This window comes from Equus przewalskii, chromosome 1 (assembly GCF_037783145.1).
Source record: "Equus przewalskii isolate Varuska chromosome 1, EquPr2, whole genome shotgun sequence".
In the NCBI taxonomy this organism is placed as follows: domain Eukaryota; kingdom Metazoa; phylum Chordata; class Mammalia; order Perissodactyla; family Equidae; genus Equus; species Equus przewalskii.
In genome coordinates this window covers 66,703,270-66,764,217 of record NC_091831.1, presented here as the reverse complement: position 1 = coordinate 66,764,217, position 60,948 = coordinate 66,703,270, and the positions used below count along the sequence as shown (strand labels likewise).

General features: G+C 47.2%; 1 protein-coding gene across 13 annotated transcripts; it reads right to left on the bottom strand.

Moving 5' to 3' along the window:
* Positions 1-444: 444 nt before the first annotated feature.
* Positions 445-42,305, bottom strand: ANXA11 (annexin A11). 13 transcript variants are annotated; one of them, XM_070613523.1, is made up of 18 exons: positions 41,754-41,952; positions 26,320-26,445; positions 25,868-25,971; positions 25,146-25,283; positions 18,124-18,186; positions 16,010-16,122; positions 14,723-15,109; positions 13,270-13,357; positions 12,929-13,023; positions 12,092-12,205; positions 9,943-10,033; positions 9,425-9,504; positions 9,239-9,295; positions 7,051-7,144; positions 4,134-4,229; positions 3,120-3,178; positions 2,795-2,917; positions 445-1,241 (listed from the first exon to the last, which is right to left on the bottom strand). In XM_070613523.1, the coding sequence occupies exons 4-18, from the start codon at positions 25,219-25,221 to the stop codon at positions 1,182-1,184; spliced, it is 1,596 nt and encodes a 531-aa protein (XP_070469624.1). In that variant the 5' UTR covers positions 25,222-25,283; positions 25,868-25,971; positions 26,320-26,445; positions 41,754-41,952; the 3' UTR covers positions 445-1,181. The 13 variants fall into 13 exon arrangements, with proteins under 13 accessions (XP_070469624.1, XP_070469622.1, XP_070469646.1 ...); XM_070613521.1 differs by having other exon boundaries at positions 25,146-25,227; positions 41,754-41,936; XM_070613545.1 differs by lacking the exons at positions 25,868-25,971; positions 41,754-41,952 and adding exons at positions 26,981-27,119; positions 29,728-29,872 and having other exon boundaries at positions 25,146-25,224; positions 26,320-26,490.
* Between the last annotated feature and the right edge of the window lie 18,643 nt (positions 42,306-60,948).

The window sequence follows — 60,948 nt, the reverse complement described above, 5'->3', positions numbered from 1 at the left end:
GGGGACCACACCCAGGAGCACCCTTTCAGACTGAAGGGTCCCTGAGGGAAGGCACTGGTCTTGTGCCTCTCTGAGTTGTCCCCTCTCTCCTCTCTGGCCCCTGGCCATAAGGCCTATCCCAGGAGTCATGCACACCCCCTCTCGCCCATGCCTTTCCTTCAGGACCTGGGTGAAGAGCCACCCTCTTCCTACCTCACCCTCACTGGACTTCAGTGTGCCTACATCTGACTAAATCCCCACACCTTTTCAGTGTCTGGGCCTCCAGAATGGATTTCAGAAACTTCCCTTCTCAGGTCCAAACAACCAGGTCCCTGTAAATTACTTATGCTCAGGGTTTCCCGAGCACAAATTTCTATTTAAAGTCATATAAATTTTCACCAGCTAATAAGCCTGGAGCTACAGGGCAGAATCACGAAGCAGAAAGAAACAAGCTGGCACCAGGGAAACATTTCCAGAACATTCCAGAGCCGGCTGACTTTAATTTAGAAACAGCTTTTGGCTATCGACATTCAGGTTTAAGGCACATTCCAAATTATAAGAAGCCCTGTCAATGGCAGGGAGCTGCCTTTATTCTTGTGGTTTTGCATGGAAGAAGGAACAGATGACTTTCTGGCTTTTTTTCTTTTCTTTTCTAAAAAGGAGTGAGTTTGGCAATAACAAAGCTCATAACACATTCTCACCAGATGCAAAGATTACCCTTAAAAGGTGCTCCCTTTTACTCCTCAGTGAGGACATGGTGTCCCCCCACCCGACCTCTCTCACTCAAAATATGTATGCAGGAAAGAGTCTTGTATGCATCTGTCTGGCAATGACTATAAAAAAAAAATGCCTCCAAATAAACATATAAAAACTACATGACTAAAACAAAGCCAAGAGTCTCAGCCACAGGCAAAGGAGAATGATTGCGTGAGTCAGGAAACAAAACGTCTACTTGAGAAGAGAGAAGCAAGAGGCTGTGAGGGGTGAGGAGGAAAGAGATCCTGCGGGAGCTGGAGATCAAGCACGTTATACGGAACAGGAGGAGCACGAGGAGGACAGGGCCAGGGCTCTGCGGACAGTCTGCAGTGGAACACCTGAGGGGCTATTTTGAGGATTTGTTAGAAACAGATGGACATTCCTTTGGCCTTTTCCCGGCACTGCCCTTGCCAGCAGGTGGACAGAAGTGAACCACCAGTCACCGCTCAGTCGTTGCCACCACAGATCTTCAGCAAAATCTTCCGGTAATCCCCTGAAGTGTCTCCCTGGTCACAGAAACAAGGAAGACATCAGTTAAGGGTGGCAGAGCTAGTTCTGGCCTCCTGGGTCTGGATTTCCTTCTGCCTCAAGTGCTCTGACAGAGAGGTAGGCCCATCCCAAGGAAATCCCCCAGCATGCTGGGTGAGGGGCTCACAAACTCAGCGTCACAGCTGGCACAGACCTTGGATAGTGCAATTCAGCCTCCCCAACCCTCTGTAAAAAATAGAAGGCTGCACTCACCCCAAGGACTAAAGTTAGAATTTGAAAAATAAAACCAAAAACATATTTAAACAGCCAAAAAAACCCCTCCCCAGGGCTAACTAACAGTGGTCTTTTCACAGTGCACTGTTGTCGCACTAAATTGGGACTATACCGTAATGTAGTATTATGTCCCGCGCTGGGAATGTAATCTATTGTGAGACGACCTTCCAGCGGAGGGTGCTGTTATTATTTAGGTATCCAAGCTCACACTGATCTCTCCTCCATCTGAGCCCATCGCACTTTAGAAGCACGGCCCACGCTTAGAAAATTTCTAATCATTTCCTTCCTTGAAGGCAAGTCCATGAGTTCTTCAAGATGCCCACACAGAAGACACTTCGTGAATAATTACTAACTCTCTGCTATCAACAGCATCATTTTATAGCCAGGGAAATGGAGATTGGCTTCTCTCAATGATATGTCCAACATCAAACACTAGTGAGTCTGAAATCAGGACCTGGTCATGGTGCCTACAGTTTCCAGGTTCATGTGAGTTCAGAATGTAACTTTCAGACCACCCAGACTGGAATAAATTTTGTCAGACTGGCTCTGGCAGACAGTGATAAAAGAATGGCTAGTGTTTATGAGACACTTATTGTCACACAATATGCTTTACCTGGACTGCCTTGTTCAAGACTCACAATACTCCTTGGGGGAGCTATTAGCAACCTCGTCTTATGGAGGATGAAACTGGGGTTCAGGAAGGTTTAAAGAAGCTGTTTGAGAGCAGTCAGTGAGCAAGCAGAAAAGCCAGAACTGGGCTCTGAGCAGGTGACCCCAGAGCCGTCGCCTCTGACTGCCTCTCTATACTGCCTCCATCACAAAGCTGAGTGAAGGAAGCAGTTATCAGTGAGCCAGAGCTGCATTCTAGGGAGTGCTGGGACCCGAGTCTCACTGACAGATCCCAGAATCACAGGGTGGCTGGGACTCTGAAGGCCAGGCCCCAAGGTAGGAGAAGTCCTGCATATTCTCTGATGCAGATGTTTAGAATCTCCTTCCCCACCCATTTCCTGAGCAATGAATGTGCTGCATGCTAGGGATGTAGGGTGGGGGTGACAGCAGGGTCAAGACCCCTCCTGCCCTCCGGAGCTTACAATCTGTTCGGGAGCAACCAGATGAACCAGTGAAAACTGGAGAGCAAGGACAAGGCCCATAAACAAGACGCCCATATGGGGCAGAGACCAAGCCCATGGGAGTTCTGAGGAGGGAGATGTCAAGGAGACAGTGGAGGTGGCCAGGGAGGTCCACAGGCAAGTGGGACACCAAGAGGCAGCCCAGTCAGCCCCGAGAAGGTCCGTACCGAGATGTCGTGGTACAATGACTTGCCATACAGCCGCTTATATTCCATTCTGATGTCCAGAAGGTCAATCTCGCTGCGAGACACCATGATGCGAATCAGGGTCCGGTCCTTTGTTCCTGCTCCCTGAAGAGAGTCCGCCCAAGGGCATGAGCAATGGGCCTCCTCACCATCCCACTGTCCCACCTTCCCCAGGCACTCTGGCCCCCTCTCCACCCATGGGCTCTCTGTCCCCTTGGCTGAGGGGTGGCTCAGCCCATGCCTTCTATGCTGAGCCTTTGGTCCCTGAGACACCCCCACCCAGACCCTGCACATGAGATTTACATACCCTCATGGCCCTGTTGAGCCTTTCAGCAAAGAAGGCTGGGGTATTCTTGAGACATTTCACTAGAAGAGAAAAACAGAATAACTCGATCTGCAGAAAACTCAGTCCAAGTGGGCATAGAGTACACGAGTATCCTCTTAGGAAGCCAGATGTCAAGCACATCACTGTATCCATCTTCTTCTCCCCCATTCTCCAGGTTCAATTATCCATGGTCTTGCTCTATCTCTTTGGAATAGAAATATCCAGAGCCTGGACCAACCCAACCTCTTTCTTGGCAACCCACACGGTAAAAGGAGCTGTGTGGGGAGAAACGTGGACAGTGATGAGGCCCGTGTGCTGCTCAGATGGGAGAGGTGAGCTGGAGACGCTGAGACCCTCATGGAGAAAGGACGGCCAGGAGGAACAAAAGTCTCCCTAGACTTTTTAGGCCACGACACAAACAGTGAGGGACACACAGAGAAATGAGGAGGATTTTCCCAAGTGGGTATAAACCCTCCTGGGGGGCAGGACCTGGCCCATCAGGCCCTGCCTCATAGGGCAGGGCTCAGGCACAGCAAGAAGCCCACCATCATCCTGGGAACTATGCCAGCTCTCCTCAGCAAGGGCCTGTTTCGCTGTTGCAAGGAAAAATCTTTCCATGTGTTTCCATCACAAACATCTGACAACTGCCTGCAGCAATGTATTTTTAGAGGAAACTTGGGAGGATATGAGTCATCTTCCTCCAGGAGAGCAGCTGGTTGCTGGCCCACTAATAACCACACTGCAGCTCCCTTCCCCAGAGCTGCGCCTGAAATATAAACAAGACGCCTCCAGGACGGTTAGGGTACAACTGCACAGGAATCCAGGCAGCACTTTGATTTGCCACCATTTGGGCATGCTAGATTTAGCTATCTTGGATCCTGTGTTTCTTTCACTGCACCACCCTCAACGAGAGGTTGGGTGAGCACCCTGAAAATTACAATACACACCAGTCTCCGGTGGGCAGGCAGGTAGGCAAGGCAAGCCCAAGACACCTACCCACGGCCAGCATGCCCTGCTCCAGGTCCCCAGACATCTCCCGGCAGATGCTCTTCTCAATATCTCGGCCTGTCATTCGCTGATACTCGTTGAAAACTAGTGGGAAGACAGAAGGGACCAGTTATAGACTGAATTCTGTCCCCCCAAAATTCATATGGTGAAATCCTAACTCCTAGTATCTCAGAATGTAACTGTACTTGGAGATAAAGTCTTTAAAGAATTAAGTTAAAATGGGACCCTTAGTGTGGCCCAATCTGACTGGTGTCCTTTTAAGAAGAGATCTGGACACACAGGGAAACGCCAGGGATGTGCACACAGAGGAAAGACCATGTGGGGACATGGCAAGAAGGTGGCCATCTGTAAGCCAAGGAGAGAGGCTTCAGAAGAAACCAAACCTGCTGACACCTTGACCTTGGACTTCCAGCCTCAAGAACTGTGAGAAAATAAATTTCTGTCATTTAAGTCACCTCGTCTGTGGTACTTTATTATGACAGGTAGAGGAAATTAATACAGGACACACAGTGAGGAGACTTCTGCCCCTTCCTCTCTTCCACTTTGCTCCCAGCACCCTGGATAGCCCTATTGACCATACCTTCCCAGCTCTCAATCAGCCAGATGCTTCACCCCCAAGTCGAGTGCACTCCCCTCGAGCTTGTTCATGCGGTCCCGTCCCCTCACCAGGACTGCCCTCACCAGGCTGCTTACCCCATCACACCATAATCCCCTGTTCAGGACCCCTACACACCGATAGCCTGCCCTCTCTTCTCAAATCCCCTACACTTCCAGTCCATGCCATTCCTTCTCCGTTGTCCATGTACCAGCCTTGTCTTTCCCAATCTGACTGAGCTATTGCCCACCCAGCACCCCCAGCTCACCCTAGGACAAGCTGAGCACCACAGGAAGTGGACTGCAGGTTCCTAGAGAGGCAGGCGGCACAATGAGACCTGGGTCCTAATGTTAGCTCTGACCCTGGATATAAATCCTTCTCCAGCCTCGGTCTCAGTTTCTGTCAGTGTTCTCCAAACTTCTGTCATCTGTATATCAGTGTCACGACTTCTGCTATATCTTTATCTGTCTTCATTACTTACTATTTGCTTCAGATCAGCTCCTCTTTTCTCCTAAGTCATAATGTTTGTGAAACCATGGATTTGATGTGCTACTTATATAAGTCTATACTCATTAAAATAAATAATGATTAAAATGAAAATACATTCACTCACGTTCCATCACAGTGTAGTGTAAATGTTAAAAAGTGTGCTGTGGAGCCAGACAGGTGGAGTTGAAACCTGAGCTCGGCCACATTACCAGCTAGATGACCTAATTTCCCGCCCCTGCCCTGGGCCTGCTTTCTCATCCACAGAATGGGAGAACAGCAGCACCTGTCTGCGTGTATGTATTACAAGACCTCGTGCACACACAGAGCAGGTGCCTAGGCTTTCACCTGAGCCACCCACCCACCCACATTTCTAAGCGTGGTCAGCATTCTCCGTCCTCGCCTGCCTCACACATTAGCTGTTCTGACACTGTTGGCCTCCAGGACTTCCCTTTCTCTGAGTGTTCCTTCTTAAGTCTCCTGCAACGGCCAGGGCCCTGTCCTCTGACTGCTGGTCTCCTCCTGAGAGGACCTCATGCAGTCCCAGAGCCTCAAACACACCTTCAACCCACTCACAGCTTCCAAACCACCATCTGTAGCCTGACCTCTCCTGATCTCCAGACTCATAAACCCAGTTGCCTACCTCATATCTCCAGCCTGAGGCTCCCAATTTCCTTCCCTCCTAAAGCCTGCTCCATCCACAGCTTCCCAATCTCAGTTGAGGGCCACCTCATTCTTCCACCGGCTCAGCGGGAAGGAATCCTTGTGTCCTCCTCAACCCTTCTTTCTCTCATACTCCATGTCCAATTCATCAGCGAACAGGGCCAGAATCCTACCCTTCTCACCACGTGCCCTTCCCACCTGGTGCTAGCCACCATCATTTCTCCACTGGATTACTGCAGCCGCCTCCTAACTGGTTTGCTGTGCTGCCATTGACCCCTTCACTCTTCTCAACACAACAGCCAGTGAACTTGCAAAATCTAAGTCAAATCACATTGTTCCTCCACTCAGAGCCCTCAACGGCTTTCTGTTTTACTCAGGATAAACAGTGAGTCCCAACAACTGTCAGCAGGGCCTCCTCCCATCCCTGACCTCACCTCCTACTACTCTCATTCACTCCATCTGCTCCAGCTACACCGACTGCCTTAACCGGTGCTCAGTCACGCTGGGAGCCCCCTGCTCAGGGCCTTTGCACCTGCAACTACTTCATGTTTTTAAAAGAAATGTCATTACCTCGGTGGACTTCCCCAAGCACCCGCCAATCCTCCATCATTCCCTATCCCTGTTTCCAACTTTATTATTTTCTCTAAAGGATTTACCATCTGGTAGGAATTTTATTTTTGTTTACTGCCCATGTCTCCAAACAAGAAGGTGATCCCCATGAGAGCAGGGATGATGTAGTGCTGTTTCCTACAGTCTCCACACCTACTGCAAGACCTGGCACACGGCAGGAGCTCAATTTGTTGAATGAATGAGTTAATAAACGTTAGTCTTATTGTTATGCTCATTTTTTATGCCACATTTTGGATTAGATGCTCTTGCGCTCTCTCAATCCTAACATTCCACATTCTAGCATGTAAAGATACCAGCCAAGAAGGCTCCCAGTTTCCCTTGCCTCTTCCTTTGCTTTCCTCCAGAACTCGATGCTTGCAGAAACTCGGGAAACCTACTGATATCATCTTTTAAATCACCACCAGGGGCTCTTTTAAGGAAGCGAAAGCCCCATGCAGAGCATAACTGCCAAGTGTTCCTGCAAGCTCTGTTTCCCACAATAATTCATCTGCCCTCATATACCTGGCCCCAGGGAGGCCCAGACTGCCTTACCTGCCACTAGGTGGGCCCGGCTCCGGGAGCACAGAACTGCATTGAACTTGGACTCATCTGTTCCCAAGCGGTTCTCCCCAGCTGCATACAGCTCCTGGACAGACAGAGGGGAAGATGGGCATGCGATACAGGCCTCGACCCAGACACAAGGCCCATGTCACCTGGGAGACCTGGGCAGAGTCTCCGGGCCCTGGAGGCCAAGAGGGAAAGGAAATGGGAGCAGCGCCTCGGCTGTGCTCCATTCACTGTGCCAAACTAGACACCATCCGCACTCCCTCACTGGGCAACACAGAGGGTTCTGAGGCTGGGGGGACTCAGGACCAGGAGAACCAAGACCCATTGGGGCCCAGACAAGGAACAGCTTTAACCCAAACAAGGGAGCAGCAGCACAGAGGAAAATGTGAATGAGACGCCTGGGCTTGAGTCCTAGCTCTGCTACCAACTTGCCAGGGGACTCTAGACAGGCCCCTCTAAGCCTCAGTTTCTCATCTCTAAAAGGCAAAAGCTGGATTAGATTTGGGGGTCACAAACCTGAAAGCCCAAGGGGGCCAGCTGGGTAACTTAAATGAGGGAAACAGGCCAGCTATAAGGCCAGGGAGTGGTAGGGACCAAGGCTAGCCACACAGAAGGGCAACTGATTTCTCAGCATCAGCTGAGAACAATGATAGAGGAATGCAGGCTCACAGCTGTCAGATCCATTTCTCATGAGAAGCCAGAAATCCAGATTTCTATGTGAAATTCCCCAATCTTTAAAAAGCAGCTTTCCTATCTAAAAGGAACACGTGAGACAATAACTATCACAATAATTGAAAGATCAGAGTGACAGATGTGGGATTTCATGGGTTAGGCACTTTCCCTGTGTTTCATTGCATATACCATTACATTAGCAAATGGGCAGAATCTGCACTTGCCTATTAAGCTTTTGAAAGTTTCAGCCCAAATGGCTCTAAAGTGCTCTCCAGGCCTCAGATAGCAGCTCTTGATGGAAAGGCACTGATAGGTGAGAGCAGAAGATGGCCATTGGGGGCACAGATCAAGGAGAGGCCGAGCAGGTCCAAACCAAGAAGGCAGAGCAGTAGGCAGGAGACGTTGAAACTGAGGCAACTTCTGCCTCAGCTAGGAAACGGCCTCTATAAGAAATGGGAAAAGCAACACTGGAGCACGAGCCAGAGCCTGGGAGCTTGGGGACTGTCCAGCCCTGAGTTCACAAATGAGAATGGATGTCTCAGGCCAGGGAGATGTTAACTGAGGCAGACCCTGCAGGAGGGGTCTGGGACCAGGGGTCTGTGTGCTGCCTGGGCAGAGAGAACAGAGCCAGGAGTTGGGTCCTTGTCCAGGCTCTGCCTCCAGACTTCCCTGGGCACAATGCTCAACCTTTCTAGCCTCAGTTTCCTCATCTGGAAAGGAAATGGACCAGACCAGAAGAGTAGCTCTCTTCCAGCCCTGACACAGGGCACTCCACAGAGGTCCTCTTCGCCCTGATAGAAAGCAAAGATAAGGAGACCACTGGCGGTGCCTGGTGAATGCCCTGCCACGGGTGGCAGGAGTAATGAAGGGGGAGAGAGAAGTATGGCCAGCTCCCTCCCACCAGGAAGCCATGGCTCTCTCCAGCCAGAACCACTATGGTCTGAATTCATTAGTGGCAAACCCAAACTCCTCTAGAGAGGCACTCAGATGCCTGGACAAAGAGAGGAAATGGCAGGACACTTTTCATCTTTTGTCTGCAATTCACACAAGGCTGGGGACAAGGGCAGAATTCTAAGGCTACACAACTAATGGGACAGGTGGTTTCTAGGCTCAAACCTTCAAAAGTTTAACAGGCAAGTATGAATTCTGCCCATTTGCAAACATAATGGTATATATAAGCAAACCCAAGGAAAGTACCAAGTCACGTGAAATCTCACATCTATAACTATGATTCACCAAGGACTGTAATATTTATTATCTCCCACATAAGGGAACCTCTTATTGGTGGGGAACTATAACCTAGAGTGGTTGGGTAACCTGTTCAAGGCCACATGGTTGATAAGTGGCAGGGACTGTATGAAACGCACAGCATCTGGATACTCCTTATCTGTTGCTCTTTCCATCCCAGAACTCCTCCCTTGTGAAGCAAGAAAGTAGAGGACATCCCCACCCCCCGGCTTAGGAAGCCAGGTGGCGTACCTAGCCTGGCCATCACACTCACCTGGACATCTCTCTGGACAAGCGACATGTCCACATTTGTGCTTTCATCCCGGTTTCCCTGAAAGGAAGCAGCTGTATGGTCAAGCCCACTCCGTGGAGTTGCACACCCCTACCTCCCCATCCCTTTTCCTCACTGCTCCAAGATCCACGCCTCTCTGAGCCCCAAGCTCTATTGTGGGAAAGGTACCTGAGAGAGAGAGATAAGCAGCCGCTGAAAGTGCCCTGATGTGTCACTTCGAATGGCTTCCTCCAGGGTCTTTTTGAATTCTGAAAGGGAGACACAGGGAAGGTCCAGCTTGCAGCCACATGAATGAAGCTGCCCACTATACATAGTCAACAGTGGGCAGTGGCAAAAGAAGGGCATGGGAGTCCTGGGCATGAAGAGACAGGCAGCCCACACAGCATCCTGGGACATATAGTTAGAGATCCAGGAGGGGCTATGACCTCCAGGCTGACCTAGCCTCTGGCCAGTCTTGGCCCAAACCACACTCAAGATATTTTCCCCAGCTCTCCCTTACCTTAGTCACCTGGCCTGTGTGTAAACAGCAGGCAAGGTTGGGTCCTGGATCAAAGTCCAGTGCTTGATGAGTGGCAGATGAAGAGATAAGAAGGCCAGGAGAATAGAGACCCTGGGAGAGGGTGTGGCCGAGGCCCAGAAAGCACAGGAATCAGCAGAGGGCAGAAGGCCCTGGGGGCCAGTCTGACCTGTTTTGTAGGCTCTGCTCAATTCCCGGATGTGTTCGTTGCTACGGGAGGCGAGGATCTCAATCAGGCAGGCCTCATCGGTGCCAGCCCCCTGTAGTGGCCGAGAACACAACAAGCCACAAGCTTATAATAGCTCCCTCACTGGTGCCCAGGAAAGAGAGCAGGCGCCATGCTGCTGCCCCATCCCCCAGGGCACAAGCCCCAGCAACAGAAGCCCCAAACACAGGGACACCCCCAGAGGGCTGCTGCCACCTGGGTCTGCAGCAGCCAAGCTCTCTCCACAGGCCCAGGCAAGTTCCAGATAATGACAGCAACATGGTGATGAGCAGAGATTACAGGATCATCCCCATTCCACCCACCAGGAAACTGAGAACCAGAAAGGTATAGTGACTTGTCCAAGGCCACACAGTAAATGGTGGGTTGAGATGTGGACCCATATCTGTTTTATTCCAAGTTCAGCCTATGAATGAGATGAGAAAAACTGAGAAACTGGGTTTAACACAAGAGAGCAGACATGTGAACAAACTAGAGTCCTAGAGTGAACTGTGGAGCATCTGGAGACATCCAGGAAAAGGTAGAAACAATGAGGATGCAGAGACGACCATGTCAGGGACAGTGAGAAGGTGGAGGACAAGGTCAGCAGCCAGGCTTCTATGTTGGTTTGAATCTCGGCTCTGCCGCTTACTAGTTGTATGACCTTAGGCACGTTACTTAAGCTCTCTGTGCCTCAGGTTCCTTGTCAATAAATGGCAGTGATCCTAGCACCTACCTCACAGGGAAGTCATGCAGATTAAATGCGTTACATACGTAAAGCACTTAGAACAGTGCCTGTCACACAGGAAGCACAACAGAGGGTTAGCTATTTTTTTGATTACTGCTACCATTAGATTACTTAGGGTTTACAAAGAGCTTCCATTAGCCACCTTGCTCAGTGTTCACACGTTCCCATTTTACAGATGCTCAAGGATACATAGGTAGTTCGTGACAGCTGCCCCTGTGATTCACCAAGGGCTATAATATTTATTATCTCTCATATATAAGTGAACCTCTTATTGGTGGGAAACTGGAGCCTAGAGTGGTGGGGTGACTTGCTCAAGGCCACACAGTTGATAAGCAACAGGGACTGTATGTTGTTTCCAGCACTCCACAAACACCACCACCTCATGAAGCTGGCTGGGGGTTGGGGCTGGGCAGAGGGCTGGGGGCCACTGCTGGGGTCCCAGGCCATTGCCCTCCCCAAACGCCTCCTGACCTCCTCCCTAGAAGAAAGCATGTAGGTGTGTTTTAGTGGAGTCACAGTGTGCCCACCTATCAGGCCTCAAAGAAAAGGTGGATTCTTTTGGAGCATCTGTTCGATTCACAAGAATTTCCCCTTCTGTGGGAGCTGCCCTCTCCCCATCCGGTGGATACCTGCTGTGGGTCTTGGGAGGCATGAGACTCTCCAGAATGGTCATAATCTGCCCTTGGTCATAACCAGCTGGACTGGGGGAGATAGTGAACCCAAACTAAGCCAATCAGAATCTGCCCCCTGTTTGGAATTTGGAATGAGGGGACAGTGGTCTCTTCTGTGGCTGGATCCCTGAAAGGTAAATGGAGAGGGGTCAACAGGGATCCTCTGCCAAGCAGACATAAAAAAAGCAGCAAAGAAGTAGATGAAGAATGAATTGGACACTCAAGAAGAAGCAGAGACAAGAGGCAAACCCTGCCTGGGTCCCATCCCTCTCCACACCAGGCTGCTAGTCTTTATCCCCATAACTGATTCTCCATCTTTGTTCTGCCTACACTACTCAAGAGTGTTTCTGTTATTTGCCAATAACAGAGCCCTAATGAATGAGGATGACATCACCCATGCCTCATACCCCTCTTCTTTTCACTGCACCACTAGCTTCCTCTACAACCCCAGCCTCCACTATGTTTTTAAGATGGAGAGAAACTTAGATGCTCCCTGATGCTGAATGACACCTCATCTGCCTCTTGGGGAAGTCACCGCAAGTTCCCCTTTCTGTAGCACTTAGACTCCAACCCAAAAGGGTCCAGAAGCCACAGTGACAACAGTAGCTAATGAGCAGGCTAAGACACATCACGCCATCCAGGCCTTCTCCTGGGCTGTGTCTACACATGTGAACACAAACACACACACATTACACACCTTGATGGCTTCCTTTATCTCATAAATGTCAAAGAGGATCGGGGTCTTCATCAGAGCCAAGATTGTCTTCTCAAAGTTTCCTGACAGTTCAGATTTCAGATCTTTGATCAAATCCTGATTGGATATGCAAACAAACAAAAAACCCTACTTTGAGAATCCACAGAAGGTGATTAATAGGGACAATATCCCAGATCCGAGGACCCGCAGCATCAACAGAAAAGCCAAACCCAAGGCCCCAGCCCAGACCTGCAGAATCGGAGCCTGCATTTGAACCAGATTCCAGGGGATCTAGGGCACATTAAAGTTGGAGATACTCTGGGCTAGAACACTTGCCTATTCAATATCTACTGTTTTCACCTTTCTAAGATTCAAAAGTTCAAAATACAACCACCTTGCCTTTTCCTTCAAAGCTCTTCTATCAGCTAAACTTCCTCAGGTGGTGGTGAAGAGGGCAGGGAGAGCAGCCTGGGTTCCAGGAGGAGACACACCAGGTGGGAGTGGAGAGGAAATGACTTGCCCCTGGTCTCAGTGAGTCATGGCAGACGCAGGGCTAGAACTCGGATCTCTGGGCACCTCTCATCAAACCTCAAGTATCCTATGGACTGTGAGATTTCTCCCTCAGAGCATCCTTCACCTCTAGAAGACACCATCAGCTGAGAGGCCACTGGCCAGGTGGACAGCAGGAAATACCCTAATACACCTTATGGTCCATTCCAGGAGATGGAAGCCCCCCTCGGCCAAGGAAAAGCTAGAGTGAGTAGGGCTGGCTGGAGACTATGCCTTGATTTGCGAGGGACCACTCCCCTACCCACAAAACACATATACACACAGACTCACCTTTCCATAAGCTGTCTTGAAGGACAGGAGGATCTGCTGTCGCTGCTTATTGGAACGACTCCCCAGGCAGTCAATGATGGCCTGCTCATCAGTCCCTGGAGGAAGAAGAGGTGGGAGCGGGCAGGGCCGGGGGTCGTGGGCGTGCTCTGCAGCTGGAGACTTCCCTGGTGTGGGTCCTCCAATTCTCCTGGGCCTCTCAACTATACCCCCATATCCACCTTCTCTTCCACCACCCCTGGTGCCAGGCTGCCTCCACGCAGCAGCCCCAGCCCACAGAGCCATGTGTAACTACCTGGGGAATCAAAGGGCAGTTAGCATTTGAGCCACCCAGGGTCTCTCACCAAAGCCTTTCATAGCCTTCCGCAGGACCTCAGCATCTCGCAAGGGGTCAAAGGCAGGAGCATCTGTGATGGTGCCTCGGTTTCCAAACTGCTCAGACAAACAGACTTAGGTGAGATGCTGCATCCCCCAGATGTGAGATTGCCCTACCCCAGACTCTGGGAATGGCCCTTTCTCTAAAAGTTGGGGTACCAGAAGGAGCCCGCAAGCAACAGTGCAGAGGACTCTACATGGAGTTGGACTAACGTAACCATTATCTGTCCTCGTGTCCTGGTACTGAAGCTTCTGCTTGGCTCTCTTGGCTAGGAGCCCACCTCTAGCTGAGTCCTGACGCTGAAAAACCTGCCCAATGCCCAGGTCCTCCAGGGCTTGACCTGGGTTCCTGATGAAGGGGAGGCCTTGGAAACAAGGGGCACTGGCCTCTTTCAGTGCCTCACCACCACAGCACACGAGAGCACATATCAGGGTCCTTGTAACAGGGCCTGGCTAGTCCATGGAGCACCTTTGTGTGAATTAGAAAAAAGTGCTCCCTCTAGGGGAATGAAGGTACCCGACCTTCACAATGGTACATGTAGCCCGACTACCTCTTAGACTAGCACTGGTTCCCTGGCACTGTTTTCTAAATTCTGTGACCTGTGTTCCTGCCGGACTTCCTCCTGACACCAACAGCTGCACTCCCCAGCATACCTGAATTTTCCTGCCTAAACTGTGTCCTGGTGGATTATCTTCTGTGGCTAGTACAAACTGGTTATAACACAGTTAAGGAGATAAGCTCAGAGGAAAGACAAGGCAGAAGGCAGGGAGGGAGACAGCAAGCAGGGCAGGGGTGGGAGAATGTGTGGGGGTAGAGGCAGGAAGGAGAGGGGATCCTCTGTCTAAAAATAGTAGTCAAACACATACCACTAGCCTTGGGCTTGGCTGTTTGGCCACATAACCATGACAATGAATTCTAGGCTCTGCAAACATGAATTGCTCTTCAAAATGAGCCAAGAGCAGCACTGAAAGAACTGCCAACAATCTTCCCTACCCAAAGGAGGTTTTAAGAATCCTCTAAAACAAGCCTGGAAAGGCACATCCAAGGGACTAAAGACTAAGAGCCGTTGGGCATAAAGCCTGGAGACCAGTGGCCCAAACAGTTCTTACAAAACACAGAGCCCAGGCAGCAAATAACACAAGAGGAATGAAGGGTACCCTGGGACGTTCAGACCCAACTTGCACACAGAACATCTAATCAAACTGGGAGAAACCAGGCAGCTCCCTGAGGTCTTCAGAAATACAAACCAGGGGTGAGGAGTCTTTGAGAAAGTGACAGTCTGTTAAAACAAGAGGTTATAGCCGAAGGACTTAGCTCTCCCTTGTACCCTCCCTGGCCTTGCTGATAGAGGACGCTGAGCCACACGTCTCAGGCCTTTGGGGCCCAGGCTAGACTGAGGGTAGGGCAGGGCTGGCACTCACCTGGGCTGGGGACACAGCAGGGGTGACAGTCCCGGACCCTGAGTATCCTGGATAACTTGGCATGGGCTGCTGCTGCTGCCCAGGAGGTGGCATTGGTGGCTGTCCAGGGTAGGTCATCGGTGGCTGCCCAGGGTAGGCCCCTGGGGGCTGCTGCCCAGGGGGCGGCATGGGATGGCCTGGCACAGGAGCCCCTGGATATGGCGGATATGAAGGCATCCCGGAGGGTGGGTTTCCTCCAGGGGGCGGGTACATTCCATATGGAGGCTGCTGGGTGGAAGGGGGTTGCCCAAAACCCCCAGGGGGCACCGGAGGGTAACCACCCCCAGGGGCCCCAGGGTACAGGTTGGGCATGTTGGCTCCTCCGAATGTCCCAGACATGTTGGCTGCCTGAAAGTCCACAAAGCAGAGCCTAAGATTAATGGCCCCTGCTGAGAGAGCCACACTCTGCCATCTGCCCTTCCCTGCCTTGAGCCCTGCAGTGGGCTCTCAGGAGCCACAACCAGAGCTGGAGCAGAGTCTGAGCACCAGTGGCTTCTCAGCAAGGCCCACCTTGACACTGTTCCACATCCCTTCCACCTGTACTGCTGATCTCCTGACTTGCTCTAACACCACACCATTTAATTATGGCTACTACCTGTCTCCTCCCAGTGGATAAGTACTCAAGGCTGAGACTTTCATTTGTTTTATCCACATATCCCCAGTGCCTAAAACAGATCTGAACAAATCAGACTATGCACTGATTGCACTGTTTACATAAAGCATACACTTGTTTTCAGATTACAAAATACACTATTTTAAAAGCAAATCAACAAATAAAAGTAGTATGCCTGTCCATGCTACCAGGCACCCGCTCCCAGTCCCAACCAGAATAGCCATCCATACAGACATGCACAGGCATGTGAACATGCATGTACACAGCACATGCACACACATACACATTCTCACCTCCTGATCCTATGCTGAGCTCATACAGAAGGTGCTCAATATATATTTCATGAAGGCATCACCCCTACCCAATCCCCCAGGGCTGAAAGGGACCTGAGAGACCACGCAGCCAAGGCATTCCCCTTGCCCTCATTTTACAGGTGGGAAACGTCAAGATGCAGAGAGGGATAGCAAGCAGGTGAGAGTCCCTGATGAAAACTCTTCTGTCCTAAGATGCAGCTCAATACACTCAGCACCCACAGGTCACACACACACAGACACCTCTGATGCCATGGAAGCTAGCAGCCTCTAGCCATGCAAGTGTGGCCCCAGCGGCAGCCCCAGCAGGAGGGCTGGACTCACCAGTCCTGAGAGGTAGTCCTGGTTGAACTGCCCTGTGTAGTTGGCCACATTATCCAGCCCAATGGGAGGCATGTTGGGTGGGGGGTAGCCAGCACCTCCCCAGGCACCACCACCTGAAAGCAACACCAAGCCCTTTAGCTCCTTGTTGGCCCTCCAACAAGGAAAGGCAGAGCATCAAGCTCCCAGGGGTTCAGAAGGGGAGACTACCCAGGGAGGGCCTTGGGGATGGTGCTACAGACCATACAGAAAACAGTCAAGAAAGTCTAACCCAATCCCACTGCCAGCGGAAGAGAAGAGGGAACCTTCTCCTCCTTCCGGGGAGGAAGGTGAGGTTCAGCAAACACCCCCACGACCCTCTGTGGGGTATTAAGGAGTAGGAGGCCAGGGACAGGCTCTGCTTTTAGGAGCCTAGGGGCTCACCACAGAGAGGGAGTGCAGACACAAGAACAGGACAGTGTCATTTTAGGACACTGTACTGAGCCCATGACAGTGGGGAGCTCAAGGAGCACCAAGAAACCAGAGGCAAAAGCATGGCAGGGGGCAGGTCCTGCCAAATTGGCTGTTTGCTTTTAGGAGTCTGTAAGAGGCAGGGAGAAGTAGAATGAGAGGATGGAGGGAGATGGGGCTGAGTCACATGTCCTTGTGAGGGGACAGCAGTGAAAAGCCCCAGTTCTGAAACCAGCAAGACAGGGGTATGCGCCCCGGGGCGATGCCCTCAAACCCTCTGGTTCAGTTTCCTCAGCTGACAAGTGGGGATAATAGCTAGCATTTGCCTCAAATTGTTGTGATGAGGACTGAGAGAGCTAATGCCTGTGCAGGGCATAGCTGGGTGCCCAGTGAGTGTTCCTATGTTACAGTTGTCACTGTGACAAGCAGTATGGCAGTGAGCATCATCATGTGAGCTGCTTGCCTATGAGATGCATTCCTGTCCATGGCAGTGAAAAGGCCCAGGGGACCTCGAGTTTGGCTTTTCAGCTCCAGGACTCCGGGACAGTCAGGACAGAGCCTCCTAGGAACCACCTGCCTGCTCCCTGTCTTGCTGCTCAGAGGTAGAATAGCTGTGCTGACAGAGGTGGCAGTGGTAGGACACAGATGGTACGATTCCTACTAGAGAGGGGACTGAGGCTAGTGCTGGCAAATCTGGGCCCGGGCTTGTTCAGAGGGAAATGTCCCAGCTCAACCCCTGATACACCCTGTCACAGTGGCGGAGCTGCACCTCCCCGCTCCACCTGTTCTTCACCTGTTGAATGGAAGGGCGGATCCAAATGGCCTGCAGGGCCATCAGTGCTCAGACTCAAGGACCTCAGTTCTAGGGAAAAGAATGTGCCCAGTGGTCTCATGGGGTGAGGGGCAGCACAGCTCAAGCAACCTCAGGATGACCTGGAATGGTATCTCTTCTCCCCCTTGTCCCAGGAGCCCTCATTATTTCCTTTCCTACTGTGGGGATCAAATCTCATTTCAGGAACCCAGGAGGGGAAAGGGCCAGAGAAGATGCCTTCTAAGTGTGAAGAGAAGCATTGTGGCTGGGGCCGGGATCCAATCGCCTGACCGGCTGGTGCAGCCTCATTACTATTGGCCCACAGCTTCTTGCAGCCTCAGCAGGAACATCTGACTCTTAGCAACTGCCCCCACTTCCTCCCCTCGGCAGGGAGAACCCTGCCGCTGCAAAACCATGCACCTTGAGCACAGGGTAGCAGAAGTGACAAAGGGCAATTGTCACCTAACAATGCTTCGGAGGACACCGTGCCAGAGGCTTTACCTGGCTATCTCATTAGTATCCGGGACAGCCCAGGGAGGGAGAGATCCTTGAAGCCATTTGCAAAGGAGAAAACTGAGTCTCAGAGAAGGGAAGCCATTTGCCCACTGCTATCAGCTAGTAAGGCAAGAGACCAGGTCCTGGCCTGGTTCTAGACTTCCAGAAGCAGCTTGAAACTCAGGCCTCTCCTGGCCTCAGCATCCATGCTCTTCTCCAGTCCCTCCCCAACCTGGCTGTGCTGTGGGAGCATGACAGGAGTGAGGAAATGACTGGAAAGCACTACTCCTCCTCTACTCTCTACTGCTGGACACTAAGCAGAGAAGGCATTCCCACTCCGGCCCACCCCAAACCCTCTTACCTGGTGCAGCTGGGGGATAGCCACCTGTGGGCGGGGGAAAGCCAGGGTAGCTCATGGTTAGATCTGAAAAGGAAGAGGAAAGCGCGCTCAGGCTTCGCCAGGAGCTCCCACCAGCCTTACTGGCGGCTTCTTTGTAGAACAGCAACACCCACAAACCGGTGCCCCTCTTGTATCAGGTGTGACCTGTGGCAACCCAATTTATCCTCTACCTGCTGGGGCCTTCAGCTAGAAATGGCAACCAAGGTGGGCTCATCTTCAGGGTCAGGCTCACGCCCACACCCCACTATAGGATTCACCACCCACCAGCTGGTGGGTTTCCTTGAAAACCCCTTTCACCCAAGCTTCATTCCCACCGCTGCTGACAAAGGATGCTGTGTTTGTGTGGAGCTGTTCTCCAACTTCAGAAGATAGCCTCATGCTCAGGGGTCCAGGTCTGTTTGGTTTTATCTTCCAGTGTCCATATCACCCTCCATCGAACAGGGGAAGCCAGAGTCCATCTCCCTGTGCCCAACCTATAGACTCCAAGCTATCCAGAGCAGCCTCCAAACTGGATCTGCCCCAAGCTACACTTTTCATTCTCCAACCTCTGGTTCACCGGGCAAGGGAACCTGGTACAGTATGGAGAATCATTACTCCTAGAAGCAAGAAGAGACCTCAGGAGGGTTCATCTGATCTAGGATCCGGAATCATGGCAAGTGAGGCAGTACCATCCCATTTCTACAGATGAACCAGCTGGAGCTCAGAAAGGGTAAGTGACCTGCAGATCACAAGTAAGGGAAGAAGAAAGGCCTGGAACCCCCGGCTCTTGCCTGCTGGTGCTGAGTGGGATACCTGCTCTAACACACTCCCTCTGTATACAAATCCCTCTGCCGTGCCCCATGCCAATTAAACTGCCCAGGACAGCCACAGATCTGCCATGACACCAGTCACTCAGAGACTGTCATGCCACCTGCCTACTCTTGCTAATCAGTGGCTGCTGCAGTTTGCAGAGCCATCCAGTGATAGGTGAGGATATGTGAGGAAACCTGTAGGCCCCCTTAACAATCATACCTGCTGGCCCCAGGTGAGCTGCTCCTCCTTGCATGCTGGGCACCAACCCAGATTAGACCCATTGCTTCCCACACTGCACTGCACTAAAACCACCTGGAGGGCTTGTTAAACACAATAGTGGGCTCCACCTGCAGAGTCTGAGTCAGCAGATACAAAATTTGCATTTCTAACAAGTTCCCAGGTGATGCTGCTGGTCTAGGGACTCCACTTTGGGAACCACTGCTCTAAAGGCTGCTCTCCACCTACAAGATTCTAGTGGCCCTTCACAGCCACATTCGAGAACTGGGCATGTTGTTTTCAAGAAAGCTGAAGGATTTCCTTAAAGTGGCGCTGGTCCCCACAGGGTAGGCCTAGTTCTCAGCCCTATGGGTGTGGTAATTCGTTTTGGTCAGTGGGTCCAGAGGTGACTATAGGCAAAGCAATATGAGGCCAGATGATGGGCAAGTAACCTTGGAGAAAGCTAGAATTGGCTACCTGCGGTGTGTGCCAAAGCCCCTTCCCCTTGCCCATTGCAGTGAGGTGGTTGAGCTCCCCAGTGGTGCTGCCCTTGTCTGACTCATCTCCCTGTGGCTGGGTGAGCCGTCAGCAAAAAGCCCTCCCAGGTCCTGCCCTCAGCCTGACTCTCCTACCAGAACCCTCAGACCTCGCTGATGAAGAAAGAGCCTGGAGATTTAAAGGATGGATGGGCCAGGAACCTTCCGATGGGAGAAAGAGGCACTCCCCTGCAAAGGAACAGGGTGTGCGACAGTTGTTTTCCTACATCTCTGTCTCTGGAGACCACCACTGCACAGAAGCTTTGGTCACCAAAGCCCCTCCACCCACCCACTTCTCGTCTCCTCCCAGAGCAATGAGGCCAAAAGGCCTATCCACAGCCAGGTGGGGAAAAAAACAAAAACCAAACAAAAGCTGGGTACCATCCTGTTCGATACACCAAAATAAATTTCAGCCAGACCAAAGATTTAAACATAAGAAGTGGTCCCAAACCGCAAAAACATAAAATTAAAGTTCTGCATAAGAAATAAATAAGGAAAACAACTTAAAAAGAAATGACAAATTTAGGAAAAATGTTTTATGATAAGAAAAAGATCAAAAACTACTAGAGAAACTTAAATGATGGGAACAGGTAATTACAGAAAAGGAAGTGAAGCTGTTTACCCTCACTAATACACTGAGAATTGCCAGTCAAAAATACAGACATCAAAATTAAAAATGACACTCTTTGACCCAGAAACTCTACTTCTGGAAATGTTTCCCAGACACACACCTGTGTGAAATGACATACACACATGAATTTTACTGCAGCATTAGCTGTTACAACCACCAACACCCCCTACATATCCACCTGTAAGAGGCTGGTTAAATAAATAACAACAGATCCATACAATGGGTACTCTGAAGCTGTTTTCAGAATTAGCCAGCTCTACATACAGGGACAGGAAATGATCCCCATTATTAATCAAGGTGCAATACTAAGCTGACTTAAAAAAATAAAACAAACACAAACTTAGTGGGGGGTGTGTGTGTGTATATATATATATATATATACACAGAACCACAGAATCACCCTGGAATAAACAAGAAACTGGGTAAACTGGTTGCCTAGGGAGGAGAAACCTGGGGACAGAAATGAAGCTTACTGTTTATATTTGCATTTTTTGCCACATACATGTATTGCCTGTTAAAAAACAACTTTAAAAAAGGCCCAATTCAGGTGGGGATTTCTGGGCTCACTTGAGGCCATGGCTGTCCTTCTAAGGTTTGAACAACTCACACAGGCTCATTCAGTCCAAGGCAGCGGGCTCTGGGTCTGGGGTTAGCATTGTTACATAAACATACCATGGACTCAGAAATGGAGGCACTGCTAGTATTCCCCGCCCCAGACAGGACCACAGGCCAGCCTCTGCGGCTCACAGGGCAATGGCACTGATTCCCAGGAGCGCTTCACAGAGTTCTCAGCAAGAGTCAAAATCAGTCTCCTGGTGACTCTGGTTTAGCTCTGCCCTGAGTGCCCCACAGGCCGGGACTAATCCCATGTCCAAAGAGTAGCCCTTCATCCCTGGGTCTTCCCCTCTCCCCAGGAGACCACCTCCAGTCTTCCCCTCTCCTGAAAAAAGTCTCATTTTTTTCCACCAGTTCCTGCCTGAAATAGTTTTCAGCCTGCAGCCCACTCCCTTTCTCTTTCTCTGAAAGCTATCTTCAGAACCAAAGGCCCCAGGTGTGGTCTGAAGAGTGCAGGACCAGGCGAAGGGCAGAACCATCAGCCCACTTCTCCCCATGGGTGTGGCTCCCAGCCCCTCTGGCTTGGTAACTCTTGGGTGTTCAGGACAATGAAGACCTGATGCGGATCCTTGTTAAATTTCTCCCTTAAGTTCTGCCCGTTACTCCAGCCTACTGAGATCTCCTGAGATTCTGACTGACATCAAACATCTTTGTGCGCCCTCTCAGCTTTGTTTTATATCTACCAATTTGGTAAGCGTGACATGCGTTCTTCCAAGTAACTGATACAGAAAGGGCCAACGACGGACACACCCCAGCTCGACAACAGCGGGTACAGGCACTCAACCAGCTATCTGGCCACCTAACTCCACCACGACCCAGCGCACATTTCCCCATCTTGTTCACAACAGTATAAAGAGGGCCTCCTCCAAATTAGGATTCTAACACATCTCCCATGCCCAGAGCCCTGCAGTTCATTTGCCTAATAATCCCCAGGAGAAAAGCAAATGCAGCCAAATAACCTGGGGCAACCTTGGGATGCACCATGTTGGCTCCAAGTGCCTACCCAACCCACCCACATCCTAGGGGACTTCAGACATTGCATACAACTCTTTAACTTGCAACAGCTACATTCTTCCCCCCTTTTCAGAAAATTCAGGAATCTGCTGGGCAATTAGACTTTTGGTGATGTAGTCTCTACAGAAGTCAAAATATAATGATGTACACTTGAAATTTATGTATTATAAACCAACGTTACTTCAATTAAAAAAAAAAATCTCATCATCCAGTCTTTGGGGAACTTTGGCCTCCACTTTTTCTCCAAAGAGGCCACCATCAGGGCCTGTTGTCTTTGGCAAGCCATTCCCAGCTAGGACAGGAGCTCCAGCAGGCTCCCAGGTGCCCCTCACCTTCCCCTCACGGCCTGTCCAACCCTCACTCTCCAGGACAGAAGGGGACACAGCGAGTTTCAATCCAGCAGATCTGCTTTCTCTCTGGCCTCCATGGTATCACACACGCACCGACCAATGCCTTTCTCCTACTTCTGTCCTTTAGCAAAGAAAAAGGGTGCCTGCATGGGAATGCGTCACACTGCTAATGCGATTCTGACAGGCTGGGAGATATCCCTGTTCTATGCTGGCTCTGGTCACGGCACTGCCACGGGGACTCAATGGTGAGAGCCTCCCGCACACAGCAGGCAGCTGGCCTCCTCAGGGATTACTCCAATTCTTAGAAACTAGCCTCCAGGGAACTTCCAGCCTCTGGTCCTACCCCTCTCAGGGCACACGGCAGCAGAAATACCACCCTTCCTCACTAGGACCGTCTACCAGCAGCTGTGTACCCAGTTTCATCCAGCTGTGGCCCTCTCTGGCTAAACTGGTGATTCTCAAACTTCAACCTGCAAAACAATCACCTGCTGGGCTCGTTAAAGCGAGACTGCTGGGTCCCTCCCCTACAGCCCCTGAATCAGTAGATTTGAGATAGGCCCCCAAACCTGCATTTCCAACACACTTCCAGGTGATGCTGATGCTGCCTGACTGTGGACCACACTTTGGCTAGCACTGCTTCATCATGCATGAGAATCACCTAGAGGGCGCGCTCAGAATGCTGAGGCCTGGGCTCCAACCACTCTGGGCCCTTCAACCTGGGATGAGCCCAGGAATCTGAAATTAAAACAAGCGCTCCATCCCCATACCCAGCAATTCTGATGGAACTGATTCTGTGCTCCACACTCTAGGAAACACTTTTCCCTTCAAGGTACTTGGATACTTTCTACTTATACTGTCTAGCCTTTCTTCCCAGCAGAGCGCTGAGGACAAGCACCAAAACCTGGGCATCCCAGGATCCCATCAGAACCAAGCCTCAGAATGCTGGGGGCATGCTGAAATAATACAGCAGGTACACAGCAGGCTTCTCAGGGACTGTAAAAGGGCCTGTCCCCTAAAGCTGTGTATACGTACACCAGAATACCATTACATCACAAGGGCTCCACAAGGGCACTGGCCAGAGTCCCCAAACAGAAGAATCTACAAATGCTGTGTAGAGAAAAGAGGCAAAATCACTCAGAACAAGAAGAATCTCACTCACCCCAGCCAGCTACCCCTCTACCATAATGGAGAGCCTTGTTTCCCCACCCCAACAATGGGAGATAGAGATACAGGCTGGGCCACGCACTATGCGCATCTTCTGGTGTCCTGCCTGACTTCCAGGGGCACAGAAGAAAAAGAAGGGATGGTGAAACTGGCAGTTAGCCATTGATGATTAAGTAGTTAGTAACTAAAGTTTTTTTTTTCTTTTTTGCAATTACTATTATAGCTTTCAGTTGTTCACCCACCCATTGTTAACCATGCTGTTTAGGACACACGCTATCTGACTCCCACTAGGTTCCTACAGATAACATCTCCCTGGAGCCTGGGTCACCATGGTAACGGGTGTGTGAGCTGTTTGACAAGAATTAGAACTCCTTGTCCACTTCAGGGCGTTTGAGACCACCAACCCATCAACTGGGCCTGCACAGATGTCTAATAAGTGACCTTTTGACATCAAGAGGCTAAAACCCCCACCCCCAGATCATGCTAACACCACCATTTTGTGAACATGGGTCCTGTGAAGAGGCATGAAGTCTGACTACACTTGCGCAGATCATCAATTACCTCACCTCTCCTCACCTCCAATCACCTCTCTCCACATTTCAGACCATCTTGTCCCTCTACCCCATAAATATCCGAGTCCCCATTTCCAGGGAGGTGGATTTGAGACTTGTTCTCCCCTTTCCTCACTTGGCTGCCTTGTGATTAAACTCTCTTTCTGCTGTAATCTTATCATCTCAGTGCTTGGCTTTCTGGGCAATGGGCAAAAACGAACCTGGTTCAGTAACAATGGGTGGCGGCAGTGCCTTGCCTTGGCACAAGGATACAGAAGTGTCCTCCCCAGAGGACCAGCACAGAGCTCAGGTGGGATGGAGCTTGCAGCAAGCTAACGCTGGGAGGAGGCAGAGGCCTGAAAGCATCATCCTGCAGCGAGACCTCCCACCCCTTAGAGCCCGGCAGCAAACCACGCAGGCCTGGACTAGAGTGGATGCTTTCACAGGGTGACCCCTCCAGTGGCCTTCCCCAGCCTGCAGGCTGGACAATTCATTTGTGTGTTCATTTTTTAATATTAAATCCTCAATCTGTTTTTATGCAAAAATTCAGAGTTTAAATCATGCAGCTCAGACAGTCCCTGCTGATGTATTTTTTAAAATAAAAGGAAGAGAAGACAAGCCACAGACTGGGAAAAATGTTTACAAAATACACATCTGACAAAGAATTGTTATCCAAAATATCAAAAGAACTCTTAAAAACAACAGTAAGAAAACACACAACCCAATTGAAAAATGGGCAAAAGGAGGCCAGCCCCGCGGCCGAGTGGTTAAGTTCACGTGTGCTCCGCTTCAGCACACAAGGGTTTCACCGGTTCAGATCCTGGGCGTGGACAGGGCTGCTCTCAGGCCACGCTGAGGTGGCATCCCACATAGCACAACCAGAAGACCTACAACTTGAATATACAACTAGGTACTGGGGCTGGGGAGAAGAAGAAGAAGGGGGAAAAAAGAGTATATTGGCAATAGATGTTAGCTCAGGTGCCAATCTTAAAAAAAGATTTAAAATAAAAAAAAAAAAGGGCAAAAGACCTGAACAGATATATGAAAAGACACTCGACACTATACAACATTAGGGAATTGCAAATTAAAATAACAATGAGATACCACTACACACCTATTAGAAGGGCCAAAATCCAAACCACTGACACCACCAAATACTGGGAAAGATGTGGAGCAACAGGAACTCTCATTCACTGCTGGTGGAGATGCAAAAAGGTACATTTTGTCACTTTGGAAGACAGTCTGAAGTTTCCTACAAAATTAAACATATTCTTACCATACGATCCAGCATTAGTACTCCTTGTTATTTACCCAAATGAGTTCAAAACTTATGTGCACACAAAAACCTGCACACAGATGTTTACAGAAGCTTTATTCATAACTGATAAAACTTGGAAGCAACCAAGATGTCCTTTCAGTAGGTGGATGGATAAATAAACTGTGGTACATCCAGACAATGGAATATTATTCAGTAGTAAAAGAAATGAGTGATCAAGCCATGAAAAGACTTGGAGGAAACTTAAACACATATTACTAAGTGAAAGAAACCAATCTGAAAGGTTACATCCTGTATGATTCCAACTAATATGACATTCTGGAAAAGGCAAAACTATGGAGACAGTAAGTTACCAGGAGTTAGGGAGGTGGGCGGGATGAAAGGGCAGAGCACAGAAGAAATTTTAAGGCAATGAAGCTATTCTATATGGTACTAAAATAGTGGGCACATTAGTCAAAACCCACAGAATGTACAAGGCCAAGAGTGAACCCTAATGTAAACTATGGGCTTTGAGTGATAATGATGTGTCAATATAGGTTCATCAACTGAAACAGACGTACCACTGGTGGGGGATGCTGATGGTGTGGCAGGCTCTGCATGGGTGGGGGCAGGGGGTGTATGGAAATCACGTTCCACTCAGTTTGGCTGTGAACCTACAACTGCTCTAAAAAATAAATTACATTTAAAAATAAAAATAAAAGGAATACAAGCACATTGTAGAGAAATTTAAATAGAACAGAAAGGCACAAAATAAAAAGGAAAAGTCACTTTCCCCTTTAAGCCCCTACCGAAGGTCACCGCTGAGCAGTTTCTAATGTATAATTCAAAACCAAAAAAAAAAAAACACACACACATAAATGTATATGCATATATGTATCTATATAGTTTGCTCATATACATATGTATAACTTTTTTAAAACAAGAAAGATTTGCTTGTCGGCAAACTCTCCTCACTCCAGTACAAAACTCAGTTTGGGTGGGCTCAGGAGTAATGAATTATCTACATTCCTACCTGGTGCACCTCCTGGCACTGCTGGGGAGATGAGGAGTGAGTCAGCCCTCAGCTAGTCCAAGAAGCTCCCGGCCTCCATAACACCATCCTGGGAGTGCTGGGCACATTCCTCCCCGGGTCACTGCGCTGGACAACAGGAGGCAACGACCCAGAGCAGGATAAAAATGGGGCCTGAGGCAATACAGAAACGTCTACTTAAGGTAGTCCAGTTCCAAGAATCTCAAATGGAAAAGGATCCCAACCAGTGACCTGAAGCCAGGCCCTCACTTCCGCAACCTCCCTACGCCATGTGCATGACAGGGGGCTTCACCCCTCAGGACTCTTCCTTCCTCTTGGATTTTAGGACTCCTGAAGGGGATACCTCTTTAGATTTTCACCCCAATCCTAGATTTACGGACACCCAAGATGCCACACTGGAAGCGATCTTGAAGATTCTCTAGCTTCCAACCACCTTGCTTTTGGACCTAAAATACATCAGGGACATGGCTTACTCAAGTCACAAATGTATAGGAAAAGGGTCCATGGTAGAACTTAGTCTGCTGAGAGCAGAGCTTGCCTGCCTTCCCCTAACAGTGCCATTGTGCAAACCTGTGACCATTTTAAACCAGGGCTAGGCTGGTTTGTTTGGTGGTCCCAGCTGGTGCTGCCATTGGTGACTTACTTTAAGACTCCTCCAAGGACAGAAGGAAGACAGTGCAGTAACTGTGCTCTGAACCAGGTCAGCCAAGACCATTCCTCATGGCAAGGAGGTTCCAGAAACCCTCAGGTACCTTGGCTCACGCCAATTCCTTCTCCCCATCCTGTGGGGAGGGGACAAGAGAAGCAAGGCACAGCCCCAGCTCTGCTACATACAGTCATTCAAAGTCTTGCTCAGGCCTAACCTGACCCTCCATGTCCAGCTCAGCCTTGCGAAGCACAAACAGGAAGCATGATGTACAGTGCTTCCCGAACCGTGTTCTTGGACACCATCTTAACATTGTGCAAGTTGAGAATTTATCAGGTACCCAGTTAAAGAGAGAGAAAGATTGGTTGTCCAAAAGCGTTGGAAAATGCTGCCTGCTACATCCCCTTCCAGGAAAGTGCCAATTCATGATAGCATAATAAAGGTTCTGAGAAGTCCTATAACAAAAGAGCCTGCTTAACTTTATGCCCAAATTTCCAAAACTCATTAGGCAAAAACAATATTAGTTAACATTTATTGAATACTTATTATGTACTAGGCACTGTTAAGTGCTTTACATGAAATTTAACTTTACGACAACTCATTAAGACAAATACTAAGATTGTGATCCCCATATTAGAGATAAGGAAACCAAGGTATGGAGAGATTATGTAACCTGCCCAAGGTTACAGCTAGTAAATGACTGAGCCAGGATTCAAACCCAGAGAGCCAGGCTCCAAAGCCCAGGACTTTTAACCCCTCTGCTGTACTTCCTCACAGAGCCCGCTGGCCCCAGAAACTAGGATGTCAAAGACGGAAACTAGAAACACCTGTTTCACCACGATCCCAGGTACTTCATTAAAGGCAGCATAGGGTGTTGGGAAGAACAAACTCTGAAGCCAAACTACCAAGTTCAAATCCAGTTCTGTTCTCTACTAGGTGCGTGATCTTGGGCAGGTTACTTAACTGTTCTGGGCCTCGGTTTGCCACATCTATAAAATGCAGATACTAATAGTTTAATATCAAATATGTTCTCATTATATCATTTAACTTCTCATTATATCAGTTTCCCCAATATAAAATAGCAAAGAGGATTAGAGGGTCCCAGAGGACCCTGGGCCATTTGATAATGCTCAGGATGAGAAACGTTGGGGCAGGGAGGGGGTTGGATAGGGGAGTAACAGGAGAGGTGGGGAGAGTCAGGACAGTGTGAATGGCAGGGGAGGGGAGGAGTGGAGCAAAGTGTGCTGGTTCCTTCTCCGAAACCAAGCCCAGCCCTGTAGCAGCAAGTCCTGGGAACGGCTGTGTTGGCTTTTCCAATCTCCCCAAGGAGAAACCACCAACAGGAAATTGGCAATGTTTTCTTTCTATCCCCTCTATAAGCCAGGTGCCCAGGGGCTTGGTTCAAGCACCAGGAATGCTGGGGGGAGGAGGGTGTAAAGACAAGAAGCTGACAGTAGGGGGAGGATGAGGGGGGAGCAACTTTGAAAAGGCCTCTTGGAGAGAAAACCTGCCTGGGAGGAGGGTCCTGTGCCTTGGTCTGCACAAAGCCCATCCCTGCAAACAGCCAGCAGTCTGCTGTCAGTACTTCTACTCTGTGCCCCTGCCCGGACAGAAACCATCTCTCTCCTCTCGGGACCTTTCCAGACGAGGTCCTTGGAACCGAGAAGGGGAGGGAGGCAGGAGGGACTATTTAAAGGTACCGGGAGCACACACAGATTGGCAGGTGAGACCTCTCTACCAACTCCTCCACAGCACAGCTCTCTGGCAAACCTGGGTCCTTCCTGTTCATGGGAACAGTCCCCTTTGAGACCTGCCCACACCAAATGGGCTTCCAGGTAAGCCAACACTTAGTCAAATGCCAACCCCAACTCAGGATTTCTGAGGAGTGGAAAGCGGGCCACAGAGGGGGAAGGTGAACCCAGATATGGTGTCATTATCTGGCGACACCCAGGCCCAGAACATGAAGGGGCTCAGGCCATGGTCCTCGTAGGTGCCAAAGTTCTTGTGACAGACACAGTAGCAGCGACAGAAAAAGTCCCCTACCCAAGTCCTAAGTCCAAGGTGTGGTCCGGACCTAAGGAAATACTCCATCCCCCCGGAAAAATAGGGAAATTGTGGGTTGTGTTTCTAAGTACAGTTCAGACTGGAGAGACACATCTGTGTCTTTGTTTCACCACTTTCACATGGGGGAAGCTGCTCCCAATTACACCACCTAATCAGAAGGGGCTCCTCCCAGGACCAGCCTGAGAAACAAAGTAGGAGGGACCAGCAGATGTCAATCAAGCACAAGTCCCAGAGGCATCTGAGCCCTCCAGGCTGTCTCTCCCCAACCCCCGCTTAGCTCTCAAGGCTCTCCATTTCCTGCAGAATCCAACCCAAGCACCGTTTCCCCAGGATCACCTTGGCCCACAGGGGTGCAGCAGTTACTGACTGCACAACGTGACCCTTCAGTGCTCAGCTGGAAGGGAACTTGGGGAGCTCCTTCTCTGAACTCTTCCCACGTCTGGATGGGAAAAGGTGAGAGTGGCTCATCCCAGGTCACACAGCCTAAGCATCACTGACACTGGGTCTGATAACATCCATCCCCAGATTCTCTACAGGCCCTTTACCACCCCAAATTACTCTCGCCCACACCCTACGCCAGTTCCCCCATCTTCACACAACCCACCCTCCCTCCACTAAGAGCCACAAACATCACAGGATGGTCACAAGAGACTTCTCCGTTCTGCTGAATGAATTTTTACCCATGGTCCACACAGCTCTGACATGATCTTCCAACACAGCTGCTAGGAACAGGGTTTGGAGTCCAATGACAATGATTCCAATTCTAGCTCTACCGCTTTCAGGCTATGTGACCTTGGGCATGTCACTTGACGTCCTTCTGTAAAACTGGGAAAAATACATCCACCTTACTATGCGGCTGTGAGGATCTGATGCACTGATATATACATATATAGCTATCCACCAAGTAGTTTATTAGCATATAGGAGGTGCTAGGTTAATTTTAACTTACTCCCTAAGAAGTATTAGCCTGGGAGCTAGGATCTGGGTCCTAATTCCACCATACCTTCACTAGACAATTTAACCTCTCTGAACTTCTAAGCTGTCTGCAAAGATATGATCTGCCCACCTACCTTGGAGTTACTGTGAGGACTAAATGACGTAAGATCAGGAAAGACCTCTGTAAAGTGTGGGCAGTTCTCTTCACTCTGTGACCAACTCACCCAATGTCATTCTCTCCCGAGTGGCCAAACAGGACAAGCTCTGACATTTGGAGAGGGGAAAAAGGGTCGTCAAAGATCCTAGACATACACCCAAACTTGTTCAGTCTCTACCAGATGTCAGCCCACACACTGAGTGCCATACCTAACCAATTGTTATGGTCACAGGGTACCTCAGGACAATGTGGGGAAGGGGAAGAGCAGAGAGGGGAGGGTTTTTCAAAGCCTGAGATGAAGGCACCATCAGGTAGGTCCTTCAAAACCATCCCAGACAGTCCACACCCTGATCCCTGAGAACCTGTGAATATGTTATCTTCCATGGCAAAAGGGACTTTGCAGATGTGATTAAGGTTACCAACTTCTCGATTATCCAGGTGGACCCAATCTAATTACATGAGTCCTTTCCTGAGCAGAGAGCATTTCCTGCCTGGGTTAAGGATGAAAAGAAAGAATAAGGAGAAATAAGGATGAAAAGAAAGAAATAAGAAGCATGAGAGGGTTTCCATCCATGGAGGAAGGGGGCCATGAGCCAAGGAATGTAGACGGCCTCCAGAGGCTGAAAAAGACAAGCAAACAGATTCTCCTCTAGAGCCTCCAGAAAAGATACAACCCTGCCAATAAACACCATGAGACCCATGAGACAAAACTGTAAGACAGAAAAGTCATGTGGTCAAACGGTACAGCCGCTGTGGCAAACAGTAGCAGAAGTTCCTCCAAAAATTTAACATCTGATCCAGCAATTCCACTTCTGGCTATATACCCAAAAGAACTGAAAGCAGGCACTCAAACATATTTGTACACCAATGTTCACAACAGTTTTATTCACAAGAGCCAAAAGGTAGAAACAAACCAAATGTCCATCAACAGAAAAATGGATAAACAAAGTGTGGTATAAACATAAAGGAATATTATTTGGCCTGAAAATGGAAGGAAATCCTGTCACATGCTATACCATGGAGGAACCTTGAGGACATTATGAAAGTGAAACAAGCCAGTCACAAAAAGATACATACTATATGATTCTATTTATGTGAGGTACTCAGAGTAGTCAAATTCAGGGACAGAAGTAGAACTGTGGGGGCCGGCCCCGAGGCTGAGTGGTTAAGTGTGCACATTCTGCTTCGGCGGCCCGGGGTTCGCCGGTTCCCGGGTGTGGACATGGCACCACTTGGCAAGCCATGCTGTGGTAGGCATCCCACATATAAAGTGGAGGAAGATGGGCACGGATGTTAGCTCAGGGCCAGTCTTCCTGAGCAAAAAGAGGAGGATTGGCAGCAGATGTTAGCTCAGGGCTGATCTTCCTCAAAAAATAAATAAATAAATAAAAATTTTAAAAAGACATTAAAAAAAAAAAGTAGAACTATGGCTGCCAGGGGCTAGAAGAAGGGGGGACGGGAGTGTTATTGTTTAATAGGGGCAGAGTTTCAGTCTGGAAAGATGAAAAAGTTCTAGAGATGGATGGTGGTGATGGTTGCACAATAATGTGAATGTACTTAATACCACTGAACTGTACACCTTTTAAAAATGACTAAAATGGTAAATTTTATGTTATGTATACTTTACCACCAAAAAAAATTGTGTTGTTTTACGTCACTAAGATTATGGTCTTTTATGGCAACAACAGAAAACTAATACATACAGTGACCATTGCTTCTGTCTTTCCCTCCAGATCCTCCCATGATATTCTCTTCAAAAAGGCCTCTGCTTTCTTTAAACAAGAGATCTGTGCACAAGTCTACCTAACTCAGCAAACTTTCTTTGACAAAGAAAGCAATAAACCACCAAGATCACAAAAAGACCATTAACCGAGAAAGGAGGGACCAGGTGCTCACCTTTCCTGCATGTCTAGAAATAAGAGCTCAGTAAAGCTTTGCTCACTTGTATTATCAGTCAACATGAGTCACCTGTGTGGCCAGGCCAGCCCCACCCAGCCAGCAATGCAAATACTCCAATGGGGGGAGGTTCAGCAGTGTGATCTGCATGGGCGGGGCAATCACACCCAGTCAGCCAGGATCACACAACTGAGATGCCAGAGGTCACTCAGCCCTAGAGATGACTCAGTTCATTCCCACCCACCCCACCTCAGCTCTCATTTCACAAGTGGGGAAACTGACAACCAGAAAGGAGGAAGTGACGTGCCAAGGTGACACAGCAAGATCCTAACAGGAATGGCCCAGGACCCCCACCTCCTGCCCCTAAGCCAAGAGCTCACTGTCCAGAAGACAGGATGCCAGCCAATCGCTGGGTTTTTACCAGCATCTAAGGGGGGAGGTCCAGGTTTTGTGGAGCTTATGCAGTTTTAGAGACCTTCTTCAAGAAAAAGAATACACAATATCTCTTTTTTTGCAAATTTTACAATACTGTATGACTTTGTGAGTTCATTGCTAGGGCCCCTCCTAGAGCTTTGGAAGGGCCACTGGGGCATGAGGGGGATGGCTGAAGCTGAGAATGAAATTTCATTAGATTCTCAGTAATTCCACTTCTGGGCTCAGAGAGGCACTCAGGGCTGGGCTAGACTCCCCAGGGACAGAAGGGGAAAAGAAGTCCTGGCCTGCACCAGGCTTTCCCTCTAGACGGGGCGATAAACACAAAGAGCAGTCACAGGAAAATACCCACGCCACGTTGAAGAGCCATTCCCCCAGCAAGAATAGAGATGAAGGCTGAGAATCAAGACGTCTGCTCTTTGGGAACTGAGAGGAAGGGTGGGAGGGGTGTCTAGAAAGCTGGCTTCTCTCTGACGGACCTTGGCAAACCTAAGGCTCTCCTGGGCATCTCCCTCCCTCACCTACAAAACAAGTGAACCTGTGAGGGATCTGTGGTTGTCGACTTGTGCTGCCCAGAACCTGGGGTTCTGGGAAGATTTTGTAGTTGACGAACATTCATTTCTTTGTAGGGAGGGGGGTAGGTCTGAAAAGAGACTCTCACCTGATTTAAATTTTTTTTTAATGGAAAAATAAGAGATCTGGCAACATGTCCATTTCCATATGGTAGCACACAGCTAGGGCTACAGGAGCTGTCCCCTTCAGCCAGGTGTGCCTGCATCAGCTGCCCACTGTCCCCACTGGGCTGTCCCTGCAGACAGCTGCACTTGTAATCAGAGAAACCAATGTCATCCAGGGCCCTGCTGGTTAAGATGCGATGAGCCATCTCACCTCCATATGAAAGTCACTAACAGATCCTCTCTCACAGTAAATTGGGGGAAGTGGGGTGGCAGATAAGACTAAATAAAGATCTAAAGGCATCAGGGAGAGCCCTGGGCTCTACTAGGGAGACCCTGATACACCACCGCCAAGTTCTTGGAAAGGCTCAGTCCCTTCAGACCCAGAAGACCTGAGAGAGTATCTATTCCAGCTCCATATGGCTGAGGTACCCCTGCCTTACCTAGAAGCCCCTGGAAACCTCTCCTGCAACTACCCATGGCTGCTCTTCTAATGGTGACAAAGGCCCCAGCCAGCCTTGTACAGCTGGAAGCTGAAAAGAAATCCCTACCAGAGCCTATAGATCACATTAGCGGAGAAGATTCTCTCAGATCTCCACTATGGGCTGACCCCTGTGCAGGAGGGAGCCTAAGCTCAGCTAAAGGGCCGTGGGCCAAGAGTTACACTGTGCCATGGCAAGAAAATGGAAGGTTCCCACAGATACATATGTGATGGAAAGAAGTGCAGGAAATGCATGTCCGAAGCTCAGCCAAGCCATTATCTCAGCACTTTCCATCTTCATGACTTCTGCTCAGATAGTCCCTCTACCTGGTCTGTCTTGTCTCCTTTACCCCTTCCTTAAGCCTATGTCAATCCTGGCCTTCCTTTAGGACAGATGGAGCCCTAAATCCTTCAGGAAGCCCACCCTGATCTCTTCACCCACATTATCGCTCTTCCTGGAATTTATCAGCACTTGACCTAAAATGTTTTCTATGTCCTCTAGTGTTCTAATAATACTCCCCTTTTCCCAGTACCTATAATAGGTACATATATTACCTCATTAACCTTCACAGTGTTCCTCCAAGGTAGGTATTATCACCTCAAGGGAACTAGGCTTCAGAGATGATTCTTGACAAGCAAGCGTCACACACCCAACCAGTGCTAGAGCCAGGATTACTTTTTCCTAGGCCTCTCAGTGACAGAGTCCGTGCCCAGGCCATAGGACAGCACTCTCCACCTCCTGCCAGCAGCTAGCACAGGGCTGGGCACAGTGAGGTCCTTGACACACACCAACAGGACACCAGTGGACCCTGATTCATCTCTTCCACCCTGGGTGGCACCTGTTCCAACGACCTCTTTGATCAGAGCTTCTGGGACACGGGCTCCAGGAATTCTAGGGGTAGAGAAGACACATGGAAGACATTCCCCTTTCTCCCTCCCACAGCAAGGCAGGACCTCAAGTGACTTGGGAGGGTGTATGAACATCCCTCACTCTGCTGGGAAGGTGTACATGGCCCTCCCCTCTGCAGGCACTGCAGAGCCCTAGTGCCCTGCCTTCATGGGGCTCTGCCTCACCTCTGAGGTATGGGTCATGAGTGCCAGTAGGCCACAGAAGCAAGCCACAGAGCCTAGGGCAGCATTCCACCAACCCTGACCATATTTTTCCCAGACTGAACAAAAAGCCTAAGGAACGTACTGTTAAATATTCAACTCCCTAGCTACGCGCCATGAATTAAGAATAGCTGGAGCCTATGTCAATCCTTAGCCAGGCAGTGGCTCAGACCCTGCCTCCAAGGGCTGGCACCGGAGCAAAGAAGGCTGGGAGAGTGGCAAGGGGACAGTGTCCAGGCCTCACCAAGGGGCTGAACTTGAGCCAAGCTGGGTCTGAAAGACACGTCTTAGAAATAAAGTCAATTCCCAGTGCACTGGCATTTGGATCACATAGAAATCCTAGAACGTCAGAAACAGAAGGGGCCTTCATGAGATCATTTGGTTCAACTGGCTTATTTTACTGAGGTGGGAGCCGAGGCCCAGAGAGCAGAAGGGGCCTGCCTGAGGTCTCAGGATCAGCTGGGGGCAGGACACACACTAGAACCATGTTTCTCAATTTCCAGGCTGATACACCATGGCGCATGATGGCTCCCCTCCAGCCAGCACACCTCAGGGCTCCAATCCACCTTCCTGGGCTGGAGAATGCAGCTTGGGAAATGCAAAGGCTACCCTGGGAAAGAGAGAGTGACACAGTGACTCTGCTGCCTCCCAAATAAAGTCCCATATAATCAAGCCACACAGAAAGCATCATCTGCTCCAGGGAGGCCTCTGTAAAGTTGCTTCTCTCCAGCTTCACCTCCCTGTGAGTTAACAACAGCAGAGAGTAGGGGTCGGCAGACACTTGTTCTGATCTCTCTAGGGTATCAGGAGATGCATGGACCAACAGCCCCAGCTCAGTTCAGGGTTCAAATGCCCTTTGCCCCCAAACTCTCCTGGAAAGTCACTTGTGTGTAATACCTTAAAGTGAGGAAGTCAAGCTGGGAGGAAGAAGCACAGCCAGATACTCTCCAACCTGAAGGTGAGTCTTGGAGGGGCCAACCTAACCCCATAGGGCCTGTAAGATCAGGAGGTGGCTCCAAGTGGCAGAGCGCACAGCTGCCAGACGTGACTATCGGGAACAGCCTGGAAGCTGCTGACTCTCAGAACACAAGCTTGCCTCTTATTCACCAGCCCACAGGATCGAAGCTGCCACGCTTCCACTGCCTGCTGGCTGGCCACTGTTGTGACATACCATTGCCACTTCCTAACTGAGGAATACTGGCTTAACCAATGGCAAGACTGATAAGCACAGCACTGGTTCCAAATTAAGGAGAGCAGTGGGTGGTGTTCCAGAAATGTCTGGTTATCCCCCTCAACCATCTGCCCCCTCTTGCTTCCCTAACAGCCTGGCACATGGCGACCCCAAATAAGGGCTATATTTCCGAGCCTCCCTGGGAGCTAGGCAGGGCCATGCCATGAAAGTCAGCTGTCCTGGGCCACACAGGGTAGGGAAGCACTTAGAGCAGCACTACCCAAAGTGTGGTGCCCAGACTGGTGGCCTCAGCACTGTGTGGGCACCTGTCAGAAATGAGAATTCACAAACCTCACCACAGACCTCATACATGCTCAAGTTTGAAAACTCCAGCCCTGGAGAATGCTGGAAGCAACTCTACCCAAGGAGACTGGTGCCTAGACAACTTCACGGAACAGACACTTACTAACCCTGAACTCCAGTTTCTCAAGAGAGAGCGAGCAGCTCTTCTCCTAATTCATGACCAAATCTGAATCCTAATGCAGGTAGGGTGGGGAAGAGAGATGATGAAAAACTTAACCAAGATAGCAGAAGTCAGGAAAGAAAGAACAACCAAATATATAACAAATAATAAATAGGAAACAAGATGCAGGGCCGGCCCAGTGGCCAAGTGGTTAAGTTTGTGCTCACCACTTCAGCACAGCAGGGTTCACTGGTTCGGATCCTGGGCGCCAACCTAGCACCACTCATCTGGCCATGCTGTGGCGGCATCCCACAGAGAACTACAATGACTTACAACTAGGATATGCCACTATGTGCTGGGGCTTTGGGAAGAAAAAAAAAGGGAAGAAGACTGGCAACAGATCTTAGCTCAGGGTCAATCTTCCTCACCAAAAAAAATAGAAAAGAAAAAAGAAAATAAGATGCAAGGAATAAAATCAAGACAAGCTGGGAGGCAAACAGTCTGAATTCTCTAGCAAAGACAGAAACTACCAAATCTGTTTTGTTGTTATCATTGCCTTCTGCCATCTTCCCCCCAAACCCCAAGTCATGTGCAGATTACAAGATAGACATTTTTTTTTTTCTGAGGAAGACTGTCCCTGAGCTAACATCTGTGCCAGTCTTCCTCTATATGGGATGCCACCACAGCATGGCTTGATGAGCAGTGTATAGGTCTGCCTCCAGTATCCGAACCTGTGAACCCCAGGTCACTGAAGCAGAGGATGCAAACTAAGCCACTATGCCACTGGGCTGGCCCCAATTTTTTTTTTTTTACGAGAGAAAGAAAGGTTAAAAATTAAGGGTTGGCATATAATCCAGCTATCTCACTACTGGATATTTACCCAAAGAACTGGAAATCAACAATTCAAAGAGACTTATGCACCCCTATGTTCATTGCAGCATTATCCACGATAGCCAAGACATGGAAGCAACCCGAGTGCCCATCGACAGATGACTGGATAAAGAAGATGTGGTATATACATGCAATGGAATACTACTCAGCTATGAAAAAAGACAAAATCATCCCATTCGCAACCACATGGATGAACCTTGAGGGCGTCATGTAAAGTGAAATAAACCAGACAGAGAAAGACAAACACTGTATGATTTCACTCATATGTGGAATATAAACAAACTTACGGACAAAGAGACTAGTGGTTACCAGGGGAAGGGGGTGGAGGGTAGGCACTAAGGGGTGAAGGGGCATACTTATATGGTGTATGACAAACAATAATGTACAACTGAAATCTCACTATGTTATAAGCTATTATGACCACAATAAAAAAAAAATGAAGAAAAAAAATGAAGAAAAAAATTTATGTCAACTGGAACCCCAAAAAGACAAAAATAAAATAAAATAAGGGTTGGGTAAAGACATATTAGGTAAACACAAAGAAAAACAAGAAGTGAAAATATTAATATTAAAAATATTTTGAAGACTTTTCAACAATCCTGCCTCAGTAGGCTGAGAGTTTTTTCCAGCCATTTGCCTTTATCTGGAAATAGGACTTAGAAAACCACTCACTAGGATTTCATGGTACAACAAGGCTTAGCCATTCCAGTCCCCTGAAATAGTTTATGTGACTTAAAAAGCATAGAACAGAGCATAAGACGGGCCCAGTCTTCATACGGCCCTGAAACATTTTTGTGTACTAACTATTTTGTCATATCCCTTGGGGAACAGAGAAAGTCCTTCCTGTGGCCTCAAAAGGGGAAGGAAATGTGTAACAGCAAGTCAGAGCTGTCTATCTCGGACCTACAGGAAGGAGGCAGGAACTGCCAAGGGAGAGAAGCAGTACCCAGGCCTATCCCTGGGGTTTGCAGGCAAATCTCATTTTACCCATCCCTTCTAAAAATCTGGCTATCATGGGGACCATGGGACCACAGGCCATCCACACTGCTAACTTCTCAGGGTGCAATGGGAATAGGAGGATGACTGGTTGAGGAAACAGAAGCAAATACCCCCTCAATGTGGTCCTCCACCAGCATCACCCAATCTTTCTCCTCACCTTCAAAACCGACATTTTCAAAGCTTGTCTACACTCAGTCTCCCCAGATCCTCACCTCTTGCTACTCCTCCACCCATTCATTCCCACCTGGCTTCTGCTCCCATCATCCCACCAAAACAGCCACAACTTAAGGTGTTGAATCTCCTCCACATCACTTCCTGTGGCAGCAATGGCCTCTGCTGACCAATGCCTCCTACTGAAGCAGACTCACCCTGGCTTCTGTGATATGACACAGTCCTGGTTTTCCTTCCCCCTTCTGGCTCCTTTATAGGCTCATCTTCCTTTACTCAGCTGTTCTAGGTGAGTTCCTCAATCTCACCACGCCCTTGACATCAAACACAACCTAGACAAAAATATCTCTCTAGCCTATATCCCTCCTGAGTCCCAGACCCACCTGTCTACTTGGTATCTCAAACGCACCATGTCCAGAACAGAATTCATGATCTACCCCAGCCTGCAGACCTGGTTCTCATCCAGTGTCCGATGTCTCAGGGGAATCCAGGACAACCTAGGGAGGATGGGAGTGGCCTCTGCTTTTGTGCACACAGCACAGGGCTAGGCAAACAGTGGGTACTCACTAATGCTGAGTTCAACAGAAATATGCCTTGTCACCCACTTCCTAAAAAAAGCTGTGACCTTTTAGGTGGACACAACAAGTTCACATCTGCTATCATGAGTCCCCCCAGATACACACCACTTTCCCTCAAAGATGCCACTCCCCAGGCTTAATCTGCCATACTCCCTCTGCCTCCCTGTTAACAGCCTTGGAGGTCCTCCTCTTCACCCTCCCTCAGACTGCTCTCATCTCACTGCCCTCCAAGCCAGCCTCAACCCATGCTCCAGGTGTAAGAGGCTGGCAGCACCTGACTTCCCTCTCAATTTCAAGAGTGAGTCCTCCCTTTTCCACTAAGGCAACAGGACCTTCAGGAGCACAAGCACACCACTGTGTGACATCAGACCTTTATATCATGGAGTACAGGGTCAGGATCAGTTGGCCTAACTCGGTATGGTTTCACTGATTATTAGAAAGTTCCACTACTTTCAACAACTCCTTTTAAAAATGCAAATTCCTAACAAGGAAACTTCAGTTTCTTCATTTTCCCTAAGAGCTTTCCTATCTAGGCATCACTCAAATTTCTGGTGTTCTAGGGGCAATGGGGTCAGAAGGTGTTGTAGAGAAAAATGCAGAAAACCCTAAGCCTGTTTGCTTGTCTGTGATTGTGAAGCACACCCACACACAGACTCTCCCGACTGCCCCCATGGGACCAAGTGCCAGGAACAGGCTTTCGGGTGGGGGGGGGCGGCAGGGGGAGGCAGCGAAGAGAGATGACCACAGCATCTCCCACTGACCTTGGCCTTCTAGCAAAAGCAATCGAAATGGACCCTATCGATCATCCTCAACCTGGCTACATAAAGGAATCAAAAGGGACTCCAACTTGGCCTCTCGACCAGTGTCTACCCTCAGCTCTCAGTCTGGAATAGTTTCTATCTCACTCTCCTCACCGTTTTTTGTTTTGTTTTGTGTTTTTTTTTGCCTATCTAAACCGAGCCTTCAAGGTCTAATATTTTACCAATAGAGAAATCTTACTCCCCTGGCCTGCCACTGTCACTCAACCAACATCTTCTGAGCACCTACATGAGGCAGGCACCTCGATGGCTCCCATAAGGGCTGTGATTAATAGGCAAAAATGGGGAAAGCAGGGCATTCCACCATGAGCTAAGACAGAGAGACAGGTTAGGAGAGGAGTGGCTCAACTCAGATGGATCTTCAGTTGCATGAAGGGAGTGACAGCTATTATTATTATCATTATATTACTATCGCTGACACTCACAGATCATTAGTTACACACCAGGCCCAGCTGTAAGCTTTACGTCTAATCTGGGTGACATCTACCTGGAACACACAGGTATAGTGTACCAGTCACCACCTGTTCTGACTGTTCTGTAGTGCCTGAGCTGTAAAGTCCTTAAATATAGTAACTCACTGAATCCTCACAATAACCCCAGGAGGCAGGTATTATTAGTACCCGTAGTTTAAAGATGAGGAAACCAAGGCACAGATACTGGTAAGAGATGAGATTAAGGAGGGATGCAGGAGCCCAAGGTAGTGAGCACCCAATGCCAGGGCAACAAACTGCCCTAGCACCTCAGCTGGCCTCTCTTGTCGGGGAACCCCTTGTAGCACAGAGAATGCCTTGAGGGAAGAGGCCATGTTAATCCTCCCAGAATCCCCAACAATGGACTGAAGCAAGGAAGGAATGAAGATCATAATCAGGCCAGTCAGGAGTGAGCAAAGTAGCATGCCCTGCCTGTCCAGCTCCTGGACTCAGCCTGACCCTGCCCTGCAAGCTTCTGTTCCTGTTGTGTGGGCAGGGCAGGGGCTCACCCCTCACGGAGCCACTCCATGCCCAGGTCAGGGCAGCAGGGAGCAAAGGAAGGCTGCGGGGTGACAGCAGAGTGGCTGGCTACCATGGATTTCTAGGGTCTGTCCTAAAACACCCAGTCTCCATAGACAGGTCACTCATCAGAGGGGCGGGGACAGAAACGGTCTAGGGCAGACTGCTGCCAGCTTAGGCTAGCACTAGCTAGCTTAACTCCTCTCCAGTCTCTAGATGACGAACTTCACAACTCTCCTTTAAGCCAATAGACGGGTTTCTACCTTTTTAAGCCCTCAGAGGGCTGGGTTGAGCCGAGGGAGAGATAAAAGTCCAAGAATCCTTCCCTGAAAATGTAGTTTAAGATTGGAGAAGAGGGAAAGGCAGAGACGGTAAACACAGGTGAACACAGCACCTGGGATGGATCCCACGTTCTCTCAAATAAGGTGCCTTACAAACTCCAGCACTAGCAGCTCCCAGGAATTTGTGTCCTTCCAGTTCCGGAGGAAAGTTCCTGAAGGCAGCCTCCTCTACTCTCTCCTCAGCACAAGTCTTTCCCAGAAGGGCACACATACTCTCGAGAACTCAGCTGGGTCAGAGGGCCCTGGGCCACCGGCCATCCCCCACACCAGCCAGTCGCCTTCTGGTCGCTTGTTCACCCAGTCCCAAGCAGGCCTAGGCCGCACAGGACAATCCCATGGCCCTACACACCAGGGTCCGGCCTGTGCACCGCCCACCCCACAGGGAGGGCACCCCCCGCCGCTTGTCTAGCTGAGCAGGCAGGCCGCGGCAGCCTGTCCGGGACCAGCCCTACACCCGTCCCCGCCCCCATGCTGTGCAACCAGGAAGCCGCAGGGCCAGGCCGGGAGTGGGCGCGGGGCTGTCCGGGCCTCATCTGCGGGGGTCGCGGCACACAGCCGCCGCCCCGTCCTGTGCCCCCGGGCAGTTGGGGACCCTCACTCACCGGGCCACTGGACAACGGGGCGGGGGACGGCGTGGGACGAACGGGGATGTGGGCAGCAGCCGCTCTCTCCGCGGGCGTTCGGGGTGCGGCGCCTTGGCTCAGCCTCAAGCTCCGTCCCACTCCCGCTCTCCAGGGGCACTTGGGACACTCCGGCCTCCCGGACGCCGCAGCCGTCTGGGCGGGGCGGGAGGAGAAGCCCGCTGTGGGGAAAACTGAGCGGGCGCGGCCGCTCTAAGCGCCCCGGGGCGGGGCGGGGGCGTGGTCTGGATGCGGCCCCGCCCCCAGGTGAGAGCCCAGGCCGGTGGGTGGGGACCAGCCTCCAAGAGGCGGGGGAAGGAAGCCGTAGGCCTTCCGGCTCCCGAACTGAGGAGGGCACAGCGAGGGTTTGGAGGTCGGCGTGGAGCTTCTACTATCCTCCACCTCCCTCGACGGATCCCGCCCTACACCGCAGTAGCGGGGAGGGAATTCCCCAAGCCCTTTCCATCCTCCCGATGTGCCATTGTTAGTGACTCTCTTTAAGGTAAAGAAAACTTTCTGCATTAAGAAGGTCACACACAGTATGCAAATAGGGGTGGGGGTGGGGAGAGTAGAGAAGCCTGACACACTGCCTCAGCCACGTGATCAAGGTCAACGTCAAGTGATCAACCAGCAGTGATAGTATGTACTCCGTTCTGGTCTTCCTCCCAAGAATACATAATTCTAGTCTAATCGTAAGAAAAACATGAGAGAAATCCCAGTTGAGGGATATTCTACAAAATACCTGACCAGTACTCCTCAAAACTGTCACAGTCATCAAAAACAGGGAAAATTTGAGACAAGTACTGTCACAGCCAAGAGAAGCCTAAGAAGATATAAAAACTAAATGTAATGTGGTATCCTGGTAAAAATACATTAGGTAAAGACTAAGGAAATCTGAATAAAGTATGGATATTGGCTAATAATGCATCAATATTGGCTCATTCATTGTAGCAAAAGCACCATGCTAACATGTTAATAACAGAACAGAATAACACAGTGTTTGTGAGAACTCTGTATTCGCAATTTTTCTGTAAAATCTAAAACTGTTCTAAAAAAAGTTTTTTTTTAAAAAAAGGTCATGCACTTAAGATATAAATATATGGTAATTATAAAAGATTTTTTAAAAACTGAGATTGACTCTTCACTTCCCCAACCCACTTTTCGGTGTGCCCTACCGGATCTTTCTCTTTACAATACAGTCTTTGTGTGTTGTGTATAGTATATTCACGTAGATGTATTGTTTATGTTGGGGAAGTGGGAGAATTCCCCTCACTCTTTCCCTTAAGGTTCTTATGGCCGGTCAAATAATTAAAAAGGCAGGTTAGCAGGAGGAAATCAAACAAAGTTTAATAACATGTATATATGGGAGAAACTCAGGAAAGAGTGAGTAACTCAGCCATCTGGCTGAGGCTACCTGTTTAAATATCCTCATCCATAGACAAGGAGGATGTTGGGAGTAGTGATTTGGGATTTCAGAGGAGAGGAAGACAATTTACATGGAGATGGAAATGGAAATGTTTGTCAGACAGCTTTTGCTGGGCCAAAAAATGGGTTTGTTGGTGTCTTTCCATCAACACCTATTTAACATTATACTATAGCTATCATATGGTATGAGCTCCTTCTTGGAACAGGGCTTCTATGTTAAATTCTTTAGGCAGTTTGGGGGAAGGTTGAATGTTCTTCCTAAGTGTTTCTGAGCCTTTATTGTCTTCAGCTCAAAATAATCCACACACATCAGAGTGGAACATCTTGAGGCAGCCTGCCCTGAACCCCATTAGTTACAAAACAGTGGTGCAATTATTTTTCTGCAATGTGATTTTTTCACTCGTATCTTGGAGAGGCTTTCCATGCAAGCGCACCTGGATCAACTTGGTTCTTCCTAACGAATGCACAGTATGCACCATCCTGCGGGGCACCATTCTTTATTACCTAGTTCCTTACTGAAGGACATTTAGGTAGTTGCCTATTTGGGGCTGTTACAAATAAGGCTGCTGGTCCTATTTGCATTTTAACAGGAAATGAAGTGGGAAGGACTGGCAGCTCTAAGCTGAAAAGGAGGCTCTGGCCTCAGCTCTGCCCATGCAGGGGTGTGGGTACCTGACAGAAGCCGTGCCTGGGACAGACTGGCCACTGCCCCACTACAACGCTGGGGACCCAGTCATCTTCTGGCCTCTCCAACATACCCCCTCCCTCAAGTCCCGGCTCTTTTTCCGGCCTGGACTGCAGTTTTTGGACATGAATGGGTGGGCGAGGGTGAGACTCAGGCTAAAGGTTCCAGAGTGACTCCGAGGAAACGCTCACTGGAGCAGAAGAGGAGCGGAGGGTATGAGGCACCAGGAGACTCCCAGGAATCATTATTACTCTGGTGGGGGCGCCGCAGCAATGCAGTAGCAGGCGGGACTCGGGGCGTGGGCGTGAAGTCTCCAACCTAGCCGCGGCCTTCCAAGGGGAGCTTCTCTTTCCCTCGCTATCTCTGGGCAGGGGGATTCGTCCTGGAAGGTCACCTGGCGCCGACCCAGCCTCCCCTGCCTGGACACTCTGCGCCAGAGCCCCCCGCCCAGAAAAGGCGAACTTCTTTGAATGGCTCACTTTTCTCCTAGCTGAGAAAATGCTTCTTTAAATACCACATTAAAAAATAATAAGTCATTTAGGATGGAATTCCTTCTGTATGTAGCACACACTTTCATGCCTCAGAACTGAACTCTTCAAGTCCAGAATGGTGAATAGCTACCACTGTGCTCACCTTTTCATGATTTTCACCCATTTGTTTTCAACAAACCTGTGTTGATCCCCACCGCGGGGGAAGCACTGTGTGGGGGAAGGGACGCTAGATTTGGTGTTCAAACACCTGGGTTCTAGTTCCGATTCTGACATTTGGAAGTGATGCATTCTCCCAGACTTGGTTTTCTCGCCTATACAATCTTCAAAATTATCTATAAAAATCTGTAAAATAACCCCTGCTTCATTGCTTCTCAGGACTGATAGAAACATCAAATGAAGTAAGTGCTTTATGAAAAGGTCACATTCCACGGAGCTCTGAGTAGTGTTACTGCACAGAATTGGAGTTCTTTGCGTGGTGTTGCATAAACAAGCCGATTGATTGTGGCGCCAACCTTGGGGGAGAGTCAGCTTTGATTCTGCAAGATGGATCTGCAGGGAGACAGGGAGCGTGTGCCCTCAGAGCTGTCTCCCTGATTCAGGATTTGGGGCAAAATGTAAGGGGTTAGGGAGAATAGGCTGGCACGTGGAAGTGCTCCTGGGACAGGCTTTGATTGGTGGGCTTCAAGTATTTATGGTAAGGTTTTAAACATTTATGACAGGCTTCTGAACATTTATGACGGGGCTCTAAACATTTTTGGTGAGGTGGAGGAGGAACTTTAACACCGGATCTTCCTGAATCAGGGACCCCTTGCTTCTCATAAGAGTCAGACTTTCAAGTTCTGGTTGTGTTCCCGTCCTTGGGTTCTGTGGGGAGGAGGATCTTTGGTTCCAAGGTTGTTTCAGGTCACGATTTCTTCTTTTGCGCATACCCTGGCTGTGTGACTTTGCAGGTTTTACTGAAAGACAATTCTTAATCACTCCGTTGATGAGAGATGGGGTTAGTTGAACTGGTCCTGGAGGGCCTTCAGTTACAGTAGTACAGTATTATTATAATCTTCCTTACATTGACTCATTCAACAGACAATGGTTGAGTACAGGTAATGTGACCAGCCCTGTGCTTTTGTCATGGAAAGAGGGACAAAAAAACCTCCCTTACTCTAAACACAGATCTTCATCTAATGGAGAAACAAATAAATTGTAAAAAACCCCACATAACAGAGGATCCCCACAAAAGGGATCCCTGGTGCAGGTGAGAGGACAGGAGGCAGGTAAGAGGATGGGATCCAGAAAGGCTTGCCAGACTTTGCAAAGATCTGACTTTTAATTGTTTAAGTCATGTTAATTATTTTTAAAAATTATCTATTGCTTTAATTTGTACTTTTATCTTTGAGTTCTGTTCCTTCTTTCTTTGGTTTGCTCTGGTGTTCTTCTGGTTTCTAGAGTTGAATATTAGGGTCATTTATTTTCAAAATCTTTTGTTGTTGTTTTCTAATAAATGTATTTAAGACTACAGATCTTCCTCTAAATCCTGCTTTAGCTACATATCACAAGTTTTAATATGCTATGCTTTTGTTTAATATGCCATGTTTTGTTCTTTCTCAGTTATGAATACTCTTTTTTTCCATTAGGATGTGATCCTTAATTCATGAATTATTCAGAAGTGTGTTTTCCACTTTTGTTTTCAAAGTTATGGCTTTTTAAAAAACAATAATTTTGTCATAGATTTGTAGCTTTAATGCTTGAAGATGAAAAAATGTGCTCTTTTTAGAATTTGTTGAGACTTCTTTGTGACCTAATATACAGACGTTTTTTGAATGTCCCAGTTTTTGTGAACGTATATTCACTTTTGACATGCACAAAGTTCTCAATGTATATCTCTCCATTCAGCTAATCTGGTTATTTATATTATTTATATCCCAAAGTTTTTTTTTTTGTTCAATCCATTGATTTCTGAGAGAGTGGTTTAGTATTTTCCACTTTTATTGTACTTTGTTAATTTCTCCCTATCATTTGGTTTGATTTTGCCTTATAATTTTGAGAGCAAATTATTAGGTTCATACAAGTTCATTAATTGTTTTCTCTTTTGGTGACTTATCTCCTTTTATTACTTTTCTCATTAAAAGATTATTATGCCTGCTATAAATATTGTATCTAAGATAGGATTTGTCTAGTATTTGCTTTCTCTCTCTTTTTTTCACTCTTTCTATTGTTCTTAGGTTTGTCTCTTGGAAATAACATACAATTTTTTACAAGATTTAAAAAATTAATCTGAATGTCTGCTTTTTTTTTTTTGAAGATTTTGTTTTTTTCCTTTTTCTCCCCAAAGCCCCCCGGTACATAGTTGTATATTCTTTGTTGTGGGTCCTTCTAGTTGTGGCATGTGGGACGCCACCTCAGCATGGTTTGATGAGCAGTGCCATGTCCGTGCTCAGGATTCGAACCAACAAAACACTGGGCTGCCTGCAGCGGAGCACACGAACTTAACCACTCGGCCACGGGGCCTGCCCCATGAATATCTGCTTTTAATTGGTGAGTTTAACCAGTTTATATTGATAATGATTACAGAAATATTTGGACTTATTTCTGCCCTTTCTTTTTGTTATATGCACACACACACACACACACACATATACCCTCAGGGCTGATATTCACCTAGAACATGTTAGTATAACCCTGTAACTTGTTACAAATTGAAATTCCTCCATCCTGCCTGCTAAATACTTGTTGCCCTGAGACCTCACAGTGCCCTGACCCCCGACCTTCCCCCGATCTAGCAACAAAAGGGGCAATGCTTGTCATAGGGAGGTCCTCCAGGATGTTTTCCAAGTCTCTAATTGGTCAGCAAATAGGCCATACAGGTGGTTTACTATTTTGAATGTTATGTGAAATGTGCTTTCTCTTTGTTTCTTTTTTCCTTTTCCCTACCTTCCTGTGGATTGTTTGAATTTTCTTTGTTTAAACAGTGGGGTGATATTAGAACTGCAAATACATGAATGAATAACTTCTTACTCGATACTCTGGGGGATCAGAATTGGCCACCCCAAAATGTGTCTCTTTGGCTTGATTATTTTTAAGAACAGAAGACGCTGAAAGAAACTTTGACCTTCCTCCTAACTGCCTAAAAGAAATTTAAAATAGGGGCCGGCCCCATGGCAGAGTGGTTAAGTTTGCGCGCTCCACTTCGGCGGCCCAGGGTTTCACTGTTCGAATCCTGGGCACAGACATGGCATCGCTCATCAGGCCACGCTGAGGCGGTGTCCCACATGCCACAACTAGAAGGACCCACAACTGAAAATGCACAACTATGTACCGGGGGGCTTTGGGGAGAAAAAGGAAAAATAAAAAAAAAAATTTTAAAGAAATTACAAAAAAAAATTTTAAATAAAGTCCTGTCCCCAGGACAGGCCATCGCCATAGATAACTCTGGGTATCAGTAGACTGGGAGGATCCTTGCTAAGCCCACTCTTATCAAAGTTTATTTACCAAACATTTGCTTTTCCATTTCCGTGTGAATTGCCTTCCTCTCCTTTGAAGCCCCAAATCACCAACCCCAACATCCTCCTTTGTCTTTAGCTGAGGATGGTATTGAAGATAAGAACCTCTGCCATTTTGGTGAGTTGCTCAGTTTTCCTGAGTCTCTCACATATAGACATGTTATAAAGCTTTGTTTGATTTTCTCCTATTGTTCTGTCTTATGTCAATTTAATTCGTAGCCCAGCCAGAAGGACCCAGGGGGTAGAGGATATGTCTTCCTCCCCTGTAATACCTTTACCAGAGTATCCCACAAAAAACTCAAATTTATAATGTCAAAAAATAAACTAACCATCTTTCCCCTTCAACCTGCTTTTTTCCTGAGTTGGTACCTCAGGTGCGATACCATTGTCTGTCAGGGCATCCAGGCTAGAGATCTGATAGTTATCTGATTTCTCTCTGCTGGAATCACTTTTCAAGTGCTGTGGATTGAGGAGGATTCACCAGGAAGCTGCAGGGCCCCTCACTTCCATGGTCTCCTAATGGGAGAGGCTTAGCAGTGTTTTATGTGGGCCTATGTTTTTGTAGAATTTGCAAAAGAAAGGGGCCGGCCCCGTGGTGGAGTGGTTAAGTTTGTGCGCTGCGCTGCGGCAGCCCAGGGTTTCGTGGGTTTGGATCCTGGGTGCGGACATAGCACCGCTCATCAAGCCATGCTGAGGTGGCGTCCCACATGCCACAACTAGAAGGACCCACAACTGAAAATACACAACTGTGAACCTGGGGGCTTTGGAGAGAAAAAGGAAGAATAAAATCTTTAAAAAAAAAAAAAAGAATTTGCAAAAGTAAGCTATCTTAGGGGGCCAGTCGCATGGCTGAGTGGTAAGTTCACATGCTCTGCTTCAGTGGCCCAGGGTTTCGCTGGTTCAGATCCTGGACGCGGACACGGCCCTGCTCATCAGGCCATGCTAAGCTGGCGTCCCACATAGCACAACCAGAGGCACTCACAACTAGAATATACAACTATGTACTGGGTGGGGAGGGGCTCTGGTAAGAAGAAGAAGTGGGGGGAAAAAAGCAAGATTGGCAACAGATGTTAGCTCAGATGCCAATCTAAAAAAAAAAAGTAAGCTATTTTAAGTGCAAACAGTTAAGATGGCTGACTTTTTCTATTCTAATTTCTCCTCTATGACAGTTCTCCTCAAGCCCCTCATGTTGGAGCAGCCGTAGGCATTATTGGGATCTGGCTAGGGAAAGGTGAGCTGGAGATACATTTAATTTGGGTTTAGTAGGATATGTTTATGTCATTTGTGGTCTATACGTAGATCTGTAGGTCTGTACACATAGGTCTGTGTTTCTCTGTGTAGTTACATTACTGCTGTTCTTCCCAGCGTAGGAATGGCTTCTAGGAATACTGACCTGATTCTGCCAGCAGAGCCAGAGATGGTATCTCTGTAGCAAATATGTCCTACAGCACCTGTTTTCATAATTACCTAGGCAGTGGAGGAGAAGCAAGATTTGACATGTGTGGAGCCAGAAACTAGCCTATGGAAAATTCTTTCAACCATCATATGTATAAAGTTTTAAGTGTATAAGTCTATTCTCACTCATGCCTATTTAAAATGGAAGTTCTCTCCCATGGGGAATATGCTTAATAAGGTGACATACACAATTGGAACATACACACATATATAAATACAGCTTTTTTGAATGTCAGGAAACATATTTTATTAGAACTCTTGTATAATAAAGCGCGAACTGTAGGAGTACTGCAAATATAAGTATGCCTGCATGTGAAATTGTGTTTTATGCATCTCACCATATCAAATTTCATCTTAGCTTATCTGACATATTTTATCCTGATGAAGTCTGTAGATTCTAAGTGTACACACCAAGAAAAGATTACAGTTTATAACTTTATATGAAATAGTTACATCTACAAAAATAACACAAAACTCAATTCACCTCCACAATAAGAATATCCATGACAAACTGGAAAATATTTATATCAGTTCAAGAAGTATTTATAATTAGACACTGCACAAGAGAAAACTTAAAGTGCCATGAAATTTCATAGCTCATACATGCAACTTGATAGAAATATTTGCAACTTTGACAATTATCATAAAAATTTAGATAGTGTTACCAGCAATATTAACAGTTTGCAACTAAAATATCTTGCTTTTTCAAATTTTACGAAAACGTATGACCATACTGGAAGAGGACTGAAGTCTTTATATTCTAGCTAAAGAAAACCAATACTATTAGAAAATTCCCCCCAGTCTATAGATTTTTCTTCCTAGACATTTCTTACCTCTGACTCCTACTCTTCATCCCTTAAGCACCATTGTCCTAGTTTCCAGGCCCTGTGATTTCCAACCTGGACTTCTGCAGAAGCTTTCTAACTTGTCATCTTGGCTCCAGTCTCATTCCCCTCAAGTCTGTTTTCCAGAGTGGTATGAGATGCACATCTGACAATGTCACTCTGCTAGAACCATCAAGGGCTCTCTGAGGTAGGTTAAGCATTTTAACCTGACGTATAAGACCATGCCCTGCCTCTCCGCTTGAAGCCCATACAACTCTTGCCTCTCTGGAAATGTCTTATAATCCCTCCTCCTCTACCGTACCATCTCGTGTCCCCATACCTTTGTTCATGCTGTCTCCTCAGCCTGCAATACCCTTCTCTCCCCTTTTCACTTTGGCTGCTCCTACTAATTCTCCAAGATTCTTCTTAATTGTCATCTTTTCTAGAGACTCTCTGACTTCCCTTTTCATGATAGTGGACTGAGCACATGCTGTAGTCTTTGTCCTCAGCCCCAAACTCTAGAAATGACAGGAAAGGAAAAAATGAGTGTCTTCAAAAACAATGACAAGGAATGTTCAGAGAATCAGAAGCACTGAGGAATTTCTGAGAAGCTGAGAGCAGACAGGATGAGATTTAACATTACATGCCAGCTCATGAGCATACACTACATATATTCTTGAATGTATATACTACAATATATGCTACAATAGTGGGAGCAGCAGCTAGGGTACTCCATGCCTAGAGGTAGGGGAGTCCTGGAGCAAGAGGGGGCCAATGGACTAATGATAGCAGGGTTAGATGAGGGTTCCCATGGCAGCAGCTAGATGAGTTGACTCCTGAACAACTTCCTAAACCCACTCTTGCAGACAAGATGGCCAAGACAGGAATATCAGTCTCTGGATACAAGTTGAGTTAGGGAATAAGAGACAGGGCAGGGCTCAGATGGATGGCAAAGCCCGGGAGAAATGGGCAGCAGCTAAGCTCCAAAGACCAGCTACAAGCGCATCCACCCAATGATGCATCTTGCCCTTTCTGTGCTCTCTCTGAGAGGAGTGTGGAACACACATTCGTGAAATGGTTTTCACCTCTCCATCAGAGTTAGCAAGCAGGTTTCTTGCAGGAAATCTCATGGACAAACAAGAGTTCACTCTCAAAAAATTAAATATCATTTGAGAAACACAAACACTATGAAAGGGAGACTTATAACTGAGAAATCATAATAATCATGGCTAATATTTACTGAGAATTTATGTTATATGTCAGGCACTATTCTAAATATATTGCACATATTAAAAAAAACTTAACCCTACCAGCAATCTTTCAAAGTGGGACTATTTTTTATCCCCATTTTAAAATTGAGGAAACTGAGGTGTAAGTGATTAAGTGACTTCCCACAAAGTCATACAGCCTTCATGTGCAAAGCCGGGATTCTGCCACCCTAGGCTGTCTGCCTCTAGATTCCAAGATTAAACAGAACAAATAGGACAACCAGTACTGAGCTTTGAAGTAAGTGTAATTAATGTTCTCAAATAAGAGAAGATGAAAAAGAATCAATCTGAGATGTTGGAAAAGAAAAACATACGTATAATTTAAGGAAAAAACCTGCTTCAGTGGATGTACTAAATAGTAGAATGTATGCAGCTGAAGAGCTGACGAGCTAAAAGACTAGACCAAGCGATTTTCGCTGAAAGCAACAGAAAGGAATAAATAAATAGAAAGTAGAAAAGAAAAGATAATAGACACAGAAGATAGTTCCAGAATTGCCAACATCTATCCATCAGGTGTGACAAAAAGTGAGACTAGAGTAATGGATGTCTAGTTAAATGTGGTTAATTGGCAGCACAAGTTTATTTCCTCTCCCTCCTGAAATCCCAGTAAAATAGAGGAATAGCACAGGTGAAATCCTGTAAGCATGAAAGCAACAAGAAAGAAAATAGTGGACAAGAATTTTCAACACATTTTTTGAAGATAGAGAGCATATAGAGGAGTAGTAGCTGACTTGGTAGAATAGACACTGCTTTAACTTGCGTGCCCCAGAAGGAGAAAACATGGAGAAGCCCCCTGATTCTCCCACCCCACCCTCAGAGTCTCAGAAAGGCTTAGCCCTGAAAGATGTAAGGTACAGTATGAGGCCGCAAATGGGAACAGGGACATAGATGGAAACTCTGGGCTACTTTCCCTATCCCCTTCAGTAGAGGTCCCCTCCACCTATGGGAGAAAGGAGACTTATTTGTCATATAAATTGAACTGTGAGGACTGTAGAATGGGAGATGTGAGGCACAATGAATTTGGGAGGAAGAGGCAAGGTATGAGGCTAAGCGGGAATTAAGCAAAAATCTGCATATTGAATAATGGGAGCCCAGTCCCCAGGAAGTAAGCAACCTCGTTTCCAATCCACAGGCAGGGAACTGGAGAAGTCATCTGTGGAGAAAATGAGCATCCTGGACAAAGGTCCAGTGACTGATATTTGCTGGTTCCCTTAGTGCAAAAGCTGATTGATACTTAAACACCCTGCAGTGAACTCCATCAATCAACCAGCCCCATCCCATGCAAAGATTCCGGTTTTGAGTCTCATCCTAAATGCAGGTGTCCAGCCCAGGATCACCAGCCAGTGAAGAAGGCCTCCAGGTGGGGTGATCAACCATCCTAGTTTGCCAAGGACCAAGGGGTTTCCCAGGACATGGGACATTCAGTACTAAAACTGGAAAAGTCGCTGGCAAACCAGGATGAGTTGTCACCCTACTCCAGCATCTAAGAGCAAGATCCATGAGCTTGGCTTTCTCTTAATGATTTGCAAGCTTGACCCTCTACGCGTATAGCTTACAGGCTATGAGCACAGTCATCTGCTATAATTTATAGGGTCTTGCGGCAAAATCTGTCAAAAATTGTATGAAATGGTTTGTGACTTTTGTGATCCTCTTCCAGCCTTTGACACAACATGTAGGAAAAAATATGGACTATACTGTTCATAATTTCCAGTTGGCTAAAACAAAGACGTGTCTGGCTCCTTTTATTTTTGGCTTGATCTTTATAACTTGAAACCACTTTGAGATGGGCTGCAGGTATGCTTTCCTGCTGGACTCAGTGCAGCCTACCAGCCAGTGTTGGTTCTCAAAGGTCAGTGTCTGTGCCATGCAGCTTGTTAAATATGGTATCACTGTGCCATCCTTCCCTGCACCAGAGAACAGAAAGCTAAATATTCTCTTGGATGCAAATTACCTGATTCATGGGCTAGGAATGGTCTTTCTTAATAGACAACTGATACTGCTATCTAATTACCTCCAGAAACAGGAGCTACCAATTCTAGATCTAAAATAAGCATTTTAATAGATAACCTCCAACTTTAGAGAGATTTATAGAAAATAATTATAAACCATAAATTACCTTATTTAGTTACTTTGGGAGTCTGTTTCACAACCAGTTTAACTAGCAGGGTCTGTTGCTCAAAATGAGATGTGCTGCAGATTTTTGCATGTGTGGCCAAATGGGGTATATGGTTACACACCTGCTTTGCAATTTTTCCGGGCTAATTTTTATCGCATTGCACATTATGATGTGGAACTGTGGGTCTTCAATTACCCATTTCTTGCATTGTTAGCAAACTCTCAAAATTCCTCCCAAAGCAAATCTTGGTTCTGCCAGCAGGAACTCCCTTGGTGAGCTTTACAGGGCATGTGGGCTGGCTTCTCCTTAGGAATATATTCTTGCTGGTGCCTGAGTTTTCCTAAAAGGATCACATTGAAGTCCTTGCTCAGTTTATTATTAAGGCATGTGGCACATTTCTTAATTGGCAGTGGAAATTACCAACACTGCAAGTAGAATCTCAACCTCATAACCACAATGTACTTTTCAAAAGCTTGGCTAAGGGAAGTGCTGTTTGTGGACAAGTGCCTAAAAAGTATGTGTTCTGTTCAATCACTACACACATATCCTTAAAGATATTACCTATTTAGCCAGAGCAACAGAGTTGTGTGCTTGACTGCCTCCTATGGCTTCTTGAAGAATTAGTTTTAATGCTTTGTGCTTTGGTAGGTGGCCCTCAACTTTCACTGGGAAACATTATGAAAAATATTATTCTGAACATTGATGGCCTATCTGTTGTAGGGATGTTGTTGAGGATGTCACTTATTATGTCCACTGTGGTCTCTCCAGGAGGATGACTCATAGAAGTAAATATGCTCTTTGGTCTCACTCGCTGGAATAGTTCCTTTTTCTTAGAAACTTGCAAATACTCTGGATCTTGTAATGGGTCATATTTCCTTCTGCCTATCAGCTGCTAGGGTCTTAGAACTAAATTAGTGAACAACCATGAGACCATACAAAGGAGACTAATCACTCAGGTTGGCATAGTTGGTGAATATGGAATCAGAGCATGGGGTGTTGGCAAGATGCTCTGGGGGCTGTGCCTGCCACATTAAGTGTCAGAGAATCTCCTCCTTGGAGGAGGGTTGAAGACAAACATAGGTCCCTCCAAACCACTCTTATAGAGGTAGCTGCAGATCATCCCTCTCCCTCAGAGTTAGGGTCACGGTCAGGAACAGTAGGGCAATGACATGGTAAGAGAGGCAGATCTAGTCCTATATCTTTTGCCCTCACCAGCTTTCTATCTCTTAACACACGTGGCATGGTAGACAACCAATAGGCAGTGTATGTTAAGTCAAGTACCATGTGCTTTTCATTGTTTCACCTATCATGGTCCCCAGGTGTAGGGACATCATCACCTCAGAGTTCACTTCTATCATGTGAGCCAGGGAATTAGGAGACTGTAGATGTTAAAAGTGTAGGCTCACGGGGCTGGCCCCGTGGCCGAGTGGTTAAGTTCGCGCGCTCCGCTGCAGGCGGCCCAGTGTTTCGTTGGTTCGAATCCTGGGCGCGGACATGGCACTGCTCATCAGACCACGCTGAGGCAGCGTCCCACATACCACAACTAGAAGAATCCACAACGAAGAATATACAACTATGTACCGGGGGGTGTTGGGGAGAAAAAGGAGAAAAAAAAAAAAATCTTTAAAAAAAAAAAAAAGTGTAGGCTCTGGAGTCAGAGAACCAATTTCAAATCCCGCCTCCACACTCACTAGCTGAGTGCCCTTGGGTAAGAAATTTAGTCTCTTCATCTATAAAACAGGAACAAAACACTGCTTGCCAAACACAGTTGTTACAGGAGACCCATTATATAACTACTGTGAATCATCTATCACAGAGCTTGACACAGCAATAGATGTTTGCTGTGAAGAAATACCTCATGGTGGTTAAGTTTGGGCTTTGGAACTGGGTATACCGGGGGTCAAATTCCTGCTCTTCCTGGGCCAACTGTGAAACCTTGGGCAAGTTCCTAACTTCTTTGATCCTTAGCTTTTCTCATCTGCAATATGGGGATAATAATACATACAAAACTTTTGGCATACGACTTGATATAAAGTGTGTGCTCTATAAGTGATAGCCCGAATGGCTTGTTATTTTACTGCTACACCAAGAGAGAATGCAGCTCAAGCTAAACAGGCAAAGGGACCTCCTAAAAGAGAGTGTCTAGAGCTGCCAACCCTTTGTGGTAACAAGGAAACTGATCCCAATCTCCAAAATTCAGTAGTAACATAGCTGCTTAGATTTATGGTTTTCTGTGTACTAAGCGATAGGATGAGAGTTTTATATTTTTATTCCATCTGGGACTAGGTTTGGTAGAGCTTAATATTTTGGGGGCCACAAGTACTGTATCAATCTGGGTCCAGTCAAGAGACAGAAACCACATACAGGTTTAAGCAATAGAAGTTTAATGTAAAGAATATTATGCTACAATAAAAGAGTAACTAAAGGATATAAAAAGAACCCTATAGGGCTACTCTGCCTACAGCTGAGGCAGCGTACTCAAGGAAGGACAACCTTGTAAGGGGGCACCTCCCCAGGCTAGGGATCCGAACTCATTGAAGAGGAATCATGGCAGCCCCCTGGTTGGCAGAAAAGTTTGCTGGTGCCTGAGTCAGAGCTGGTCTGCAGTTGCTGGACAAGCAGGAAGCAAACCTCTGGGGCACAGGTGACCATAACCCCATGGGTGAATGTGTGGGTATGAAGAGGGAGTCAGGTGACAGTGTAGGTGGGTGGCATGGACCACACAGTGTCTATGTTGGGAGGGTCATGGGAATGTGTTCACCAGGCCAGGCAGGACTGCAACATCTCTGGGGTACCCTCTGAGGGGCATGTTGGCACCCCTCATGTAAACAGTAATCTTTGCTATACATATTAAAGATTTTGTTCTTATTATCTTTAAACTAAATCAGGGTATAGGGCATTGCTCTGGTCTCTGATGCATATCCAGTAAAATAAGAGATCATAAGGAACTAAGACCAGATGTCTGCCCCACCCAGAGACCAGATGCCTCCCCCACTCGGAGACCAGTCCCCTATATAACTGGCCTTCAGTCTCTGTTCTATAAGATGGTTCTTTTGGACATTACTCAGCCATCTTCCCCCTTGCTGGTAAGCTGTAATAAAACCCTTTCTCTCCTACCATCTTGTCTCTCAACTTATTGGCATGTCTTGCAATGAGCAGACAACCCTGCCTTGGGTGGTAATAAATTTGGCGACCCAGATGGGACCTCTAGTCCTGCTCGTGGCCAATTGACCTTGGACAGGCAACCTGTCAGGAAAATGCCTAGCAGCTGCTGAGGCTCTCTTTGTCTCAGGAATCTACCCTTCCTACCCTCCCAACTGCCAGCTGCCTCCTAACACTGACTGTGGTAGGAAGAGAAATGGCTATGTCTGGCGAGTCCACAGCCTCAATCAGGAATAGGCTAAGTCACCTTGGGGACACCTGTGAACTCCCTTCTCCTCCATCTGGAGTCCTTCCACTTATGGCAGGATCATTTGGGTTCTCCCATTTATGGCAAGGCCATCTGGGGTCCAATAGGACCGTCTGGGTGTGCACTCAGACAGGGAACAGTTGTAGGACTTTTTACCCTAAATCTGGGAACTGGTTCACTGGTGTCTGGTTTTCCTGTGTCTGTGTCTGTAAACAACTTAAAATTGGCTGTTTGGGGACTGGGTTTCTTCAGAATCATAATAAACTCTTTTTAGAAATTACTTTGTTGTGGCCACCTTGGAAAAAAACCCCTAAAATGGGGATAGCTGATAACCCAGGATAATTTAGAATTACAGTGGCCACTTTGGGCTCCTTTTGAGCTTCCAAACTGAGAAACAAAGAAATCTTTAAAAAGTCAAGGGCTCCCCCTTTTGACAGAAAGTTTCCAGAAGCTGTAAATATTTACAGAGAACAGCAGAATGTTACCAAGCTTGTTTTGTTTCCTGAGGGCTTGGTTTGATAATAATCAGGACAGGCGTGGGGTGGGGTGGATGGGGCGGGGGCGCAGGAGGCAGAGTGGGGAGCAGGTCCCAAGACTACGCTGGGACGAAAAAATGCAGTTGCACTCCATTTTGCTGTCAGAGATGGTGGGACAGAAATGCAGGTTGCACTCCTGTTTGTGGCTAAGGGTCCTACGTTCTGTTGGCCATTAGAAGGAAGCTTTGGCTTGGCCTTCATTGTAAGGGTCTTGGTTTTGGGGACACCTGAAAATGTTCACAATCTGGTTCTAGCTGCAGCATAAATATACTTTTGACCAGCCATGTCTAAACTCTGAAACAATGAGAAGTGCTAATTTGATCCTCAACCTGTAGCCCCTTAGGCTGCATTTTCCAAAATTGGGCAACTTTTAGCTGTAAGTATGTAGTATGAGCTACTGAGTACTCTTTGGTTTATTGATCTTCTCCTCTCAAAGATGGTCACTCTGTCTTTTGTGTCATTTGTTATGGAAAAACCATAGGGCGAAATGTAGGCATCTCTATAAGCCTGTTGTCTGGGAATATGTGTATGAGGTGAAAGCTGTTGCTAAGGGCATCTTGGAAGCCAAAAGACCTGCAAATTTGGTGGGCACGGGTAGAGCAGTTAAGAGCCATTAGGGTGTTCACCACCTCAAGAAGACTTCCATGATAGGATAAGTTGGTCATGGAATGGGGTAGATGACACAGGTCCCCTGCCAACATCAAGAAAATGTCCATGCCATGAGGTATTCTATGAAACCACACACAGTCCCCAACCCCGAGGCACCTCCCACATAGGTATTACTTTGGCTTCAAGAGACCCGAGGCTTAGCTAAAGATGTTAATGTGCATATAAGATGAGGTTTTTTCTTTTGTCTTGTTCCATTCTTGAGAGCTTGGCTTTGTGACATTTCTGGTCTCCATCATCCAGAGGATACATGTCCTGGTGCACATCTTAAGTTAAATGATAAAAATTTGTTGAGTATTTAGGCCATTTTCACATAAGAAAAAATATTATAAATTGATTATTAAGCATAGGTTTGTCTGCCTTTGGTTTCTTATCCTCAGCGAAACTAAAAAATGCTTAGGTTTGTTGCTAGACATGTTTCATGCATGATGAGAAATTTCCTGTGAGAAAGCATATATGTGTAGAAAGTCTGTATACAAGGAAAGTAAAATGTTTTCAGTAAAGAAGCTATAAAGAATAGAGATATTTGTTTGTTTTTTTAAGAGACATAAATTTGTCCTAAAGTACTAGGAAAGAAAAGAGGAAAAAACTTGGGACAAATTCTAAATGTAAAAGTAAGTGACAGAAAGTTTGTGAAAGTAAAACCCTGAGGAGTTTTATGCATGGTCAAGTTGGCTAGGATAAAGTAAATCCAATTAAGTAAATGAGTTTTAATGTCAAAATTAAGCTGGTGCAAAATTAGAATTTGGTTTTGTCTCTCTTAAAAGGATAACTTTCTTGAACTTTTGGTCTGCTCTTGATAAAGAGATTATGAAAGCTTTTTTCTTTGAATAGTTTATCAGAAGGGTAGGGATTTTATGTTTTATCAATTAATTTCCTGTATTTTTATCAGGTCTTTAATTAAAGGTACTAAGGTTTTTCTTACACATATTTAATTTTCTGCATTCGCCTGAAAATCTTTAATTGTCACCATGGTTGAAAGGATAACTAAGCATTTTTTCATAGGGACCTGTGATATTGTGTATTTTAAAAATTATATAACATTCCTAAAATTCTGACCTGTCCTGGTTATCAGTCATATTTCTAGTTATTATTTTAAAGCTTTGTATGTCAGAAAATTAACAAAATTTCTTTGTCAGTTGCCAATTTGAATTCTTTTGTTGTTTACAGACAGTTATTGTTTTACTCTGATGCTTTTGCAAAATATCTTTCATCTTCAGAGAAATTCATGGAAAGGACTCTGACACTCTAGAATACAAATTTCTGATAAACTTTCAGATCATAAAACTGAACTGTGTAAAAAAAAATTATAGAACTCCAATGTAGAAACTGATGACTTTATGAAACTGCTAACAGAAGATTGCACAGGGCTGAATGAACTGATAAAAATGATTATAATTCTTATGTCTTTTTGTTTGAAATATTGCTGATTTTTAATGGTTTTTCTTCAGATTTAAAGAAATCTGTCTGTTTTCTCTCAAGCTAACTATAACTTATAGCAATTTGGTAAATTATAGCTTTGAAAGTAGAATTGCAACATTTAGTTTTTCTCCCTATCTGATTCCTCCAGATTTTGGAGACTTTTAGTGAGTGAGTGAGTATTGTTATTTTCATGGCAATATAGTCATTTGCATACATTCAGTAAGAATCTGTTCTCCTTATAACAGGACACAATTGGAAACATTGGTTATATTACCAAAGCTTTGACTGGAATGTCATATTTGAGAGAAACATGCATAGACTCAGATATGATCAGACAGCTTTTGAGGAACAAAGGTTAACTTTATGAAATAAAGCCACTTGGAAATATTGGCCTGGTACCTTGCTTACAGGGTTCCTGTCAACCTTACCAGGTGAATAAACAAGGTCACTTCTCTGGCAGGTGCAAGGAACCTCAAGGATATTTGGGGGAACCTCAAAAGAAGAGAAGAATTCAGCCAAATCTAAGGTATTGTAGGCAGAGTCTGATGATGAGCCCTTGACATGGTTTTCCTGGCCTCAAGAGGCCTTTAAAGTTCAACGTGAGATTCCTTCTAAAAAGCATATTTGAAAGAGCCTATATAATCAATTGCTATTCTTGCTGTACTTATGTAAATAATTGGACCAAGTTTTATTGAAACTATACTTTTTTGCAAATCAGTTAGTCTTCACTTGGCTATCTTTTGTAAAAAATGAGGATGATCTTAGAGAGAAAAATTATGTTTCAGTAGAAACTGTAGTACACATTTATGGATATTAGATTCTAGTTCTGTTAATTGTCTTTGAGGTCTTTATTTTCTGCCTGTAAACTGGACTGGATCCTGAATTCTTGTAGTTTCCTGAAATATCTGGCTATTTCTTATATTTAAATTGGGGATCAAATGTGTTTCTAAACTAATCTCTAAACTGTCTGCATCAGCAACTTGACAACTCCCTCTCCAGAGTCATGGTGGCAACATGCAAGTAACTGTTTTATTTGATGATCCCCTTATGCCAATCCCTTTCAGCAGGAAGTAGCCAGACAGACAACAATGACCCTATTCCTGTTAGCAGCATATGATTATGCTGGGTTACAACTACAGTGGGGAGTTGTTGGCGCCACTCACATAAACAGTAATCTTTACTATACATATTAAAGATTTTCTTCTTATTATCTTTAAACTAAACCAGGGTATAGGGGAGGAGCAAAATGGCGGGGTGAGATGACCCGGGATTCTCTCCCCTTCAAAATACAACAAAAGATTGGAAAAACTGAATTTCAGAGAATAAACATAATGCCAGCACGGTAGAGACCTACCATACCAAGAAGGTGGAGATCATAAACCCTAC

What these genes read in the sequence shown, in the direction of transcription:
- ANXA11 (XM_070613492.1), bottom strand. Translation starts at nt 25,221, where the DNA reads ATGAGAGTTCCTGTTGCTCCACATCTTTCCCAGTATTTGGTGGTGTCA. An exon ending in AGATAAAGGAAGCCATCAAG is followed by an intron (nt 10,034 to 12,091) that starts GTGTGTAATGTG and finishes CGGCCACTACAG; the next exon opens with GGGGCTGGCACCGATGAGGC. An exon ending in CCGGGCCCACCTAGTGGCAG is followed by an intron (nt 4,230 to 7,050) that starts GTAAGGCAGTCT and finishes TCTTCCCACTAG; the next exon opens with TTTTCAACGAGTATCAGCGA.